The sequence below is a fragment of the Diadema antillarum genome, unplaced genomic scaffold, assembly GCF_040938485.1.
Source record: "Diadema antillarum isolate AM-2024a unplaced genomic scaffold, OU_Dant_1.0 seq00001497_RagTag, whole genome shotgun sequence".
Lineage (NCBI taxonomy): Eukaryota > Metazoa > Echinodermata > Echinoidea > Diadematoida > Diadematidae > Diadema > Diadema antillarum.
In genome coordinates, this window is record NW_027272234.1 from 879877 (window position 1) to 946431 (window position 66555).

General features: G+C 39.0%; 3 protein-coding genes across 3 annotated transcripts; 2 read left to right on the forward strand and 1 right to left on the reverse strand.

Annotated features, from left to right (window-relative positions):
• Positions 1-23811: 23811 nt before the first annotated feature.
• On the reverse strand, positions 23812-47354 carry LOC139710088 (small ribosomal subunit protein uS15m-like). Its single transcript, XM_071622031.1, has 7 exons — positions 47138-47354; positions 46114-46173; positions 44787-44862; positions 43906-43954; positions 43322-43406; positions 41719-41777; positions 23812-24380 (listed from the first exon to the last, which is right to left on the reverse strand). The coding sequence occupies exons 1-7, from the start codon at positions 47352-47354 to the stop codon at positions 24030-24032; spliced, it is 897 nt and encodes a 298-aa protein (XP_071478132.1). The 3' UTR covers positions 23812-24029.
• On the forward strand, positions 35613-39029 carry LOC139710095 (uncharacterized). Its single transcript, XM_071622035.1, has 2 exons — positions 35613-36974; positions 38894-39029. Exon 1 carries the CDS (start codon positions 35638-35640, stop codon positions 36967-36969), a length of 1332 nt encoding a protein of 443 aa, XP_071478136.1. The 5' UTR covers positions 35613-35637; the 3' UTR covers positions 36970-36974; positions 38894-39029.
• On the forward strand, positions 38563-40289 carry LOC139710096 (uncharacterized). The gene has a single exon (XM_071622036.1). The coding sequence runs from the start codon at positions 38885-38887 to the stop codon at positions 39893-39895; it is 1011 nt and encodes a 336-aa protein (XP_071478137.1). The 5' UTR covers positions 38563-38884; the 3' UTR covers positions 39896-40289.
• Positions 47355-66555: the final 19201 nt, after the last annotated feature.

The following is a 66555-nucleotide window of genomic DNA, read 5'->3' on the forward strand; positions in this document are numbered from 1 at the left end:
ATTGTAAATTACCACGGTGGAAATCAAGAGATAGAAAAGATGTTACAATTTTTTTTTTTTGTCTAAATTATGTTGATAACATAATTTTAATCCTTTGCGTGCTGTGAGTGTTGACTGGCATAGAAAAGCCATGATATTGTACACACTGTCCAAAGTCCCTGGCACAGAAAGGGTTCAGCAGAAGTATAGTAAAGAAATAGGAAGTTGTAACCAGTGAATGTAAGCCATTCACAGAACTGTCAGGATTCACAGATTCTGCCAAAGGCTCTCTGAAAACTGTTTTTATTCTTTCCATGCCCTGACAATAGAATAGAAAAGCCTCCTCGATTCAAGTATAATATTTGCCTTTTGGAATGTATGTAATGCATTCCCTTCTGTTGCATTTGTTGCTTCTCCCTTTTGTTGTATTTGTGTGCCACATTTATGATATTGCAGTATAATTTGCCTGTGGTGTTTCTTTTTTGTTTTGGTTTTTTTTTTCTCTATTTTAACCCGATGAGGATGAATCCTGAGTATACTAGGGCAGGTGTCCATGGGAAATGCATTTTGTAGCAAAATCAGTCCGACCTCAACAGGTTAGAGTTGAACACACAGAAATTCTTTTGGAATGCAATCTTGGAAGGTTCTGTATTGATGTTCTCAGGTTCTTATCCCCTGATTTTCAAGACTGGATCTGACGTTGCAGCACTACAGTAATTGCATTTAGAAAAAAAAATCACTGTGTTTGCAAGAAATCCATTGTTGGAATCGTGACAGTACTCACTGCTATGGTGCCTGACTAGTGCATTGCTCTTCGTGTGTGGCAGCTTTGTGTCTCGAGTGCAGTGTTGTATTCATGTTTTTGGATGATAGTGGCTTTTACTGTATAAGCTGTTATTATCACGAGGGTTTAATTTTCGCAAATTTCACGAATCACAGTTGGATTGCGAATTTAACAACACGGAAAATGTCTCCATGCACTGTGTTAATAGAGCATTAATGTAAGCGTTGACGTCAATTCGCGAAAACAACATCGCGCGAAAATGTCTATGACCTTGTTATTCGTAAAAATATCTGTATACGAAAATAACGGCGTATACAGTAGTTTGAACAGTATTTTTGTGTGGGGAATGTTGAATAGAAAAAAATAATAATATCAATGTTGTGTGGCCTCTCTAAGATGGACAAAACAAATGGTATAATGGTAACTTAGTTTCAACATTGACTGTATATGGGTACTATACCTATGTCACAGATGCATGAGAAATTGGTGATTTTACATGTAATGAGCAGAAGTTGTCTTCAGTATTAAAGGGATGGTATATTATTGGTTGAGATGAGGATTCAGCTTTTGACTTTGTGCAAGATACTTAAAAAAACACTTCATGAAAGGTTAGGAGTACACTGCTCTCAGAGGAATTCAAAGTTTAACTGAGGAAAATCAGTTTTGAAATGGCTGAGATATCCAAAAACAAAGTAAAACAAAGTGATCCTAATAAAAGGTGGGTCCCACCTTTTATTATCACTTTGTTTTGAATATCTCAAAACCAGTTTTCATCAAGTAAAGTTTGAATTCCTTTTAGAATTATATGTTCTTTCATATTTCACAAGATCTCACAAAAACGTTGGAAACCTGATGTCCCATCTCAACCAAAACCATACTATCCCTTTAAACTTGAAGAAAATGTAAAGAAAAAAAAAAGGAGGCAGTACTTCCCCCCATCTTTGACTAGGATCAGAGCTTCCTGGAGCTAAACATTATCGTTCTGATATCAAATCCCTCTTTGCATATAGATTGGGGAATTTCATGGTCTTTGCATAATGCAAATGTCTACTACATGTACCTCTGAAGTTGCAATGAGTACTATTCGACCACCTCATGTGCATTTTACCTCTTAGATGTGTTACTTATTTTGGAATACCCTTTAGGGATTGTAGTGTATCACTTATCTCCCCCCCCCCCCCCCCCCAAGTCTGAACAGCTTGAGGCATTTTGTATTTCACTTTGCTGAGTCTAAAATGATGGTGTATGTATTATGATTATATACAACACTGTTAAGGGTTTTGAAAGTGTACATAGACAGATATGTATAACAGATACACAATGATGTGTAACTTGCTTTTTACAGTACAATCTGACATGGGAGAAATCTGGACCTTTTTGTGTATGATGCTGGTACCAGTGATAGTTATAAGCAGTATTGACAGTAAGACATGTACACTGTGTGCAACAATATCATATAACTCAGAAAAGAAGAGTGTTTTTATATTATGTTATTTCTGTGCAAACTGAATGATGTGGTATGCTGAATCTCCTATATATACCTGCAAACTGCTAACATTGACTTGGTATGTGGGGGAATGGTTCATTATGAGTACATAGAATTTATAACAGATATTACTTCAGATATTTAATCACTGAAATTGTGGGTTGTGAGCAATATTTCTTCATACAGTACTGGCATAGAGATATATAAATCCTACAAATTGATAGCACTGGCTTAGTATTCTGTAGAATGGTTCATTATGGGTATATTCATGACCAATATTACTAGACATAATTATTCACTGAAATTGTGGGTTGCAAGCAATATTTCTTTAAACAGTACTGTAACATATTGGACTTATCATGGTCTCATGTGGTCTCATAGCATGGAAATGTACGCAGTAATCTGGAAGGAGGTTTAACCCAAACTACACTTAACTGCTTGAAATTGGACTGCTATAACAGCATAACCTTTGAAGATGGCAGGGTTCTGATGATATTCACCATTTTCATTTATCAAGAAGCTGTAGAGATTGTTAACTACTGTAATGCTATACCATGAAATGCAATTATGTATCACGATTATAGGGCTGAGTGGCTGAGTATGTGAAGTGAAATGTGTTAGTGTTTGACAGAGATGCATTGGCATGTATTATTATAATTTATCAGTGGAAAAATGAGCAAAGAAAATGGGATTCCATTGGGATTGATTATGATTTTATAGTTATTGTTGATGTGCAGGGTGAAATTATGGTACAGTGGACTCCTGTTATAACGAAGTCCTCGGGACCGGCAGTTTTCTTTCGTTATATCAAAATTTTGTTGTAACCGAACAAGTACACAATAAAAATACATAAAGTTGATAATGTTACGGCCCGAATTTTTACTTCGTTATAAGTGGAATTTTGTTATTACCGCATTTGTTATAACGGGAGTGCACTGTATAAAGATTTTCCCTTCTGGGTAACACCTCAAACTGCCAAATTCATTACATACATGATAGGTTGCTGGGATTGTGGGAGTGACTGAGTTGAATTCTCATGAAGTAGGTTCATAGTCATTGTCAATAATTCTATTTTATGTTTATGTTTTTATGTTTATGTGTATTTGTTTTCTTGTTGTTGGGTTGTTGTTTTCCCTATGCATGTTGACTCTGATAGATCTATAAATGACAATAACGATGTGTGATTATTTATTCATGTGTACAACAACTATGGCTACTTGTGATGGACAACTGTTAGATATAATCTAGGTAAATATGTACATGTATACTGCAATGAAATTCACTTTGTTATAATATTTATTGTCACTCAAATTTTGTGCAAGAATCTAACTACAGTGTGTATTTATATGGCTGGTATGCAAGGCGTTTTGCTTCTTTTCTTATTTTTTTTTTGTTCTTCGTTTCGTGAAGACAAGTCAGTACTCTGTATTTAATGGAAAAGGGTCATTCAGAAATTTCACCTTTTCTTCTTATGTAACTATTGATAGCATTTTATTGTTGGGAACATGCAATTGTCGGGTATTTTATTGATTATGGTGCTTATTTGCTTAAATGTTTTTGCAGCTATAGAGTGGTGATGTTTCACACCAGTTTACTTGTTCAATCGCTCTTAATATGATATCTGGAAATAAAAGTATTTGTTGGATTGTCTGGTATTTAAATCTCGCATCTGTGCCAACACACTGCCTATAATGCTTCTTTGTTGTTGAATTTTGTGAAATGTCTCACAGAGCTACTAAGTAGTATTCTTAACCAGATTCAAGTGGGTTTCTATCATCAAAAGGAAGGAAATACTTCACAGAATGATCTTCCTACAATTTGCATTATCATGCTTAATTCTCTTTTGTTTTCACCAAAAAGAATATTCATTTTGGCACAGAATGTTTTTCTTTTGTTTCATTTTATTTATATTTCTTCACTCTGTACCCCTGTTAGGAAATGATCTGCATGTAGATTTCATGAACATATGCAAGACATTTTCATTCTTATTTGCTTTCAATTCATTTTAATGCAATGTTACTATAGACATTATTCACTGTGACTCGTTAAGAAAGTAACTTCCAATGTTGCTGATAGTCAATAGATGAGAGACAAAATTAGATACTCATGAGAAATTTACCGATGTAAAAGCACAAGTAGTAAACAGGATGCACAGTCACGCCCTTGGATGACCGTTATAGACAGGTTTGATTGTATTTATCACTGTGAAAAGTCACTGAAAAAGAGGCCTCAGTAAGCTTCCGTTTCTGATGATGTTTCAGTTTCAATTTCATTAAGTTAATATCAAACATATTCACAAATCATGGACCTCACAGGAGTTCTCAGTATATGATCATGTGAATAATACATATATTTCATGACGACAAGTCTTCATTAAGTATACAGGTGGAGGAGACCGTTTGTCAATAAGCAAATCGCGTGACTTGGGCGACGGCCTCTAAGCATTACGGCTGGGATCAATTTTACTCCCCCCCCCCCCCCCCCCCTAAAACTGAGAACAGAACACATGCACATATAGAATAGATAATGCAAAACTTTCAATATTTTGAATGTCATTTGACCGAAAAGGACAACACAAGGTGGAATAATGAAAAAAAAAAAAAAAAACCGAGAATAAAGGACAAAAATAAGGGGTACCCGAATAGAAAAAGTACAGAGAACAGAAGAGAAGTTAAGGGAAGAAAAGCGATAGTATATAATTTATATAGTTTTGATGAGTTGGGAGCAAATAAGGGCGTATTTCTAATTCGAGTTATACATTGCGAAAAGATTTTTTTTTTTTTTTTGAAAGGATGATTTAAAACATTGTAAATAAGAACTGCGCCTAAGATCATCAGTCAATGAGTTCCATTTATGTCTGGACCGTGATGCCTTATGGATTTTCCGAATGATGATTTGTTACATGACGGGTAGGATATGAATGGATACTAAAATTTGAAATGTACATACCTTTTATAAACAGTTCAGGGAACTGATTGTTATTATATATTTTTACATTAATATTGCTATTTGCCATGTATGTATATTGCAAATTTTGGGGTCTTTAAATCATGATACAAATTTTCAGTGTGTGCTATTAAAATAGAACTATTTATCACGCAGCACACACATTGAGATGTGAATATCATTCGGTTCCGTGAATCATCTCGCTGATAGTCCTATGTGTGGTGAATACTTAGTAGTAGGACATGTAGTCATTTCCAGTCAAAAACAATCGTAAACAAAATTACATGAAAACATAATTATGGCCTCCTTTTCGAGGCATCCCAAATTTATGATCACATGTACTGTAGTGGACACATTTAGGGTTTCTGTATATTTTGTTCCGTCAATTAGGAAGCAAAGTAAATTAACCTAGATAAGTAATTGGAGATACAGTCAGACCTGTCTATGATTCTGTCTATAGCGACCACCTGCTGGTATACGACCACTAAACACAATAGTATTCCCTTCGAGAGAAAGGCATGTTAATGAACCTGTCTATAGCGGCCACTTTTTTCGTCTCCCTTGGGTGGCCGCTATAGACAGGCTTGCTGTATTAAGCTTTTCCGCGGAGAGAATTGAAAATCGAGATGCATAGTTTGCATAAAAGTGAAAATAAGCTGGTTACCAGGCAACAGATCGTATTAATCAATTTGGTCTCTAGGGTTCTGGAAAATATTTCTCTCTTTTCAGAATGCGTAACCCCATATAAACCTTGTTCTCAAGTGCAACGTTTTAGTTGTGTTATCCTAGTGAAGTACATGTATCCATAGCTAGTGACAGTACACGTGCAATATCAAATTTTATATCTAGATAATCGTCTTGTCGTTGCTTTCTTTTGTCTTTTTTTGTGGGGGGGGGGGGGGGGGGCACGAAACCATGCCCATAAATACCGATTCCAACTATTTTGTACTTATACACTTTGATTCTCATACGTCGTGCCTTTAGGATATTTACCATCATACATGAAATCCAGTGACATTGTACCAGGAGTTTTGAGCACGTAGAACTACATTAATACACACTGTGTGTGTGTATATATATATATATATATATATATATATATATATATATATGTGTGTGTGTGTGTGTGTGTGTGTGTGTGTGTGTGTGTATATATACATATATATAATTATATATATGTATATATACTCAGTATATGAACAACTCCCCCTTTTCTGACACTGAAATGATGAAACCGACAACGAACGCGGTTTCACATCAGTATGGTAACCAAGCAGGTTTTATGCCATGCCACAGTTCATTGTTGGCTGTTGAAGAACACCATGCACACAACCCTCATGCAGTTCTATCGCGGTGAATAGCCATGTTGTACCCCCCAAGCGGTTTTGTTTGAAAACCCGGACAAGTGAACCCGATGACAAACCATTCAAGGAAACTCAGCGTGCATGTATATCGTCATGCTCAGTGCAAACACAATGAGGTGTGATAATGGCCAAGGTCATAAACCACAAAAATTCGTTATCCTTTGTGATGCATGATAGAGTTGGCAACAGCTGCCCCCACCCCACCCCCATCCCACGCCCCTCCCAACCCTCGTCAAATGGTTTAGTAGGTATCAATGTCCAATAAACAGAAGGGTCAATACCCGGGGGTCGATATCGGTCATGATATCGATTTAGACGATACGCATCGAAGGATTTGCGGTTTTGTCCACCGTTACGTTCCATTGGTTGCAAGTTGCTTTATCGATAGTCTATTAGGTTTCAATGACACTTGAAACATGATAAATTATACCCTCTTAAGTAGGCCTTTAAAATGAGCAATAATCATTGTTCGACAGAGGACCAGGTTTGTAAGCGGTCGGCATGAAGATTATATCCCTATTGATTGTTAAGGTATGGTTAAAATGTATTAGACCTACTATACATTGGGATTGGTATTACGTTTAGCGTTTTTTGTACACTATTTCATAAGGGGTGATACATGGCTGTGAAATGAATTGGTATTATAGGAGTTTAAGGCGGCAAAAGCCACTTTCATCTAACATGTGTTTACAATATATCTTTCTCTCCCCCTTCCACCCCTCTCTCTCTCTCTCTCTCTCTCTCTCTCTCTCTCTCTCTCTCTCTGAAACAAACGTTATGATAGTGATAGTTAAGTCGTGATAAGGATCCCATATCGTCATGTTGTTTTTTTTTTTCTTTTCGACGAAACGCATGGCGGTTTCGGGTGACATCAAACTCCATTCTGTTTGCAGACAGCGGTGGTAGATCCTGCTATGCTGCACGCAAGCAGACAGGCAGGTCATGGATGTTGCACTTACATAAAAAAGGTTCTTTCCAAGTTTTCTGTCATTTCGCCTGAATCAATATACGAGCTCTGGGATCAGAGTTCAGATTTATGAAGCTCTCTGTCAACGACGTTGTGAGATTTGAATGTTAGCGACGTTTACACAAAGACAAAACGGTGCCTCGCTACAGTTTGGACTGTTAGCTTGTGTCGTGTCCATGGAAACAACTCGGATCACGTCAGTATACAATACATTACCAAACAACTTCCACGGTCAAAGACTGAATGAAGAAAGTGGGCTCTTCGTTACGTCGCTTATACTACCATGACGTTCGAGCAGCGTCTGACAAGGTACCGATAATCAATAATTGATCGATGAAAGTTACAGGACGAAACAATTTTTATCGAACATATATTTATTCAGTAAAGATTCTATGCGGGCGTGTATGCTGATGAAGAAATGTGACATTTGTCGTCATGAGTTTACCGTAAAAAGTTTGCCTGTGCGCAAAGTTTAGGCTTTAGATAGGAAACTATATACCATGATGTGAAGTTTATATATTTGTTGAGTTACTCTCTAAAAAAAATCGAGTGAAAATTTTCACTCTAAAAAGAGTGAATACAAAAAAGAGTGAATTTCGAGTGAAATTGGAGTGAATTTTTAGTGAAAATGCTCATTTTCACTCATTTGAATTGGAGTGACGTCAGGGATCACTCCAAAATCTTCGAGTGATCCCTGACGTCACTCCAAAATGAGTGAAAATGAGCATTTTCACTCAAAATTCACTCCAATTTCACTCGAAATTCACTCTTTTTTGTATTCACTCTTTTTAGAGTGAAAATTTTCACTCGATTTTTTTAGAGAGTATGTCTGTAAGCCTACAGTTCGCCTTAGGTACAGAAACAATTTTGATTTCAGTATTAGGGCCCAACTCCCACCCCTTCGTACACACATATTTCAGCATTCTAGCAACATGAAACACCCTATGTAGCTACGCCTGATGAGTGATACGTAATTTTTGTTATAAGATATATTTAAACCATGTTAGTAAGTATACAGTACAAATGAGACCGGACTGATATAGTTTACACGATAAGAAGTTTTATAGCCAAAACAATGACAACAATTATACATTAGTGCAAAATTGCATTTTGTTGCAGGTTCTAAATCAGGTGCGTTTATCAAAAGAATTATGTAGAAGGTTAGCTTTGACATGCATCATCGCAGGCATAAAAGCTTTATCTTGATTAACATACGTGCTCAGTTTCATATAGATTATCTTAATTGTGTGTGGTTGTGTTCGTGTTTTCTCATGTTTGAATGCATACGTTTATATGAATTTGTATGTATATTTGCTGTGTTTGTGTGGGTGTGTCCCGTTGAGGGCGAGTCCCGAGTATACTCGGTCAAGTGTCTATGGGAAATGCGTGTTGTAGCAAAATCAAACCGTCCTCGGAGGGTTAAGGGATCGTATATAGTTTTGGTTGAGACAAAGCTTCAGGTTTCCAACGTTTTGTGGTGAGATAAAATGAGAAACCTCTTATAAATCAATTATGAAAGAGCATGTAATTCCAAGAGGAATTCAATGTTTATTAGATGAGAATTAGTTTTGAAATGGCTGAGATATAAAAAAGAGCAATCCTAGTAAAAGGTGGGACCCACCTTTTATTACGACGCATTGTTTTACTTTGTTTTTGGATGTTTCCGCCTTTCCAAAACCGATTTTCACCAAAGAAACTTTGAATTCCTCTTAGAATGACATGCTCTGTAGGCCTACTACTTCATAAGTGGTTTCCGGATATTTCACAAAAAGTTAAAAGCTTAATCCTCATCTCTACCAATACTATACCACCTTTTAAAATATAACTTTTAATTTTTTTGATAATCACCATCACGCGCTTGGAATATCTGTTTTCATGTTTACTCTGTGTGTGCGTGTGTGTATGTGTGTGTATTTATATGTGTGTGTGTTCAGGTGTATTTGTTTCCTTGTGAATAATGATTTCTTTATAATTGAACTAAGTTCTAATGAATAATAATAATAATAAAGATAGGCAGACGTATCTAAACATTGATCTCACCTCCCCCGAAGACAGTTAAGGAAGACATTGTACACTTCTCTATAATAGTACATTCGGACCAAAATAAACCCAGGGCCAGGTTTTCATGCACGCATTGAATGACCGAATGAAGAAATGATTGAATCCCAATAGTTACAGGACGCAACCTTACAACATGGTCATCACCTTTCCTTTGGCATTTAATACAGACAGTTCATCAGTTCCGTTGAGGATTGTGTTGACGCAACAAAGATTCTGAGAACGGACGCAGCCTTGCTCACTCAGAGAAACGAACCGTCATGGCATTTGTCTTCACATACTCCTGGGGATGATCAAAATATAAATCCTCATTTTTTTTAAACATCTTTTTTTTTTTAGTTGTACATTCCTTCTCCACTGTTTCAGCCGTGCCCTTTGATGCCTATTAGTATGTATACATCTCTTTCAACCCAAAGCTGTATACATGCCTTGACGCATGACGAACTGTGACGCGTGTAGATGATTTTTTTCGAGATACCCCGACGAGAAATGAGACAATTTTCACAGGCATTGTATAGTTCATGAGGTGAATAAAGTTGGAAAACCAATGAAATGAAATACAATGTTATTCACAGACATAACGTTATGGTATCTGATATGTTTATTGCTCCGCGTATATATATCCCACATAACCAGAATTGAGAAACATACATTTGTAGGCCCTACGTATTATGATATTGTCTATCTAGTCATTCATTCGTCTTCACAACAACAATAACAACAAGAAAGGTTTGTCCGGGGACCTGATGGAGCATACATTTTTCGGTATCCGTTTCACCCTGCAACAAGGCGGATCACTGGAAAAGCAAATTTACCCTCAACAGTACGCTTATAAGTGCGCATCATTTGCATTATCACAAAGGAATGATAATCGGCTAAGGTGAAGATTCAGCTTTTGATTTTTTTTTGCGAGATACTTAGAAACAACTTTATGAAATGTCAAAAAACATGTAATTCTACAAGGAATTTTAAGTTTATTTGATTAAAATTGGTTTTGAAATGGATGAGATATCCAAAAACAGAATAAAACAAAGCGATCCTAACAGTACCTAATAAACGGTGGGTCCAAACTTTTATTAGGATCGCTTTGTTTTGGATATCTGAGCCAGTTCAAAACCGATTTTCATCAAATAAACTCTGAATTCCTCTTGAAATTATGATACTCTTTCATATTTCATAGAAGGTGTTTCATTATCTAAAAAAAAAAAAAAAAAAATCAAAAAACGTTGAAAACCTCAAGCCCCATCTCAACCAAAAACTGTGCCATCCCGTTTTCATACGCTGATAACTGCGCATTATCTGCGTTAAGGAGAGAAGCCAAACAAGATCGATAAGCGCAAGTTGTATTAATAGGTCCTAAGCTCCGAGCGTGATGACGGTAAAGTAAAAACGTTTTTATCAATGTGCTTTCTTAAAAACTTTTCCAACTTCTTTTCATCATGCCACTGAAGATTTCTGTTTGGCAATTAATCGTTGGACTCGCTTCTTGGTTTTTGTGTTTCCTCAAATGAGGACAATAACCACAAAGCAACCTTATTCAGAGAACTTGTTCTTTAACTTCTTCTCCTCATTCTCAAGATTATGCGTAATTCAGTGGAGGTTGTGAAGAGAGCAATGTATTGACGTCATTCTATGTGAATGAATTGACGATTACGTAACCACATGTCATGAGCCAGTGCTCTCGGCTTCAATAGTTTGTAAAAAAAAAAAAAAAAAAAAAAAAGCTCGCGACAACAGCAACAAAATTATTGGCCGCTGTTTCCGGTAAGAAAGGAAGATCTAAAATCGATCCAGTCAGAGTTTATAAATTGGAATATCAAGACCAAACTTAGTGACATTAAAATAATGATCATGATCGACCAAGACGTCAATCGTCGGAGCGAATACTGGATAATTGGTGTGTGCGCCTTATAATAACCGGAGCGGAATTGGATAAGTAAATGGTATGTATGCATTGTAGCCTGCACCGTCTGCGGGTCTCATTTCATTGCCAGTTCTAATCGTCTTCAGGACAGAATATTGTGGTCACAAACGATAGGCCCACTACGTATATTCAACCAAACCTAATAATGTCCACACACTTCAATACAATGTCTATAGAGAGTCCATGGACCTAATGAAAACATATCGTTGTATGTCCATAGACAGTGCAACCGCCTCTCAAAGGCAATCATTGTCATTGTTCCTTTTCGAAGAATAATCAGTTATCATCATTTATACTTTATCATTACTTTTTATTACACACACACACACGACACACACACACATACACGTACAACTGTACGTTTGTCACATCGATCCATTTATTCATTCTTATGATACATATTTATTCATAATATGTATTCACAACATTATCATGGTGGGAAAAAATGAACACACGAGTATGTACATTTATCGAACACCGTTGTATATGCACACAGGCGTGCGGCAAACAAACACCTCAGTGTCTCGACAACATTATAATAATTAAGATGATGATGACAATTATAGGCCTGCAATTATGTATGTAATAGTTACGATGATGATAACGATAACAAAAATAACATTGGTAATGATATCGGTATTACTTTCATGCATTTGCAACAGTGGGGCTGGATGTAGAAGATACTCAATCTATCGTGTTTGTATAGCGATGATGATCCAAGTTTTAGAAATTCAATGAAAGGGCATGATATTTTCCACAACAACAAACCAATGTTATCTCATATGACACATTTCGTCTTGCCATAGCTCGTTGAATAAAAGACCGCTGAAAAGGAAGCTTTTGGGATCTCCTAGTTTATGGAGAATGTTTACAAACAGCATGGCTTAGGCACTCTCCCGGGATCGTCCGCCAGAGCAGTAAGTCAAGACACACATAGCCATGCACGGCCGCGCGGCCTTAATGAATCAGCAGTAACCGCCGATAATCACTAGCATTTTAACGAGCCCCCGGAAAGAAATGATTATCATTATGCTCAGAACAAAATTAATGATCGTTTGCCGGAAGGTGTTTACCAATGATTTGTTTACCAAAGTGTCACATGCAAACATTGCACAAATGTTTATGACAGACTAGTATAAGCATGTTTCCTTAAAGTAAATTTAATTGTTGGTAAATGGTCCGGCAAAACATGAAATATTTACTATCATGAGGACAATAATTTTCTCGTATCAATATTTTTGAATGACAATAGGAAGTGGGATCAAGGAACAAAATAATTGCTCCCTTGAGGCAATTTTTCGTAGAATGAAACATTCACAAATGAGAAGAAGAAAGTTATCAAGAAAGAAAACATGTATTTATCACGGAAGTCATTTTTGGACTGGAGTACGACGTGACAAATCATGTCTTCACAACTACGTTTTGGAATTCTATAGTTGTATTTTCTTTCTGAAACCTATGACAGAAAGCTTGATCGCAACTCAAAAAGTTAACAAACATGAAATGTTTTTCCCACGAAGGCACGTGTGGTGCTTGCGATTACCTATCAGTCAATAATCATTTAGTTGCATTGGTTGATATTCGATCGATTTGATTGCCAACACATAATTCGTTCGTTGTAAATTATGTCATCGATCATTCAGATACACGCACCAGTTAGTGTGTTTGTTTGTTTGTTTGTTTGTTTGTTTGTTTTTTTGTAGATCCACAAACTATAGTTTGGGATAATTATAGTAAGACTATATATTGATTTCTCTTTTTTTTCTATCACATTATGCTGCATATAACGAATCTTAAACATCGCAACACATGCACGTCACAATTCTTTGTTATTTCTGCAGTGAAGTCTTGTTTCAAGTTGTAAAAACTTTGCGTCAAACCTTCTTAATACGCCACCACGTTTCGAGAAAGCCAATTCCCATGATCTCGACTGAATGTTTCCGTCGGATGTCATTCAGTTTAACCCCCACGGGCCCGCCATCTCAAGAGCGTCATTGACCTCGCCTACAAACGATTCGTTACTGGTAGCGGAAAACTTTAGGTATTTTCGTTACCTGTCCTGTGACCCAGATAAATGAGCGCCTTGAAATTGTGAATGTATAGCGCGAACTTCTACTGCCCAGGGCCAGTGGAACACATCGGTGAAAGACAGAGGATATTCGGACAATTCTTCACATAAAGTCATGACATTTTATGTTTTGGTGCAGCCGTCGCTGGATGAGAAGATTGCAACACTTTGTGACGTCATGTATATGAAAAACAACATAAAGAAAATAATTACGAATTAAATTCAACATATTTTCACTCTTCTAGGGTAATGAAAGAACACGTGACATCTGTTTCAGAAAACGGGAAAATGATATAACCCTTAATATTTCGTCAATGTGTCCTTTTTATTAAAAAAAAGGATGAGATTCTATGGAATTCTCTTTATAGTTTCTCTTTGATCATTCTTCATACGTAACGTCACGAACTGTAGTAGTCTTCTTATCCAGAGATTGCCGCACCGATATTCCTCAAACCCTCACTGATGTGTTCTTCTGATACTGCGTGCATTTACTTAATTTAATATACCTCACTTTTATCGCATTCCCATGCACATAATATGAATTCAATCTGGAATTAATGTGGAATAGAACATATCAGTGAAAGTTTTTGAATTCGTCTATTTCATCTCGGTTACAGATGTGCCAATCTCTCTTTTCCAACTGTATTCATTAGTGTTGCACCCTGCAATGTATATAATATAATATTGTCTAATTGTGCTTATCTACCTATTTATCCAACTACTCTCTAAAAAAATCGAGTGAAAATTTTCACTCTTAAAGGAGTGAATACAAAAAAGAGTGAATTTAGAGTGAAATTGGAGTGAATTTCGAGTGAAAATGTTCATTTTCACTCGTTTTAGAGTGACGTCAGGGATCACTCCAAAATCTTCGAGTGATCCCTGAGGTCACTCCAAAATGAATGAATATGAACATTTTCACTCGAAATTCACTCCAATTTCACTCTAAATTCACTTTTTTTTGTATTCACTCCTTTAAGAGTGAATATTTTCACTCGATTTTTTTTAGAGAGTACACGATGCCATATATATTCATTTTAATCATTAATTGATTCATCCCTCCATATTCCCTTTTTGTTAATTTATCTAGCTATTCCTGACAATGTTTTATATTCCAAAGAATGAGAAAACTTTTAGGAGCAACATGGCCAGTCTTTCGGTTTAACTCCAGAAGATTAAGAAGCTGGATTACAAAAGTGAATATTTACGTATTAACATGATTAACGTGTCCTCTTCTTTTTCCTGTCTTTCTGATCCATTTCTGAGTGCGAACAAATAAAAAGGAGAAACATTCATATATTATGGAGCCATATAATGGTACAAAGATAGGAGGAAAATCACTCTTGCTGATATTGCAGGTGCAATGTCTCGCAGAGTCTCCTTTTTTGTGCGTTTTTTTTTTTGCGTTGTTTGTCACTGACAGAATAATTACGTTGTGCAGGTGGCATTGAGTTCAGGACACAGAATATACGCATATCCATAAAGACGATAATAACACACTGAATTGTGTGCACTTGTTCATTGGCAGATTCGCCGACGCATGATGCCACTGCTAATTGGCTGACGTCACAGATGATGAAAGCAGATTTGGCGAAGATGTCACATTCGGAACCGAAGGTATAAATAGGACAGCGTCGGCAGCCGAAGACATCAAATCAGGCAGAAGTTGTCTCGACAGCCACACGCACAGACTGCTATACTCAATCCTGAGCATCGAACGAGTCGCAGTTCCAAGTGGCAACATCCAGGCAACTGGCGCCAAAATGACTGAGATGGCGAAATATTTGAAGAAGCAGAGAATAAGTCTGCGGGACATCATCTTCAAAGCGAGGAAGTCGAGCCGCGAAGAGTTTAGAGAGAGCAAAGTTCCGGTCGAGGAGGCGCTAGTTTCTCCAGCCCAAGCCGACTACCACTACCAGATTGCCCAGGATCAAAGGCTTGAAAACCCTGAGTGTGGTGGTAGAATAGCTGGTGGTAGCGAAGGCTGTGATAATGAAGGCTATGAGCGCGGCTGGAGTACTCGGCAGGAAGCAATGGAATCAACGCATGAACAGATCGAGACGTCCTGCTTCGGAAGCGACCAAAGGGGAACCGATTTGTCAGAAGTCACGAAGGACGAGCAGTATGAGTGTAGCGAAGCAGAAGGAAATTTCCTCATCAACAAATACCTCCACAGCCTCTCCCTGGCCGAGGAGGACGACGATGTCAATCCGCCGCAACTAGACCTGCCTGCGATATGCACCGAAGGCGGTCGGTCGTTGTCAGCGGTACCGTGGTCAGAGTCGCGGCCGATGTCGTCTTCGAAGTCATGCTACGAAATTTGTCCGAACAAGGTCCCAGGAACAACCTGCTCCAGTTCGTGTTCCACACCGATAACGAGGAGAAAGAAACAGCAGAGCTACGTCGGTGATTTCTCGGGATCGTCCAATGAAAACAGCGAGGCTGAAATCATTGAGTTCATGCCCGTCTCGGTGTCACGACATGCCGATAAAGTGTCAAACCTGCAGCAATCGCTCGCTTTGCTAAAGTTATCAGACAATTTATCATCATCGCCATATCATGAGAAAAGAGGAACCTCACTTCGTCTCAGCTCACCGCAGAATCAGTCGAGTTCCCTCCACGTGTCCCCCAACCTGTCTCCCAACGTGTCGTCGGGTAACACACCTTGTCTGTCCCCTTGTGTGTCTCCGACGATACCCTCGGACTTCTCCCCATTCCGCCTAAAGCACTGCCATTCCCCGTCTCGTCCGCGAAGCGCACATCTCTTCCCGATGACGAGTTCCTCGTCTATCCCAAATCTGAGCCACTCCGAACTGACGCCTTACAAGAAGTTGCCGAGACTCGACGCCAAGCCGACGAACGCCATGACGAGATCGCATCCGAATCTGAACACGATATCGCGTCCGTACACCCCCTCGGAATCATCGTCGTCTTGTTCGATAGGATCGACATCGCCGAGACTTCTACTGTCTCCGACGCACATGCCAACACCACCGGCCTCGCCGCGAACGTCACCCCGATCGTCGGCGCGATTACGGAGAGTGGGAAGAATCAGGGTTAGAGGTGTTCCGGCAATGGCTGTGTCTGACCGATACGATGGTGTCCATGTCGAAAAGGAACTTGCTGTCACTACCTAATAAAACAGAAACCACCACCACAATAGAACACTCTCACTCTAACTTTCCTCGTCTACCTTGCCATGTTTGCCACTATCAGATTGACATATTTGCTTTGCTTCACTCATCAACAAAAGTTTCTTTAGCAATGCAAAAAAAAAAAAAAAAATCGTTGTATGCTTTGTGTTCAAGGTTTTTACCAGATTCTTGTCTTTCCTGCCTTAGGCATACTGAATGCCACTATCTCTACAAGCTTCTACTCACTTCCATCGGTTCGAATCTATCATAGTACATGTACTACTACTACTACTACTACTACTACTACTACTACTACTACTACTACTACTACTACTACTATTACTACTACTACTACTAACTACGACTGCTACTTTTCTTTAGATTACCACTGTTTATACTACGCCTGCTACTACGGGAGCGCCACAGTTACATGTACTAAATAGAAATGCTTCTTCTGTGTGTTTGGTATTGTTCTTATTATCATGCAGTTTTCAGGCAATGTAATAATTGATTACCATTGTTGTCATACGATTATTGTCAATCGTCATATATTTCCACTGCTACCACATGTATAGAGAAGGTGTCTTGTATAGCTTCGGTATAACATACGATTTTATTTTTTTAAGAGACATTTTTTTTTTCAGCTAAAATCATCTCAGACATCTATTACCATTGCTCGTTCTTCCGAACCGAAAAAAGCACGGTTCGGAAAAGGTACGTAAAAGGTACGTAAACACCCTGTGAATCAAATCTATATGCTAATGATTCTTGATCCAACTTGGTATTACTGTTTTGAATAGACGATGTTCTAGTCAGCACGACAACAACAACAATAATTGGCATTTGCGGGTATCGTAGAACTGGGATTACATATGCGGAAATACGGAAAGTAACTGATATCGGTGTAGATAAACAAAGTTTTTCTGTAGGAAAAAAAAATCACAGCAAATTTGCAAGCCACTGTGGAGGAAAAACACAAGATCGTTGTTGTTAGTATTTTGTTTGTGCCACCACGCAGTTGTCATAGCAATGGGGAAGGTCATAAATGCCATGAGCCAGCTATCATCATATTTATGCCTAAACCAACATTTGAGTGATGTTCAAAGCCTTATCTTACTGTTAGTTTTGATTCTGCCGGGATATTTGGCGGGATCCATCACTCGATGAACTTATACACGCAATTGTAATCGAAAATGACGCATTGTGATCTTTTGTCGATATTCAGAATCAGTACAGAGTACTTGTATTAACGAAGACGCCCAACATATGATATCAGCATTCAAAGATCATAATAGACGAAATATTATGTTTCGCCAAATTCATGTAACAAGATGTCCAAGCACCGAGATGAGATGATCACCAAGATAGTTAATGCATGCAGCCAAACGCATAATGAAGATGTTTCTTTTGACCAAGAAATCTTATTTACTCTTCCAGAAGTTTTGCTTGCCAGTAGCCGAAACAAACAAACAAACAAACAAACAAACAAACAAACAAACAAACAAGCAAGCAAGCAAGCAAACAAAGTCATAAAACAAACAAAAGGATACCTAACAAGGAATTCTTTTACTATATAGGCTCAAGCAAAAGAGCTTGTAGTGTTTGGTATCTCGTTATAAAAGATCTTCTTTTTTTAATGACATCTCATTCCACGTTGTTTGAGCTCAAACTCTTAACAATTCCTGTGGCAATGAGTCAATTTTGCACAAATATTACACGCATGCTTATGGAGGGGAAATTATGTTGGCACACAGTGGGTTAATTGTTGTTCACGGTTTCCAAATGAATATTCAAGTTTCACGTCTTGCCCATGTGACATGGTTAAAACTCTCGGTTGCTGTCGTTATGAGAGTTTTGAGCAGATGTATACGAGAAGAGAATAAAAAAAACTGATGTTGCAGTGGAAAGACATTATAAACAGAACTCATGATGGACTGATACGCCGTATTTTGATAATCTACTGGACTTGATTACTCTACGATTCTTTTCTTTTTTAAGGGGGAGCTATACGCAGTATTAATGAACATTGATTAGTAATGAGATATAACTTTAATTGCGACAGAATAGAAAGAATAATTGCAGAGGATAATGAGCAAGTCAAAGTGACCATTGTGTTCCATGCTGTTTGACGGATGTTCGAGTGCAATCACTCATGTCACTTATTGCAGAAAGATAATCACACTGTACGTATGTCCAAGTCATTTATTTTTGTATTGAACTTACGATCTGTATCTCTGTATTTCGTTCATAGTATTATTATTTTGAAGTAAACGTGAGTAACTAATATCAAGAAATGACGTCTCAAAGAATTTGATTGGGAGCGATATTGTTGAGGACCTCAGGGCAATTTTAAATGTGCGAAAGAGGATGATTATTTTCTCTGGCGTCAATGTCACACAAACGACAATATACACACAAAGTACAAACACACACAAACATACAGACATAAGTCATCCTACATGCAGTGTGTGTGTGTGTGTGTGTGTGTGTGTGTGTGTGTGTGTTCGTGTGCGTGTGTGCGAGTTTGTGTTTCTGTCTTTGTGTGGTTTAGCAATAGTTTCGTGTGTAATTGTGCGTGGTGTACGGTGAGTGCGGTAAAATTTACTCACTAAACAAAAGTTTATGTAAAGGAACACACAACCTGACATCGTTCAGTGAATATACTATACAAAAATATACGTGTGTGCGTGCGTGTGTGTGTGTGCGTGCGTGTGTGTGTGTGGCTATGTGTGTTTGAATGTGATGATTTTGGCCTGTTTCATAAAGAGTTATGCTCGATTTATTGAACATATATAACTTAGCGAATCGAGCATAAATTATGATTAGTCCTGATCCAAGTCTGCGTCATACTTACGTTTGATTCAAAGCAGAGATTTAATAGCAGATCGAGCGTAAGTTTTTTGAATCGCCTCAATCTTAAGATCAATCTTACAATCAATATATTTATGAAACAGGCCCCTGTATGAGCTTCATTTTATGCACATCATCCGAGGAAGAAGCAAGGTGTACGTTCGTTCGGAAGTAAATGGGTTTTGTGTTTTTTTGATACTTTTGGGAAGGAACATTGGAGAGTAACGTTAGTTGAAATCCCCATAGTTTTGCTTTTCCTTTCTTAGTGAAAACTTCTCGTCAGTTTTCCCTTCCCGCATGCACGCGCCTTTTCGCGCGTGCATATGTTGTTGCTGTTGTTGTTTTCCAATCGTCTGACCAGTAGTGGCCCTAATTCCCGAAGGTGGTTTAAATTTAAACAGTGGTTTACGCAAATTTCTTAAGCGTAATCGACAGATTGCGGACGCCAACAGACGTCCAGTAACAAACACGCGTCGATACGCGCATGTCAAAGGTACGCCTATTTCACGCTGATTTTAGACCATGGTCTAAATTTGTACCATGGTTTACGTTTAAACCGCCCTCATAAATTCAGGCCATTAAAAGTACCTGGATAGTGTCTCATGTGACTTGTGAAGCCCATATACAGGAAAAAAAAAAATGTCTTAATGATATCAATAGACTCGGACAGTATTTTGTGAGTACGGGTCATTTGCCTCTTGCTAATAGGCCCCTAATTGTCAAGGGCTCTTGTACAATCGGCAAGTTTCACGTTACGTCATTATCACCAGATGGCACGTACTTTGATTACCTAAAGAGGTAAAAAAAAAAATTCGAAAGCAAACTACCAGAGAGGAAATCGAAAAAAAAAATGAAAGAATGCAGGAAAAGAGGATGATTATAGTGATGAAGTGGAAGATTAGGATGAAGCAAGAAAAAAAAATGAAGAATTGGAGAAGGAAAGGAGGAGGGTAAAGAGTAATACTTTGATCAGACGGGAAAACGAAAGAGCATACAAGCAACAAAACTGGAAAGACATCGTATCAATCAGGAAGGGAATTTAAAAATTGTTAGGCATCCTCGCGTTGTAATTGTGCTCAGAGTAGTAACATGAAAATAAGATTTTGTTGTAACTCGTAGGCTTTCGTTCAGTTTGTACAGAATGGGGGAAAGAGTGAAGAATACCGTGCAGTAAGCATTTTCAGAGATAACTGTTCCCTTGATGATTAATACGGAGAGCGTGTTACCATAAACGGTGTAAGTTCCTGTAATTTGCAGAATTATAAAATTGCACCCAGAGCAGGCAGAGAGGAAAGAAAAGCAAGGCAAGCAGAAATAGACAAAATAAAGGAGGAAAACATAAGAAGAGCAGAAATCCCAAGACACGGATCACAGATATTTGATGGATAGACAAATCTACAAGTGGGAAAATAGATACAGATAAACAAGTCAGGCAGACAGAGACATATAGATAGATAGATAAAAAGATAGATAGATAGATAAATAGATGGATGGATAAATGGATAGATAGACAAGATACATAGATAGACAAATAGATAGATAGATAGACATATAGATAGATAGATAAAAAGATAGATCGATAAATAGATAGATAAATAGATAGATGGATAAATGTATAGACAGATATATAGATAAATAGATACAGTAGATAGACAGATGGATAGATAGACAGATAGATAGATAGACAGACAGATAGATAGATAGATAGATGGATAGATAGACAGACAGACAGACGGATAGATAGATAGATAGATAGAGACAGATAGATATATAGACAGATGGGCAGATAGACAGATAGATAGATAGATAAATAAATAGATAGACAGATGGATAGATAGACAGATGAACAGATGGACAGATAGATAGATAAATAGACAGACAGATAGATAGATAGATAGATAGATAAATAGATAGATAGATAGATAGACAGATAGATAGATAGATAGATAGATAAATAAATAAATGGACAGATAGATTGATAAATAGATAGACAGATAGATAGATAGATGGATGGATTGAAAGACAGAGAGAGAGAACAGACAGAGAGACAGCCAAGAGTGAAACATGAAACACAATAGCTGATCACTATTATAACACATACTGAGAAACTTACATAACCACATGAAAGCGTCTACCACATTCTAAGATTATAACACAGACACACACATTATACAGACAGACAGGCAGACAGACAGACAGACAGACAGACACATACACACACACACACAATTTGGTTATTTTACACAATTACATTGAAGCATACTCTTCATTCATGCTACTGACGGGCACGCCAGACGCACTTATTTTGCAATGTTCTATTCTCAGCGCATCCCAGAGGATGCATTTATTCGTCCAGAAATGCATTCATCACTGGGCAAATAATAATCCCTTCAGAGTGCCATCTAAACAGCAATCTAAACTGGGTAACATTCATTTATATGGAAAACATGTTTACAAATTGCTGTAGTTCAAAAATAGAAATAATAATAAAATAGTCCCAGGATGAACAAAAAAAGGAATAATGTTAATATGACGACACTTGTAGATTGTATATTCAGTACATAAGAATACACAATACATAAGAAAGCAATTTCCTTTCCAGCATGGTCATTAAAGCCTCAAAAAAGGCTTCTGAGAAATCTCTAGTTAAACACACTAAACCTTTTTCCTATTTAACAGAAGATTTAGTGTGTATGCACTTAAGGTTAATAAAGGTATTGTGAAGAAAACCATTCAAAAAAGTTAAAACATGAAAATAGGAAATGACATGATACAGAACATATTGTTTATTGATTCATTTATTTATCTATTTATTTTTCTTTTTTATTCACTTATTTATTTAACTATTTATTCATTTATCTGTCCATCTTATTGAAAAGGGGTAACCTCATCAGTGGTTTTACATTGTTTTTACAAAGACTTCCTAAAGTGCATGTACTGGAACTCTGATAATTTGTTTTTTTTTCCGTATGTTAAGGTTTTCTTTTTTCCTCACGGAAAAATGGGTGCCTACTAGGGTGCTTCCAGAGACGAAATTTAAAATGGTGTAATGCCACATTACGAGAAATAAGAAAGCACACAGAGTGATGTCTGAACAGATACCATATGATCCTGCTGGATAGGAGTTGGTCATGTACATAAAAATAAAAATGTCAACCTCGATGGTGTACAATGATATCTTTGGGGGAATTCCCTTTTTTGTGCAACCACACGGGCATCACTTGCTTTGCCTCAGGAGAAATCTCAGATGGAGGTAGTCTCTCAAGCCTTGTACAATGGAACCTCATTATAAAGAGTTCAGATACAAAAATACTCTCTCAAAACAAGGTAATTTTGGAGGTCCCAAATCTTCATACTTCCTTCTTTTGTACCCCAATAAAGTGAGAAACCTGTTATAACAAGGTTGCTGTTGTAGTTCACAGGTTCCCACAGTAGCAACAGCTGATTTACTCTAATTCAGATTGAGTCAACCCTACTGTCACAGATACCTTTATAATATAAAGCCACCTGCCCAATAGGACCACAGTTTGGATTGCACATATATAATACCTTAAAGGCATAATTTGTGATTTGCAGATGAAACAAAAACCCAGCGTTAGTGTTTTCAAAATAATTCTAAAATGGGAGTTAGGGATAGAACCACCCAATGTGAAACTTTGAACCAATATAATTGATGTTAAGTATTGTTAAATATGCAAAATGTGAACAAAGTTAAAATAAAAATGTTTCCAGACTGAACCGTCTACAGTTACGGTTTAATGAGAAAAATAAAGATATCTCCTATATATTTTAGGCTTTCTTGCAAAAATTTTATATGGTAGGAAGTTTTGTAATATAACTGAACTACACATATGCATCAGGAGTGATATCTTGAACATTTGTTAAATCACTGTTCCAAAGGTAAACAGGACCTATAAACCAGCTGTCAATGCCTTTGACTGTGTGCTCCTATGATGCATGATCTCCAGACTCCAGCTGGATTGAGGTAACAATCCACAGCTTAATCCATCCTTACATTCACAGTTGTCTTCAAGTCAATCACCATAATCCTGGGAAGGTTTCTGCCTTTCCACAGCTGACTGTTTACACGTGTCCCTCTCCCCTCCCCCCCCCCCCCCAAAAAAAAAAAAAAAAAAAAAAAAAAAACTGTGTGAGGACAACTATGGATGGCTGGTTGATAATACACTTGTACATCACAGGCTGGTCAGCTTTGACCCCAGCAAAAAAAAATCTACAAGGCTAGAGGGAATATAGTTATTGCATCTGTGTGTGATGTACACCACTGCAAATATTGTTTCCTCTCCTAAGATATAATGTCTTGTAACCCAAACACATTGCTTGGACATGGGAAGCTTTCGCCTCGGAGCATTCACACACAGGAACTGGCAGGGAAATCCCCTGACCACACACAGGGTCCTCTGTTATAGATTCGGAGACGAGAGTGAACAAAGAATGGACAAGATTGCGGCTCCTCAGTTTGGGTCCCCCTCGCGACTCTTCTCCAGGACCTCTCGCTCCTCTTCCGTCAGCTCTTTGCCAAGATCCTCCTTCAGGTGAGCAATCTCCAGGAGCTTCTCCACCCTCCAGTGCACCTCAAACTCCTCCAGGGCTGCCTTCCGCTTCTTGTATGCCTCCTGCACCACGGCACGCTTCTCCGTGGCCCGCCGGGTCTGTCGCCGGTAGTACTCCGGCGGTGGCGACCAGGAGAGGTTCAGCTCCTCCAGCACCTGCTGAAAGCGGTCGTAGTTCTGCTTCCGCAAGTACTTCAGCATCTTGCGCCGCCTGTCAATAGCATTAAGCAGCTTCACCTTGTTGACAGAATCCTGAAAAAGAGAGAAAAATCCAATCTACAGTTTCAGGAGGATGTGGCAGTACTCACAAACAAGGATATTCTGACAGGAAGTCATAAAACTTACATTGTTCCATCAAAATCACTTATTGATTTGGTGTTCTATGCATTCATACATAAAATGGGGGAAACTTGCACAGACAGGCAAACTTTAATCAGGGAAGACAGGAAAGAAGGAATTGGGCACGACGCACAATGCACGAAGGACGCCGGATGAAGAACGAATGCAATAGCTCACTTGAGCCTTGAGCTGAAATTAGAAATGTCACTATGGCAACTGGTTGCCTCTGCCATATGGCATGGTTCTCCCAACAGGTATGTCTATAGAGCACATCTTGACAATGTGACACGACAGTTTCACATGACTGGCAAAATATTGAAATGACAAATTTGTCCTTGAACCTCATTTCATTTGGATGGATGGCTGAATTGTTTAACCCTAACTAGGCCGGGCTATTTAGGTAGTTGATAGAGCCGGGGGGGGGGCCTCCAGATCTCGGCCGTCGACCGCGCGATCGCGACAAAAATTGGCACACACATTGCCTATGATGTCATCTAAAATACCATGAAGTTAATTTTTCAAAAAAATTATCATTTATGCTAAATTATGCTAATTTATGCATAATGATGCATGAAATCAGACTATTTGGTATAAATCACAAAATAAAGCTCAAAACAGGCACATTCTTTGTGTAAATATTCTTTTTAGTGTCCTTAGCAAATGTAATGAAAAAAAATTGTGATATCAGAAAAAATTCTTATGTATTTTATTGTTTTTTGAATTTCTTATGTATTTCTTTGTTTTTTTGACTTTATGTTTTCATTGTTTTTTCGATGAAATTTGTCCGCGACATCGCTCTGAACAAGAAAATATGTTATTCATTGATTTTAATCAATAAAACACCAAAATAATCATGCTTTTATGAAATTTGCCTGTAAGCACAGTTTGCATTGAAATTGTACACGAATTCACGTTTTCGAGCAATTTTTGGTCTGACATGCATGTATATATTTATGCGTAACTTCGGAACCGCGTGCCCGGGCGTCGCAAATTTGGTGTCAAAAGATGTGGGAGACTCGAAAGAAAAAAGTCATGAAACGTCACGGCGATAGCTTTTTGCTATTGCGATACATCGCACGGAACGTCAAGGGGGGGCCTCAGAGGCCCCCCCCCCCCCCCCCCCCCCCCCCCCGGCCTAGTTAGGGTTAAGAGAGCAGCCAAGTATTTGGGAATTTGAGCACTTTCACTTGACCTTTGACCCTTGACCTTTGACCCCATGGCCCACAATTCTTCAAATAATCTTCAACTTCATCCACTTGCACATACATTATGCTGAGTTTCATGAGGGTACAGCACCTCAAATGTTTTTTTTTAAGTTATGCTATCCATATATTGTAATATGCACAGAAAGACAGACAGAAGGACGGATGGACGGACAGACAGACAACCCCAAAACATAACGCCTCCAGCAACATTTCGTGGCGAAGGCATAAAAAGAAAACAAACCCACTGACAGCATGGCAGGACCTAAAGGTTACAAGCAAAAGTCTCAGATTGGGAGCCCAAAGTATGGGGGGAAAACACTGCCCTACTTTCAAAGAAATCACGCATATGACCTTTGCTCTTAACTAAGAAAGTAGGGCGGAGGGAGACTCTACTTCAAGTGAATATGTCCTCAATAAATCCTGATGAAAAGAAAGAGAGGGAGAGAGTGAGAGAGCAAGAGAAAGATAGAGAGATAGAGAGGAATGGTATTAAAGGATATTTTAAAATCACTGCATCCCACCAACAAAGGCTCACAGATGATAACAAAAGATAACGACCCTAACAATCCATCAGACTCTTCACTTTCCTCTTCCCAACAGCTCTGAGACCTACGAATCACTTCTGAGGACACGCTCAACGTATGCTCTACTCACAAAGGAATTGAGCCATTGTCCAGACAAGGGAAAAGAGGGATGGTGGGACAGCGTCATGGACTGACTGTATTCATCCAAGGATTGCAAACTCTCAGCCTTCATAAACTTCCGCTATCTTCAGCATCAGCCTAGAAGGAGGCAAAGTGGGTACAAGGCCGTGACGCACTCTTCCTCACCTGGGACTATACAACACTTCTGACCTGATTCTCATCATCATCACTGGTGAAATGGGCCCTAACTTTCCTGACTTCATGAGTCAAATAATGCTTCAAAATGAATGTCATTCACTGGATTCTTTGGCAGGTAAGCACTATTTGGGCACTCGTCCCGCTTCATCATGAATATTCATCAGGCAGTAAGATACTGTACTAGTAAATGGCAGAACGCTGGATATGTGCCATAGAACGTAAAAACGTATTGCCGGGAAATGTAAAATTCTCGAAAATTGCATGAACGGGGAATGTAAAAACGTCTCGCCGGGAGATGGAAAAATGTTCAGTTTTGCCGAGAAATGTAAAAATGCTGCCGGGAAATGTAAAAATTATGTATTTCCACGGTATTACGGATACATGTAGATGATAGTTGTATTCATGATGAAGCGGGACGGGTGCCCAAATAGTGCTTACCTCATTCAAGAACATGCATAAAGCAGCAATTTTGAATTCTTTCCACTAATAGCACTATCCTGTAAGAATCAAAGAGTGCAACAAGGTAACAATATGTCTATAATCTTATCTGGCATATGTATCATTATCAATGTGTTGCACTTTTTCATCATTAGCGCACCATTCTATCTTTTTCCAACCTTGTGATAGAAACATTACAATATTTATCTTTAAATACCTACTGAATACATTATAAAATGTTTGCTTTTGAAATGCAAGGAGAGGAGCAGGATATTCGTTGGTGCCTCATTTCAAGTTCTTCTGTAATCAGGTTTGACAACTGACTAAAGAATGAAATGAAATATTATCGCTGATAGTCTGTAACCCCATTCCACAATAGGTCCCAAGAGCTGATATGCTGTTTCTATTACAACTTAAAATACCCATTAATGTTTCGTGACTATGATGCATGCCAGTGGACTTTTAAATGACAAACCATCTTAATTGATAGTTTTATCCACAAATTCCCCATCCATCCATCCCCCCCCCCTTCTGATGATGAAATTCTATTATTCGGGCAAAGTCGTTTCTGTTATTCCTCAAAATCTGTATCTTGCTCATCAATATCTCAAGTCAAGATCAACCAGTGTGCCACTTTTCTTTGGAATTGCTGAACCCTTGGGAAGTTTGCTATTTGTTTGTTTTTTTAGTTTTTTGTTTGTTTGTTTGGTTGTTTTTTTTTTTTTTTTTTTGGGGGGGGGGGAGAACATGCTATGATCATAGCAGCTCCCTATCTACCACTCTTGAAAAGAAAAAAAGGCAGTATGCATCTGACATGTCAAAAGAAGGAAAAAAACATGTCTTCCACTTCACATGAATCACTTACAGACTTTCAAAGAAATGAATCTGCCAGGTTTGGCAGGGCAACCACCTGTTGATACTTGTACCTACATGTACATGCCCCTTTTCAAAGTAAAAGTGTCTTGGTGGGTTTGATAACTGCCTCTTTTGTTGAACATCCCATTTTTCTCCATATTATATGCATTTAATTCAAATATCATTATTGTGGTGGGTTGTTGTTGTTTTTTTTTTGTGTGTGTATGTTTAGGGGGAGGGGAATTTTGGGGAAGCAACACATTTTGTCTTGAAGAGATGTCAAGACTGAATGTCTTTTTCCCCCAATAAAAACAAAACAAAACAAAACGAATACTTTCCAGAGGTCTCATACATTCAAGTCTCAGAATGTACAAACAGGGGGTTTACACTGTGACACACAAAGGCTTTTTACACTTGCAAATTTTTACTTAGTCCCGGACCAACGGTGGGGCTAAGGGGGGGGGCCTTAGCCCCACCGTTGGTATTGGACTTTCCTAGCCCACTTTCTGTTTACACTTGTTTTTGCCAAAGTGGGCTAGCCCCACCGATAATCCCATACTATCTGGCCCTGCAAAAAAGCAGGATTAGCACAGCAATTGCGGTGCTAACCCCGCAATTTTGGTGCCAAGCAAGCCAGTGTAAACAGAATGAAGAAATAATCCGGGGCTAAGCGACAGAGACGAAGCCCGAACCACACAAAGTACTGGACTAATTATACGAACGTAAAAAAGGTCAGTTTTCTCTTTAGCCCGGGACAAGATCTCAGTATGGGATTTATTGGCAAGTGTAAAAAGCTGAAAAAATTGTTACGGGATTAACGATACTCCTGGGTCAAAGAAAGTATAAGGTTAAGAAACACAAGTGTAAAAAGGGCTATACAGTTAAAGGTCAACACTTCAGAGTGACGAAGGCAGCACATTGAGTTAAAGGTCAACATTCCAGAGTGATAATCAACTTGATGGAAAGTTGTGGACAACTCTCGATAACTTTTGTGCTCAGAATGAATGATATTTTGATTTTTTTTCCCCCCTGGCACTCGATTTTGTAGCTTTCAAATAACACATCATATAAAAAAAGCAACATTTCTGGACACACAAATTCATTTCTGGGAAAGCAAATTATCTCCATGACCAAAAAAAGAAGGAAAAACCAGGGAGGTGATATGGATATAGGGTGGCAACTCTCTGAAGTTCATGCAAAAATATCTTTGGGTTCTACAGCATTACAATGGGATGTCTACCATTCCTCTTTGCTTTGAAGTCAAATTTGGTGCCGCTCCAGCTCCAAGACAAAATTTGGAGCTGAATAAAAGTCTCACATTTCATTTGATTACAAACTGTACTTTAACATAAAATTTTGAATGAAGTAGAACAGTTTAGGAAAGAATTACAGATCGTTCACATGTATTTCTGCTCTCCTCATAATGCACAAACCAAAAATGAAACGAACTTAAAGGGTGTGTACAGTTCTGGTCAAGGTGAAGATTTAGCTTTTAAAGTTTTGTGAAATATTCAGAAACCACTCTATGAGATGTCAAAGAGCATGCAATTCCAAGGGGTATCAAAAGTTTATTCGATGAAAATCGGTTTTGAAATGGCTGAGATATCCAAAAGCAAGGTGAAACAAAGAGATACTAATAAAGTTGGGGCATGTCGCCTTTTATTATTAATACTTTTTTGGATATCTCAGCCATTTGAAAACCAATTTTCATCAAATAAACGTTGAATCCTTCTTAAAATCACATGCTCTTTCATATTTCATAAGAGGCTTTTCATCATCTCACTTTAATAGGAATGTTCAAAACATGAATTCCCAGCTCAACCACTACTGTACAGTCCCTTTAATACCTTGTTAACATACTTTCCATAAGGCATGCATTTTCTCATGCCATACTGTCTTTTAATCTGGCATATTTGATCTTTCAACTAAAGTACTCTGCTCAGCATGTTCCAGCACACTTTCCTACATTTTGCTGTTAAATGTTCAATTTATAAAATGCATTTTGATTCGCTGCTCCTAACACATTGATTGTTGCCAGCACATTGAAAGAGAGAGCAAACTGCTGCAGGGGGAAGTCTTTTCTGCTGCAAGAGCACTTTAGTCCTGATTACTGAATGCTCTCTTCTGTCAAAGCACCTGGGTACCATCTATTGTTAAACACATACACTTTTTGGCGTTAGGAGCATGACTTCAAAGGAGAGCACAAGTTCCTCCTTCATCTACAACACCTCCCTGGTACAACATTTATGAAATATTGTTCACAGCTTGTTTTATACTTGACTGACGTCATCCAGTAAATGCAAGATTCCACAAAGCTGCATTTATTTTCTTATTCCTTGCCTGATTTAAAAAAAAAAAAAAAAATCTTCACAAGCTTATTCAGATGTGATAGATTTGGTACTAAATATAACTTGGATGGCTTTGAGCTGGCAACGAAACAAAAATACAATTTTATTCCCGTTTTTAGAGTCACATTTCAAATCAGTTATTCACCATATTGTATTTCATCCATTATTCAGTGCCTGAAGAAACATATGAATTTGCTAACATGATGCACAACAGTATAATTTGCCTATTTTGTTTTGCTTTGTTTTGTTTTGTTTTGTTTTGTTTTGTTTTGTTTTGTTTTGTTTTGTTTTGTTTTGTTTTGTTTTGTTTTGTTTTGTTTTGTTTTGTTTTGTTTTGTTTTGTTTTGTTTTGTTTTAGTTTAGTTTATCACTGTCACTGATACCAATGCCTGGGCACGGTAAATCTTGACCTAGTTCAAATCATAATCTGGGCATAATTATATTCATAACGTTTCCCCTCACAGGATTACTTTATATCTCAATTCCATGCATAAATCAAATTTCCTGGCTTTAGGCAGGGAGGAGTAACCTCCTTGCATAAGGTTATAGCAAATGGACACCAAATGGGAAAGGTTGTTCACATTGGTAAAGAATACACATTTCACAATGAGGTCATGTAAAGTGGTACAGTTTCTCACCTGTTCAGGCTTTTCTATATCCTGCCCTTATATACACAAGCACAAACACAAATAGCATTCTTTAATTATAATCTTTACGTACACTCAGTAGGCCCTGCTGATAATTCGGGCAGGAGCATAATTGTGTATTTTTCCTCTACTGGAGCAATTTAGAGCAATTTTAGACAGAAGATTAGAAATGTCAGATATCCATTGTTACATATACACCTGTGTGTTTTGTTGTTGTTGTTAGTGTTTTTGAAAGCAATCAAAAGTATGGAAGAGGAAGTACAGATAAAATTTGGCCAAATGTCAACGATTTTCTCTACTATGGTACATATTAGAGTAAAAATAAAAAATAATGCCCTATTTTGGACACCAACTTGGTTGTTGTTTTGTCACTGTTAAAAAGCTATGAGTCACAGAGCGCCTTACAGCTAGTACTACTTGTTATGAGATTTTATTCATTTTTATTTATTTTTTTTACCATTACTATTTGTTTCCGGTGTGGTCTTACACAATCTCAGCAGTTATATGATTTTAAAGGTGCTATGTGCAAGTTATGAAACAATCTTTCTTTCTAACTTTTTTGTTGTAGTACATGTCATTGTTATTGAGAATGCATATAAAAGAGTACATTGTCAAAACAACACTGCCCTCTGACTTTTCACGATGTGCAGCTGGCACATGTGGTGTTTTGCACTGCTGGACGCAACTAAAGGTACAGTGTTTCTTCTCACAATAACCTTCCACACACATTTTAATTACATCCATCCATCTGTAGGATCGTCTCTCCAAGCACTCGAAAGATCATACTATACCAGCTTCACCTTGAATTTGGTCTGTGTGTGTGGCTGTATACAATGTAATATTATGTGTGTGAGACAGGCAGATGGCCAAACCACCTGACTGTGTTGTTGACTCCAAGGCAGCCTCCCCTGCCTGCCGTATCTAATGACAGTGAACAATTATGAAAGGAAATTCCTGGAAACAGAATAAAACTAGTTAGTAAAAAAAAAATCCCCAAACTGATGTGAGGGTTCCATGACATTTGCTCCTGCAACAATTGCTCCCATGATATGTTTGCATACTAAAGTCAAACATAAATTTTACCCGTAAAGATATTCCTAACCCTAATCCTAATCCTCACATCACGCTAAACAAAAACCTGAGACCCTGTCACAACCCTAACCCTAAACCTAAGTCCTTGGAGAAAATAGGAGCGGAGCAACTGTCGCAGGAGCAAATGTGGTGTCACCTTTCTGCCCACCTAAAACTGAAAACATAGACCAAATAAAAGTATGTTATAGTAAACAATCGAAATAGGAGATACCTGGTACGTAAGTGAAAATTTGAACAAGAAATGGACAGATTTTAATAGAGCAACAACAAATTAAAAAGGTGACTACTTTACATCATCTCCCATGAAGAGATCTGAGCCACTCATAGTCATGTGATCATGAGTTTTCTGATCATGTGACCATATCATGTGAAAGACAATACCCATAGTTCACTGTGTACACAAAATTTTCTCTTGGAATCTTTTTCTTCTCCTGTGTCACTAGAGCTGCAGCAGGGCTGCCAATAGGGAGAAAATAGGGAGAAAAAAGGGAGAAATCAGGGAGATTCCACTGAGGAGTCAGCGAGAAACTTGTGTGTCACATGCATTTCAATGGGAAAATTTTCACCAAATGAATAGTGTCTGTGCCATAACATTGCTATGTTACAATAATAAGCAAATAATCAACGTTAGTGAAGGTGATGGGACAAACTATCACGTCAGAGGTGATCTGGATGTAGCTATCTTTCCGAAGCGCAGCTGAGGAAAGATAGCGTACCACATTCAGATCGCCGAGGGTAACGAGAGTGTAACAAACTTTTCTTCTCAGGTGATGTGATGAGCAAAACTACGCTTTATCACGTGATCAGCTCCTGACCAATCCTATAGCAAGGTTCTTAGTATGTGGAATATATCATATTTGCATTCTAAAACAAGTACTGTTGTTGATAGTATGCTTGTATTATCAGCATCATATAAATATCAATCACCTAATTAATGTACAATGATACATAGATGAATTTAACATTAGATACATCATATTGGTGTATTAGTGTTGCTATTTGTTTTCTTTTGAATGCTCCATGTCCTACAAGCTTAGCTTTTTAGTGGACCACTCTTTTCCATCGATTACTTCTTTTTTATTACAAATATAGCAATGTGTGCATTGCTCCTTTTTTCACTATAATACCACTGGTGCATATTGTGTTCAATGATCTGTCCTTCCCAGGTGGATGAAAGTCGAATTGACACATGTACGCTGTACCTCTTTGTATCATGTATAAATAAATTATTGAAATGAATTGAAATAATTTCTGCATCAGGGAGATTAAATTTTTTTCAGTCTCCTAACGGGACATGAAGAAATATTTCAGACGAGATGAAGCCTCCAGCAGAATCAGGGGGTAGTAGCCGCTTCCAGAATAATGAATTTTTTTTTTTAAAGGCCAAGGGGTCTTGCCTATTGCTCAACCAAGTATCACATGCTAACCTTCCTATCATTATTGCAGACTACCTAAGAAGACTAATTCAACACAGCGAACTTTGCGGGCTTTGGGGGCGTTCAGAGAAGCATGCTAAGTTTGTAGGAGATTAGACCATGATGTACTTTCCAAAAGGAGATCAAAATGTGAAAACTGGCACTCAATTTGGTCTCACCCCAAGAGAATCACCCCTAGATTTGCCACGATCAAACTTGAAAGTACACTCACTAATACATTTTCTATTTAAAGAGCACTTTTAGTTTAATAAAAAAAAATCTATGATTCTCCAATTTGTGCCCCTCAGGGCCCCCTAGTGGGGAATGCTTTCCCATTTTTGTACAAACACAATATTTTATTACCCAAGTCAAGTGATAGTATCTGCCAAGTTTGGTGAAAATTTGACCTTACATTTTCAAGAAGATAAGGAAGGTCATCCATGGTATTTCCATGAAAAAAACTCAAAACAACATTCACTAAAATGTACATACTCACAGCACTAACTTAGCTCTGTCACTCTTGGTTCCAGAAGAGAAGATATCTAAAGATTCTTTAATTTGAGTGGTTTGGTCCTCATCCCTCCAGCCCACATGTTGGGAGGGGGCATGGTGCCAATTTGAATAAATTCAGATCGTATTACCCTAGGGACGCTACCTGCCAAGTTTGGTGAAAATCCATCATGTGGTTTTGTAGGAAGAAGCTAAAAGTGGACAAGTTATCGGAGGATGCAGGATGCATGACGCACGACGGAGGCCGGACAACAGATGATGAATGATTGCAATAGCGAAAAAATGACTCCCCAAAAAAGACAAAGTGGCAACAACTGCAATCCAGTGCATTGAAAAGGCAGCTGACAAGAGTACAGAAATCATGAAGGAAAGAGCAACATACCTGCGGCCTGTTGCATTCAAAATTTAACCTGAGAAAAACTCTGCATGGTAAGAACTGAAAACTCGGGCTAGTATGATTCCGCCACTGACTTTACACAGGAAAAACTCTGTTAGAAATCAACCTGAGTTTTTCTCAGGTGAAAATTATTATTCAACAGGCCCCAGGTGATCGAAGGAGATCATTATGAGACCATTATGAGAAGGCACACAAAAGAGCACATGGTGGATTGTAGAATCCTTGGCCATTTGTTTGTAACATTTGCCAGCTGAATGGGGTGCATCTCATCATTTCTTCCCTGGGGAAACAGATGCATGGTTGTCTGGTTCGCTCTGATACAAATCAGACTTGGGTGAGATAAAATGAGGGAAGATAAAATAGTATACAGAGGAGCACATGGCAGCCATTTGGCACTAGTGAATACCGTAAAAGCCCTACATTACACACATGTAAAAAACATGCAGTGAAACGGGGACTTGGAAGACTACTGCATAAGTGTTTGGATTTGCGATCAACAACCACAGAGATGGAATGGGAAATGGGTATCATAGCTATTCTCGATGAAAACTTATCAACTTCCCACCGTAAGGACAGCAAATCTTAATTACATGGGCAGTATCTTTGTGAGCTGTCGATATTGCAATATCAATCATCTCCCGAAAGTCACAAAATTAGAAACAAAATATATGACACATTCAGCATGTCCCACATTTGATATCTATGTCATTACTTTGGGGCAAATCTTCTCGACACTTTGAATATGTCTTCTGAACAAGAAACAGGACACCTGACAAGAGTTCTGCTGAGCATTCATGTCAGTTTTTGATCAATGTCTGAAATAGTTCAACACTTTTCGACCAAACTGGTAGAATGGAAAACTATTACTGGCTTGGTACACACCTGCAGTAAAATGCCATTATATGGTAAAGTTTACTCGGATAAAAGTATATCGTCGCAGGGGCGACAAGACCTCGTATCTGCAAAATGTCAACTGTTCAGGAGAGCCAAAAAACATGGTGTCCAAAGCACTATAGCGAATAGGATAGCCTTTCCTTTGACATGCCGTGGTGGCTTCATTTTTGGAGTAAGACAGTTGGGATTTGGACAGGACATCACTTAACCTATTATTTGACTATTAATCCAAAAAGTCATTTTTACCAAAATTGCACATACAAGGTCTTGTCACCCCAGCGACGATATAGAGTATTTTATCTCGTAATGTACGGTAGAGAATTCAGCCATTGGCTGCGCATTAGCCATTGGCTGAATTTGCGTAATATGAGAGGCCGTTCCGCGCGCAATCGCCATCTTCGTTCCAGCGCAATGTTCAATCGCGAAGCGATTTTTATCTGACCGAAAAATCGGAAAATATCATCGAAATCTGCGGAAATACGGAACTGAATTCATGCTCTCTTACAAGCGTGATTATCGTTCTCAGCATGGATGAACCAGCTGACAAATCGGAGAAGGCAAAAGCCAAAAAAGATACCGAGCTGTGTGAGCCTAAGGCCAGCCCAGCTCCGGCAGCAAAGAAGAAGGCTGCAGGCAAAACTCTGTCTAGCGGCGGGAGGCCTAAGGCATCCCGCCCCGCGGCTTCGGGGAAGGCACAGCCGAACCCGCCCGCACCAGCTGCTACCGCTCCCAACCCGACTGTGACTACAGCGGAAAATAGCACGGAGGTTATGTCCCGCATTGGGAAACTCGAGTCAATGTTCGAAAAAATGATCGAGACTTTGAGCACTCCTCATCATGGAGAACAACATGCCAACACGCCGCGGGATTGTTTTAGTGAATATGGCGACTGCGACACACAAAGGGGAAGCAGCTCACCACCCGTCATAGAATTGGCGGATAATTGCAGCGTGGCTGATTTCCTATCGGCAAACCGCGATGACGCGGTCAGCTTGTTTTCGGACGTAGGCCTACAGGAGGCAGATAAAGACAAACGGCCGGAATTCAAGATACCACGAATGGCTCAGAAATTCGTGGCTCCGTCCGGGATAGGGGAACCACTAGATGAGGATGTCGCGGACACCATTGTGTATATGATGGGACAAAAACTTGACCAGAAATCTCTCGACGAAGCAGCAACTCGCTACCCCTGCCCATCTAACTGCACATGTCTAGAAACCCCTAAAGTGAACAGCACTATCTGGGAGAACATCTCGACGGGGACGAGACACAGGGATCTGAAACTACAAATGATCCAATCATCCCTCTTGAAAGGGATAAACGCGTTTGCTCGTACCCTTCCAGCAACTTTGTCTGAAGCTCAGCAGGATGCTATGGCTTTTCTCTGCGATGCAAACTTCTCCCTCAACTGCATGAGAAAGGACAGCATAAAGCCTGACATGAACTCAAATTTCCACCACCTGTGCAAGCCCTCTCACAAAGTGACAAAGTACTTGTTTGGAGATGACCTGGGGCGTCAAGTGAAAGAGATCCAAGAACAAAGGAAAACAATGTCAGGCATGATGAAATCACGCTTCACACGAGAGCAATCACGGTTCCAGCCGTACAAGAAACCGGATGTGACATCTTGCCGTCAATACACGTCGACTGGGTTCACCCGCCCGTTGGGGAGGGGTTATGACCGCCGAACATCACATTCCAACCCCATGGCCGGTTCATCTGCACAGCCTTTTTTAGGGAAGGCTTGGAGGGGGAGACCTCGAGATCCTCCTCACACTTACACACCGACAGCAGCAAGGGAGGGTGGCAACAAGCAGCCAACCTACCACAGGCAGAGCCAAAGCCAGGGGAGGAAATAGAACAGGTAGGTGACTATGAACACAACATAGATAACGATCTAGTTACAACACCAGCTGTCGTCGGAGGTCGTCTGAAGCCATTTTTCCCTGCTTGGGAAAATATCACGAGAGACTCACACATTATTCAAGCAGTTCAAGGCTATACAATAGAATTTGACCCAAAAAAATTTCCCCCTTCTCGAGAAAAACCTCTGCGTTCTTACAAGCGGAATGCTGAAGAAACAGCCAAGATTGACCATGAGATTCTTGTTCTGGAAGAAAAACAGGTCATTGAAAAATGTGCCCATGAAGAAGGGGAATTTATTTCAGAGGTTTTCACGAGACCAAAAAAGAACGGAGGAGTTCGATTAATTCTTGACCTGTCCGAACTCAACAAAAGTGTTCAGTACCAACACTTTAAAATGGATAATATTCAATCTGGTATTCTACTCCTCTCAAAAGGGTGTTATATGGCTTCAGTAGACCTCCGTGATGCATACTACACAATTCCCATTCACTTAGACTCTCGTAAATATTTCCGCTTCGTATGGAGAAACCAATTGTGGCAGTTCAAAGCTTTGCCAAATGGCTTATCTTCCGCCCCAAGACTGTTCACCAAAATACTGAAACCAGTGCTTGCCTTACTAAGACAACAGGGGCACACAGTTTTGTCGTACTTGGACGACACACTGATAATTGGGAACAATAAAGCAGACACTCACTCAGCAGTGCAAGCCACCACTGACCTTTTGACTAGTCTAGGGTTCATTATTCACTCAGAGAAATCGGTACTTGAACCATCCCGTGAGATTGAATTTCTGGGTTTCCATTTAAATACATCTGAAATGAGAATCACCCTCCCAGCCAGTAAAAGCAATGACATTCAAGATGCATGTCGATCCTTACTTGCTAATAACAAACCTAGTATCCGGGAGGTAGCTAAAGTCATTGGGAAGATTGTGGCTGCCTTACCAGCATCTCAGTACGGCCCCTTGCATTACAGGCAGCTGGAAAGGGAAAAAATCAGAGCCCTGAGAAAACAGAAAGGACATTTCGATAGACATATGAGCCTATCAAATAGAGCCAAGGCGGAACTAGTTTGGTGGTCATCCCATGCACATCTCGTGTCTAAACCCCTGTACCCAGGGAAAGTATCAAAAGAAATAAGAACAGATGCTAGTGGACAAGGTTGGGGTGCCACAGACCTGCAATCCAAGACAGGGGGTAGATGGAATGCTCAAGAATTAGCAAGAGCAGCAGGTAATGAAATAAACTATCTGGAAATGCTAGCAGCCGGTTTGGGACTCAAAAGCTTCTGTTCAAATGTCAGAGATGCACATATACTGTTGAGATTAGACAACACCACAGCGGTGACATACTTGAATAACATGGGCGGCGTCAAGTCTGAAGCATGTAACGAAATGGCGTTGCAAATTTGGGATTGGTGCAGTAGACGACAAATTTGGATAACAGCATCTCACTTAGCAGGCTCTAAGAACACAGAAGCTGATACGATGTCAAGGAAATTCAATGACAATATAGAATGGATGCTAGACAAGACAATATTCAATGAGATAGTGCAGAGGTATGGGTTACTAGACGTAGACCTTTTTGCCACCAGACTGAATGCCCAGCTCCCAACATACGTCTCCTGGAGACCAGATCCAGGGGCATGGGCAGTAGACGCATTCACTATTGACTGGGGACCCCTAGTATTTTATGCGTTTCCCCCATTTAGCTTGGTTGCAAAGTGTCTCCAAAAAATCAGACAAGATGGCGCTAGGGGAATTTTGATAGTGCCAAATTGGCCAACACAGCCCTGGTATACCGTACTACGTAACATGCTATTGGAGGAGCCCTGGGTATTGCGAAAACACCAGTTGTTAACCCAACCCATTACAGGTAGACCCCATCCACTTACACATCTCTCCCTCTTATGTTGCAGGGTTGGAGCAAACATTTCATAGCTCAAGGACTGACGGAGGAGACTGCTGATATAATGGCAGCGTCTTGGAGGAAATCCACCAAGGAGCAGTATATGGTGTATATTAGGAAGTGGCAAAGGTTTTGTCATGAGCGTCACTTATGTTGGACCCATACGAAGGTGGGAAATTTGTTTGCGTTTTTTAATTCTATGTACAAAAATGGAGCAAGCTACAGCACCTTGAATACATCAAGGAGCGCACTAGCATCAGTTGTTCTTCTACGGGACGAGAAATACACCATTTCTACACATCCTTGGATTTGCCGGTACTTCAGGGGCATTTTTAATCTCCGACCACCCACTCCGCGATACAGCTTCATATGGGATGTGGGCAAGGTGCTGAGCTACCTCAGACAAGTAACTCCAGCTCATAAGATTTCGCTGTGTCAACTGACACACAAAGTATGTTTTTTACTAGCGTTGACTTCTGCCCAAAGAGTGCAAACACTTTCATACCTAACCCTTGACAATGTGAAGGCGTCCAAAGATTGTGTGGAAATAGCAGTGGCTGATTTGATAAAGCAGAGTCAACCTGGGAATGTGGGAGTGAAAGTAACACTGAAAGCCTTTCCCGAGGATAAGAAACTCTGTGTTGTACACTATGTTAAAGAATACATTAACAGAACACGCACATTGAGGAAGGAGGTGAATGCACTATTTGTCACCTACAAGCAACCCCATGGGAAGGCATCAAAGCAAACCATCGCTCGATGGATAAAAACTGTGTTGAGAGCATCAGGTATCGACACCGATCTCTTCAAAGCACATTCAACGAGATCGGCGGCAACCTCATCTGCCAAGAGGAATCATTTTCCAATAGCAGACATTCTCAAGCATGCTGGGTGGAAAAATGAATCCACGTTCAGGAATTTTTACCTGAAACCGGCATCCCAGGCAACATCTTTTGGACAAGCAGTTCTGGGACAACAGACCTCTAGGAAGGGACAAGATTCAGTCCTGTAAACATAGGTAAAGTTGCCCAAAAACTTTCTCTGACAATATATTTCTGTGAAAAATGACTACTGTGAAAATCTTTGAAGTCTCATATTACGCAAATTCAGCCAATGGCTAATGCGCAGCCAATGGCTGAATTCTCTACCGTACATTACGAGATAAAATAGAAAATTAAATGAAAAACATTGAAATTTAATTTGTATTTTATGAGTAATGGGAGGATAGAGAATTCAGCACCCTCCGCTCCCTCCCTTACTCTGAACAGCCTTAAATGTGGCTTATACAAGATCTATTTTATCTCGAAATATTTTTTCACAGTAGTCATCAGCTTTTAAAGATGGCGATTGCGCGCGGAACGGCCTCTCATATTACGCAAATTCAGCCAATGGCTAATGCGCAGCCAATGGCTGAATTCTCTATCCTCCCATTACTCATAAAATACAAATTAAATTTCAATGTTTTTCATTTAATTTTCTAATATTTAAGCAACAAAATAAGTGCTGCATTTAGTCATGCTGGTGGTTGGACCAGCAACAGGTACACAAAACTACAACCTGCAGCTGAGGAATATTAGGCAACAAAGAGCTCTTGCAAATTGATCCATAATATTATAATACACCATGGTTAGGATTTGTACTATTTTAATCTGAATTGAAGAAAAGATATAGCTGTACGTAAATCTTTCTTCTTTGTAATAACTGGCAGGGCTGAAAGGGAATTTTTGATTAAGACAATATTGCTAACAAAGAAGTTGTCTTTGCCTCATCAAGAACTTTTTTTTTTGATAAAGCAAACACTGAAGTGTATTGTGTGGGACTCGTTGCCAAAAACTGTGAATCACCTTTCACCCTTGCCATGCATTGTTCCCGAAATGGTATGTATGCTGAAGTTTTTGTTTGTTGTTGTTGTTTGTCTTTTAAATTGATCCTCAAAGATATCTGGAAACTAGAATATTATTGCCCATTAACAGAAATAACATGCAACTAATCCTCCTTATTCAGGACTGTTGCATAATCATGGTCTTTCTGGTGGACTGAGAGACACTTTTCCACAGACATTTGAGTGAACTTGCGCACTTTGCAGCCAGGGCAAGTTTGCACGGATTTCCTAATGCTAATGATATAGCGCAGCAATTTATTTCCAAGTGTTTGACAACATAAAACCAAACAAGTTGTGCACAAGCTGGTGAACAGTATCGGTTTCATGGCAGTCCATAATTATGTTATGTTGGATGGCACTGACAGGGATACTTATATCATATTGGATGGCTATGAATGGGATACCAGGGAATATTGGCCCTAAAGAGTGCGATATTCCCTGGTATTCCATGAATTAATGCCATCCAATATAATTATTATCATCTACAATCATGCAGAGAAAGCATAAACTGCACAAAAATACCGTAGGCCTACTTCTTCTCGTCTTTGAAGTTGACTCAGCAGTCACGTCCCAGCGCTGAAAAGGGAAGCCCCTAAAACTGTGTATGCAGCAAGCAAGATGTTTGCGGGCTTGAGAATAGTAAAAAAACAAATTGTGTACTAGTAGCAGGCGCTTGCGCACTCAGCAAGCGCTCGCGCAACACACGAGACAAAATATGGTGTATTCTTGAACGGCCAGTAACAACAGTATCCTATGGGGACTTACCGCGTTGGCCCATGCGTTTTGTTCAATATTTCATTATGCTCTCATATTGAAAGTAAAAATTGAGCAGACAATATGCATTTTGAATACGCGGCTAAAACATCCTATAAAGATGATAATGTAACATAATTTGCCCAAAGGTAAGCAACAGATATACTTCCTTTAGGTGTTAAGGGTTTCAAATACCACACCTTCTTGTTTGCCTCCACATGTGGTGCAAGAGCGCGGATGTGCTCCGTGATGGTCGCAACTGTCGTGTGGAGAATAAAAGAAAAGAGAAAAAGAGAAGTGCAGTTAAGCCTTTGTGTGCTTTACTCCCGTGGCATTGTACACACCGTCCATAGTCTCCAGCACTGAAAGGATAAAGAGAAATAATATGAGACAGAAGCAATGCTACGAGAACTTAATTTTCTATCCTACTCCACCAAAGCCCCACCTCCTCCTGCCCACCCCCCCCCCCGACATTCCTGTAGAATATCAAATAAAGATATCAAAGCGTTATACAACAGGGATGTAGTAACTTGGTGATGATAATGTCCAGAAGGGAGACGAGGTATCTACAAGGTAAATTACTTACAATAAAATGATTCGATATCAAAACTACTTATATATTGCCTCATCTAATTTGCATATAATGTCTGTTAAAACATGTGAAACTTATTAGTTCGATAATTTTACATGTAGTGTGATCTTTAAAAAATAAATGAATTTTCTCTGTTCTGCTTGTGAGTTATGTTCTCTCTCTTTTTTTTAATTCTTTTTTATATCCCATCAACCTGAACCATTTCAAGAGTTTTCAAGCAAAAGGATTAGAATGAAGTGAAGAAGAATTATGACGGCACGAACATTAAGTAGTGAAAGAAAAAGTCTAGTCTCAACTAACAGCTCTATAATTGCTTTAAAATGCTCCTTACAATAAACTTGTAAAGATGTCTGTTTCTTAAAATCATTAAAACATAAAGTTGTGCACACACATATTACGCATGTATGCTTAAATGTCAAAGTCGTGCTTTCATTCCAATTAAATGCATTTGTGACCCTGCACCTCAAAACAAACAAAAAGTCGCCAGACATGAATTTTTAGTTAAGACCATATTCTGAAAGAGCAGACTTTAAGCTTTAAAATGATGTATAACTCAAATCAAATGGACTCTCCTAACCTATCTAGATATTGGAAAGAAAGCACAAACTCAGGAAAAGTGTGAACTGAGAAAAGAGGCTCTAAAGTACAGTGTCTTTTCAAGCGCTTAATCTTTACCAAACCATGCTGGCTGTGGGATGAATGGGACAAAAGACAGGAAGTAAACCACCAGAGTAACAACAACGAAGGGATTATCAGATTAAACTGAAATTAAGCATGCCTCATTAACACATTCTTTCCATAATTAATGCCAACTTTCAAAGCAGTAGCGCTATCCTTTCAAAAGTTATTAGAGTTGAAAGTGAAGAGTGTGGACAAGGTTTTTTTCAGAAATGAAAAAGGGATTCTAAAGTCACACCTTATCACACTATTCTACCAAAAATGTTCGAGATAAACTGCTAAAAAAACACACTTTCCCGCCCGTTTTATGATACCAAATTTTAGCATAATGTAAAAGAAGACCCGCTCTTTCAGAAAATATGAAAAAGTCAAGTTTGGCTAGGTTGACCCATTTCACTTATTTTCAGTCCTCACGCAACAGTGTGTGCGACTTTCTGTTCATTTTGAAGTGCACGGTCACATTTAATATTAAAGCAAATTAACCACAGCAGATTTTGATCAATGCAGAAATGGTTCAGGTGACGCAAACTCACTTTTGACGCCAAGATCATCTCTGGCATCCGGGTTGTGACGCAGCTTGTCCTCAGATAGCTTTCGCCTCATCCTATGGAGATCCACCTGTTGTTGCACAAATGCAGAAGTACTCTCCATAAATCAAGCTTATCACAGCAATAATCAGTATTTCTATTCATCATCTGAAAAGTGCAGGGGGGGGGGGGTATGTAAGTTTTTGTTGTTGTTGGTTTTTTTTTCAATTGCTTTGTCAAACAGGCATGACAAAATGTGAGAATTGATAACATTATCTCCAGAAATAACTCAACTGAATTTTTCCTCTTTTCTTTTCTTTTAGCCTGGAAGTTGAGTTAGCTCAGCCATAAATACAAAAACCTCAAATTATCACTTACAATCAATTTAAAAAAAAAGTATTTTTCATTGTGATGGCTCAACACTGATAAACTGTTAAATACATTATAGAGTTATATTAATTTATGCACCATCAAGTGTAATCTACATGAAACAACAAGCCACTCTTCGAATTTTAAATAATTCCCATGTTTTCATGGGTTCAATCATCAATCTATGGTCTGCATTCTCTACAGAAATGATGTGTACTTACTCCTTTGCCAAACTCAAGGCTGAAAATCTTCTTCACATTTTCGTCAGCACTGAAGGATGAACAACAAGGAAAGAAAAACAAACAAAAAAACATCCTTTTATCACCGAAGTACACCTGATGAAGTACAATGTAAGATGGTAACAAGTTACTACATGGTAAACATTCATATATATGGAAAGACATTTGAATCATAAATGCTAACCCGTTCTTTCAATCCTTTATTGACAAACACTGCATCTTGATCTATTCAAGGTCTCTGTTTTGTTTTGTTTTTTAATTCAAGTTGGTTTCTAACCATCTCAGTCACTGTAACAATAACAATAATAATGATAATACAGGATACACAAAATATTCAATAACATTTTAAAAACTCACATTTTAATTTCCATTTAAAGGGTGCAAAATTACCTAAAACTGTTAATGTTCTGATGTATTATATGTGCAGTTTATCCAACTGGGCACCTCATGAATCATTGCTGTTTACAAGTTTCAATCATCTATCTGAAGGTGATTGTGCTTGTCAGTACTTGGTGGGCAAACTGCCATAATTGATCATTCATGCCATAGACATAGCACATCAAATCAAATCACATCTATCTCTAGTCAAATGGCAATCTCCTATGATTGACCCATTTGAGTGCGGTACTGATTTTGGTCATGAACAAAGAACAAATCAAATCAAATCAAAAGACAACTTGTAGTGTCTTGAGTATTGAAATATTGAACTGATTGATTGTTTGTTTTGTTGTTGTTGTTGTTGTTGTTGCTGCTGCTATAAAGAACAAATCCAATCCACACAATGTCAAATCAATGGCACACTAAAAGAAAAAAGAACAACAACACACCAAAACAAAACAGCTAAAATGTCCATTCAGACTTACTCTTCAAGTGCTTTCACTTTCTCAAATCCCAGTCGTGGCTGAGATGGGTCCAGGCCAAGGAAGCGATCAGTCGGTGCTGAGGGCAACAAATTTGTGTTGCACAGAAAACACATCAACAACATGAATGCACACATCTGCTTTGGTAATGATGCAGAACGGTGGAAATAAGTCAATGAGAAATCTTGTTCTTAGTGACGAACAATGTACAAAGTTGATGCTGTTTGCAAAACTAGCGTATTGCCAGTCACCTGGGGCAGACCACTGGGGGTGGGCATCCATTTTCCTGTGTGTATTTGGGCAGCTTATTGCAATGAGCAATGAGAAATTATCAATCATAGTCCACCGAAATGAATCTCACAAGAAATTTGAAACACATCCCAAGCCGCATGTAAGCATGACATAAAATTTGTAGAACATGAATTTGTCAGTACTGTCAATGCATGTGTGGGACTGCCAAATTCCTTTCCAGACATGCAGACATATTGTAGGCCATCCACAATAATAACCAAAAGACAGTGTATCTTTCGTATTCTCTCTAAAGCAATTTTGGCAAGTAGGCATGCACTTCCATAAAAGTGAAGTTTTTCTCCAAGCAAACTTTTTTTTTTCTTTTTCTTTTTGGCCACTCATGCGAGTCCAGGTTCAACTGCAAGCACCTTAGACAGAAAAACCTGCATGGCTGCCCTTCTCAAAAATAAGCAGACTGCTCTGCCCATGACTGTCCTTGCATGTATTTGTGGGAGTGAATGGGTGTGAGAGGGTGAAAATGCTCAAATTTCTTTGGCCCATGCCCATTTAGTCAACTGGGACCTGGGTGCTCTGTGGGTACAAATCTCCACTCTACCCTATCAATTTGGCTCCACCCCTGCAACAAACTGAAGTTGTAACAGTTACTACAGTAGTACACTCACCTTATGATACACACAGTTATTATGGAATAACAGAGTAAAGATTCAGGGCCAAAAATAATAATCCATAATCAAACAGTACAAACCTTTTAATTAATATAGCATGTACTTCATTTGTTTGGGTCTGTCAAAATTTTGATATAATGACAGTAAGATGCCAGTCCCAGGAACCTTGTTATAAGAGTCACCTTTAGTAATCGAAGACTTTGTTCTCCCTTCCAGTGTTCTATGTATGCTACAGGTTTTTTTACACTAGTTACAAGAAACTGCTAAGTGTGCTAAGCTGAATTGCAAGAGCATGGAGGGCTCATGTCATTGTCCTTTCCTGTCTGTTTTGTCTATTGAACAAACTACCATGTAAAATACAGTGTACAAAATGTGTGTATTTAAATATTATAGTACAGACAAAGAGGCCTTACCTTTCTTCTTCTTGGCATACTTCATGTGCGCCTTGGATGCCAGTCCTCGTGACTGCGTACCTGACAATCAAAATGCAGTTGACATAACAAGAAATTATCTACAAGCAGAGATTTCTATTGAACACAAGAGCTAAGAGAAACACTCTGAGAGTGCAGACCTCCATCAAGCAGCTCATTTTTTCCATCACTGATCTTCTTCTCTAAATACATGTGTAGATGAGTGATTTTTCACTCATGAAGATGTACGCATGCTGAAAATCACCAAATTTCTCAATGAAGAACTATTTCTAGAAATAGAAGCCTTTTGTTACTCAACTGGCTTATCAAGTTTGCAGTTAGTAGCTTCAAACTGAGTGGTGCCTCGCCCAAGTGAAGCAAGCATTTTAGTGCGCGAATGGAAACCTAAAAAATGCACCGCTTGAACTCCAAAGTGCTTTGACTCTACCTACCCAAAATATTGAAAATCCCTCATAAGATCCATTTATTCCCAGATCACTATTAACATTTCATAATCCGTTCCTTGTGTCATTCTCAACATTGATTGGGATAGAGAGTTGTGTATCAAAAGACCAAGTTTCATCCAAATCCATTCACAATTTTCTCAGTTACTTTGCACAGTCAAATAAAAAAAAGGAAACTAACACAGTAACACACAATCAAACAAAATGCCGATGAAAACACAATCTTCTTTCTTGGCGGAGGTACCTTTCTTAAACGAAAAAAAAAAAGTACAAAAGACACAACGTGATTGATGAGAACTCTTTATTTCTAACGTTAATGATCAAAAATGGGTGTAACTTGGCCTTGCAGCGCCCCTCTCCATCTTGGGGGTCCAGTCTTGTAATGTAAGTTGTACTCGGCTTTTTTTTTTTTCTTTCTTTCTTTTTAGGTGATCCGAGTATCCTCTCGGATCATGATCACCTTCTCTTTTTCTAGGTCTGTTTTATTTCTATATACGTGAACAGATATGTCCTTGTACATATACACCATACTAGTATAGAACAAGTTTTCAGGATTGTCTTACCAATACTTCCCGCATTACACTCCAAACGTTGAATACGCAGCAATCCCATCCTCGGTGTTACAGCGGCACCACTGCACCGAGTTACGGCAGGCCGTTCAGCCGGACCTTCGCGGTGGGTGATGGTCGTGAAGAGGCATCGTAGCTGCAGTGAGGTCGCTGCGGAAGGCTCTCTCAAGCTAGACGAGATGTCTCTGGCAGGGTAACTTCTCAGCTTCATGAGCGAAAAAATCCTCGTTAGGTTAGATACTTCCATTCTGCTGCGGAGAAGTATCAGCTCTTCCTTTCCTTGGTATTTATAACAATTTTACTCTTTTATCTCTGCTTTACTCTGCCGTCATTTAATAGTCATCTTACATCACGCCAGGGGCCAGCACTAATTTACACGTGTGGGGTTAGATATAGGACGCACGTATTTTCCGCATAATGCATGGTGTAAACTCGAGTTCGAGTCTTGCTGCCCTCAACGCTGTCACAGCAAACATTACGGCATTTTTCCTGAAAAAAAAAAAAAAAAAAAATCAAAAAATGTTGATTCGAAATATTCTTTATGATATTGGAAGCCAATGGGACTTTCATGTTTTGCCAAAGTTCATCATTCCTAAGATATTGTATATATATATTTATATGTTTTTCAGCTAGTTTTCTCCTTTCCGTCTGACTGGAGTGAATAGTACATGTCTCTCCTCTTTCTCTCAAACAACTCTACCAAGGCATTTTTTTTTCGATACTGGTATAGTACTCAGAACCTTCTCTCCACAATCTTTCTGTCACATTCCCCTTCTATCAAATACATGTAGGGGTACATGTACCTGATTTAGTTTGGTTTCAATACACCATTTTAATTGTTTACATCATGTACTCAATAGTTGATCTTGTTTATAGTGCTTATCATGACATGACTGATGTATTTTATGATTTCTTATATTTTGTCTTATTGGCAATTATGAGGAATCAAATTTGATATAATGAACATCTTTATTACGTGATGGAGGCACATGAGGGATCATATATATGCCTTCAGGTAATAGTAAAGAATTTTACTTTTGTGAGTCCTGGACCATAATGAGTCATTTCTTTACATTTTATACATGTAAGTAGTATAGCTCGTCTAGATAGTAATAATTCGACCTTGATTTTTCCGAGAAAATGGGAAAAAATGAGAGTAATAAATATAAAAATAGTATCGCTATGTATTTTGTTGAAAATCAGGTCACGTACTTTGGAGAGGTCAGAGAGCTTATAGTAATAATGTAGCCTTGAAAATAGGGAGGAGCGGGCAAATCAGAAAGTGAGAAAAAGAAAATTATGAATGTATCGATAAATTTATAGTATTGATGCTGAGTTGATAAAAATTTGTTTTGACGGGATAAAGCCCGTAGAGCTGCTGGAGGAACGAGAGCACTGTGAGGAAGAAATGTGCGGGTACGAAGTGTACACTGATGAGCGCCGGACATATCAGACAGTGACCGATGGTCAGAGCAGACAGCCAGTGAAACAGTATATCATGAATGGACGAAGTCTACTGTGAAATGCGAGGGTACGAAGTGTACTCTGATGACCGACGGTCAGAGCAGACAGCGAGTGAAACAGTATATCATGAATGGACGAAGTCTACTGTGAAATGCGAGGGTACGAAGTGTATACTCTGATGATCGATGGGCATATCAGACAGCGAGTGAAACAGAATATGACATGTAGTATGGAGGCTGTGTCGATGAACATTTGTTTTGACGGGATAAAGCCATAACTGTGAGAGGTACTAGGGTAATTAAGACATGTGAGGGTACGAAGTGTACTCTGATAAGGTCAGAAAACTTAGAGTAAAAATATGACATTGAAGAGGACGTAGTTGTACAATAGGAGAGGAAGGAGATGTTTGATAGAAGAGGGCTAATATGCAAGAGTGAGCGAAAAATACTCTGATGAGGTCAGAAAACCGATAGTAAAAATATGTCCTCGAAGAGGAAGGAGTTGTCTGATAGAAGAGGGCTAATATGCAAGAGTGAGCGAAAAGTGCACTGCTGAGGTCAGAAAACTTATGGTAAAAATATAACCTCGAAGCTGTTAAAAATAGAGGAAAACAATGCAAAATAAGCCGATTGTGATGAGCTCTGATACATTTATAAAGAGTGAACATGAACAACATCGATCATTCTACAGGTAAAATCAGTATTGCGATCTTTGTCTTGAACGTGTAGCACTTTGAGTTAACTGAGAAAATGGCCTCTTACAGTTATTCTGATGCCAGTGCCTATGTGAATGATGAGGGGGGTGTTGCTGGTGTTTCCAAGGGACGAAATGAGGACGGTGACAGTTCGGCATCAATGGTGAGTACATTATCGTTTTTTCGATGGATATGTTTAACACAGATGATTTTAGAAAAGTTGATTGTCACAAAATTAAAATACAAATTAAGTATAGTTTATCACGTCTATCACTTAATTACAGTGCCGTAGGGACATACTGTATTATTATGAGTCTACGTTTCAAATGATCCTACGTTTTAGTTATTTCTATTCGTTTCATTGTTATTTTTTTTTGTAGAATTCCTCCACGAGTGGATATGCTGGAAAGTCAGTGACGTCACCATTTACTTTCGAGGAAGGAGCCATTCCCTTTCACTTGGGTTCAAAACGCTTTGTTGTAGTGAAAATTTATCAAGGCACTGTCTACGTGAACATTCGCGATTATTATCAAAATCATCTTGGCAAGATGTGCGCGGCTTTGAGGGGTATAAACCTTACTGTGGAGCAGTGGGAAAAGATGCGTGATGCGATGTTTCCAATTTCGCGTGCGATTAACCAGTTGCAAAAAGAGGCCAAAAAGCAACAACTACAACAACAGCAGAAAAGGAAGAGGGAGAACAGCAACTCCCATTCATATTCTCGCAGCACTTCTTGGCAAGGTCCCGATTATTATCATTAATGGTCTAACAGAACTCGCGCTTCTATTTTTTTTACCCACCCCCTATAGAATGAATATCCACTATCACTACTTCTACTGCTAATAATAATAATAATAATAATAATAATAATTTTTTCGATAGGTCAAAGCTGAACTTACCCACCACAAGGAAATGAGAAGCATAAAACCATTGCCCGCTGCCAAACACGTGTCGGTAGATGAGATTCGGGAGATGGTGACATCGAAGAGGGCCAGTGAGACGAGCGGAAAGGACGAGAAGGAGATGGGAGCAGGTCAGGACGGCGAGAAAAGGAGGAGAGATCAAACCTGATTGATATTCCCAATGATATCCACTGCATCACCCGTACGACCTATGCCGGACCGTTCATCACAGCCACCAAAGTGATCATGAAAAAGATCAACGAACTTGTACTGGAGAAATGCTACGGTTGTCAAACGAATCATCCTAGTCAGAAACACCACGAGTGTCTGTGGTTAGACTGGGAAGCGAAGATAGACACATACATGGATTCAGCAATATCGCAACTGACGGAGTCGGAGTTCATAGAGAACTTGGACGCCGTGTACGACATGGACAATTTGTGGGAGGATGAACGTTTGATAGTCCTGTGCGAGGCTGTGGAGTTTTATCACTTTTACTTGCGTACACCAGAGGTGGTGGAAGAACTATCGCAATACATAAAGTTACACTGCTAGTCACTTTATGGCATGGGTGTGTGTGTGATAATGTTACATTATAGCGATGCACTATGCATTAAATAATAATGATTATAATAATAATCATAACAATAATAATAATAATAATTCAATTGACTATCTAATCTGTCAATAACGCATTAAAAATTGAAGCCGAGCAATCCAATTGGGATCGAATGTGAAGAAGAAGAAGAACTACAGTCTCGATGTGTCATACTGTTGGTATTTTCTCGTCACATGAAAGGTTGAAAGAAAGAGAGAGAGGAGGGGAAGTAGAGAATGATATTTTGTCTTTCGTTAAAAATTGCACATATATATATATATATATATGTATTGTTTGCCTGTACGAGTGTTCAGTGTGATTTGTTTAATTAATTATCCAAAAGGGATCTTGTGGACATGCCATCCTATTACACACACACACACACACACACACACACACACACAAATAATGATTGATAGAGAGAGAGAGAGAGAGAGAGAGAGAGGAGGGGAGGAACAGAGATGAGTTTTCGTGGTTCGTTAGAAATTACACTGTATATTATATTATATATATATATATATATATATATATATACTACTTGCATGTACGAGTGTTCAGTGTGATTTGTTTAATTAATTATCCAAAAGGGATCTTGTGGACATGCCATCCTATTACACACACACACACACACTCACACACACACACACATACACGCAACCCTGAAAAATTATAAAGTACGATAGCCCAGGGACATCGTCCTTTGCTCCTTCGAAAATACAAAGTTCAAACGTCTCAGAGTGCACAAACAAGTTTTAAAAATAAGGGTATTACAGTAAGGTGACCGGTGGATGTCTCTTTGTCTTTCTTGAAAAACACAGCCCTCAAAAAAATTATAAAGTACGATAGCCCATGGACATCGTCCTTTGCTTCTTCGAAATACGAAATTCAATCGTCTCAGAGTGAACAAACAAGTTTTAAAAATAAGGGTACTTCAGTAAGGTGACCGGTGGATGTCTCTATGTTTTTCTTGAAAAACACTGCCCTCAAAAAAATTATAAAGTACGATAGCCCATGGACATCGTCCTTTGCTTCTTCGAAATACGAAATTCAATCGTCTCAGAGTGAACAAACAAGTTTTAAAAATAAGGGTACTTCAGTAAGGTGACCGGTGGATGTCTCTATGTTTTTCTTGAAAAACACTGCCCTCAAAAAAATTATAAAGTACAATAGCCCATGGACATCGTCCTTTGCTTCTTCGCCGAAATACAGATCTCATACATCTCAGATTGAACAAACAAGTTTTAAAAATAAGTGTACTATAGTAAGATGATCGGTGGACGTTCCTTTTCCTTTTTTAAAACACAGCCCTATAAAAAAAACAATGATAGAATGTGTTGTGCAAGAGCGATCGTGACCATGATAGCCAAAATTGAAAATCATCCCCAAAAGCAATCTATTCAACGAGGTACTAGATTACAAAGACAAATGGCTAGACAGCTGCACGAAGCTGCTGGTATACCCATCGAACAGTTGTGTGGTATTCCGGAAATCAAACGTTTCGAACAAACTCCCATGATGACCAATTACAGAGTAGTGGTTGTTTCCAGAAGAGCCTGTAACTACATCACCTATATTGGTCCCGAAGATAGAGATCATACGATTTATCTTCTGCAGACAGACGATCACTATGATTTGATCACCTCCATGAAAGCCTTTTTGAACAAAAGCTACTATTGCGAGAAGTGTATGAAAGGCTACGATCACAGGCGCGAACACTCTTGCCAACGCATTTGCAAATTGTGTTACGGTTCGACTTGTCCCGCAGTTAGCCGAGCGGACGAATATGTAGAATGTCACAAATGTCATCGTAGATTTAAGAACGCTACTTGTTTGAAAAATCATGTCCAAAATAAAGTGTGCGAGACCATGTACAGGTGCGTGACGTGTGACAGAAATGTCAGCGTGGAACTCTTAAAAAAACACAAGCGCGAGCATGACTGTAGCAAGAAATTTTGCAAACACTGTCAGGGCTTTTTTCCGTTCAATTATCAGTGTTATGTCTCACCCGAACCCCTCGAGAAAAATAAACAAAAAAGTTATATATTTTTTGATTTCGAGTGCACTCAAGAGAGTGGGATACACGTGCCCAATTACTGCGTGGCCCAAATTACCTGTTTTGAATGTCGTGACCAAGCTATCGACACTCCTTGTACGCATTGTGGAGAAAAGAGACAATTCATTTTCAAAGGACCCACGACTGGCGATGATTTTTGTAAATGGTTGATAGACGAGCATTCCAACGTCATAGCAGTGGCCCACAATATGAAAGGGTATGATGGGATGTTTGTTCTTGATTATCTCTATCGCAATTGCATCATTCCCAAGATGATTTTGAACGGTGCAAAGATCATGAGCATTGATATCTCCTTAAATGACATCAAGATCATCGACTCCCTCAATTTCTTACCAATGCCTCTGGCGAACATGCCCAAAACTTTCGGTATTGAAGAACTGCAAAAGGGATACTTTCCTCACTTTTTTAACACGACCAAAAACCAGACGTACACGGGTCCCCTACCCGATGTCAAATATTATGGTCCCGATAGTATGTCTTGCGCCAAAAGGCAAGAATTTTTGAAATGGTACGAGAGCGAGAAATCCAAGAACAAGGAATTTATCATGGCAGAACAATTACACGCATATTGCGTCAGCGATGTCGACATCCTGCGCAAATGTTGTATGCGCTTTCAGGACCTATTTTTTCAAGCTACCAACGGCGTCATTCCCTTTGAGAAAAGCATCACCATTTCCTCGGCCTGCCACTATGTGTACAGGAGAAATTTTCTCAACGAGAATACCATTGCTGTTCTTCCCCCTAAAGGCTATAATCTCCGTTACAAGCACTCTAAAGTCTCAATAGAATGGCTAACTTACATGAGTGAGAAAGAGAATGCGTACATACGTCATGCGAGGAATGAAGGGGAGGTAACGGTGGGTAGATACAGGGTAGATGGTTTTTGCGAAAGCAACAAAACTATCTATGAATTCTACGGGTGCAAATATCATGGATGTCCCAAGTGTTACCAATTTGATACGCCTAGTCCAGATTATGAAGATAAGACTATGGGTGAATTATTTCTAGACACTCTGGCTAGAGAAGCGTGCATTGTACAAATTATGAAGGAGTATCAAGTGGTCACTATGTGGGAATGCGATTGGCAGAGAATGAAAGACGAAAATCAGGTACCGCCCCACATCAAAACACTGACCGGTATCGATGACTATGTACCACTTGACCCAAGAGAGGCTTTCACGGGAGGTAGAACCAATGCTACTTGTCTTTTGTACGATTGCAATGAACACGAAAAAATCAAGTATGTGGACTTCACCTCTCTATATCCATGGGTGAATAAGTATGGTGTATACCCCTTAGGACATCCCGAGGTAATTACGAGCAATTTCAAACCTGTTTCCAACTATTTTGGTCTTATCCGATGTAAAATACTTCCTCCAACTGACCTCTTTCATCCTGTTCTACCTAGTAAGATCAATGGTAAATTAATGTTTCCATTGTGTAGAACGTGCGCTGGAGATTACAATCAGCAAACCTGCCAACATTCTGACGAAGAGAGGATGTTACACGGTACTTGGGTTTCTATCGAACTGAATGAAGCCATAAGAAAGGGTTATGAAGTTAGCTCGATCGAATCTGTCTGGCATTTCCCCCGTAGAACGCAATATCAGAAATGCGCGGAAGAGGAGGAGGAGGAGGAGGTAGAAGAAGAAAGAGAGGTCTGGGTTGGGAAGCCACGCGACGAATCAAAAACTGGTTTATTCCGGTATTACGTAGATCAATTTTTGAAAATTAAACAGGAGTCCTCAGGGTGGCCAGATTGGTGTAAGTCAGAAGCCGATCGAGATAAATATATCGCGGATTATCTTCGTCACGAAGGTATAGCGTTAGATAAAGAAAACATCAAGAGAAATGAAGGCATGCGCGCGCTGGCGAAATTACAATTATGTTCATTTTGGGGTAGGTGGGGTATGAGAAATAACTTGACCAAAATAGAGATAACTCAGGATCCTGCAGTATTATACGAGTTTCTCACAGCGGATGACAAGCAAATATTAGATTTAAACTTCGTTTCTGACGAATTGGTAGAAATAAGATGGCAAGTGGCGGAGGAATTTGAGGAACTATCAAAACAATCTAACGTGGTCATAGCTGCCTTCACTACCGCTCAGGCCAGGCTTAAGTTGTTTCATATCTTAGATCGTCTAGGAGATAGGGTGCTCTATTATGACACGGATAGCATCATTTATGTCGAAAGAGGACATATTCCCGACGAATGGTCGCCTCCCTTGGGAGATTACCTCGGTGATCTTACTGATGAATTGGATGGTCGTTATATTGTGACTTTTGTGGCAGGGGGGCCAAAATCTTACGCTTATCAATTGAACGATGGTAGTACTGTGTGCAAAATCAGAGGGATCACTCTAAATTACAAAAATTCCCAAGCCCTGAATTACAATGTCTTGAATCGCATGGTGAAAAAATTGAATACCAAAGAAACTTACAAAGTAACGGTCACCGATAATCATCACATCACGAGAGATATCAAAAGACAGCGCATTTTGTCTAAACCACTCAGCAAAGACTACCGCATTGTTTACGACAAGAGAGTCATTCAAGATAACCTGTTTACAGTGCCATACGGATGGGTTCCCCACGAATAATAATATAAATCATACCTCTTAACAACAAGAAAGGCCATTTCGGCGTATGCCTCTCAAGAATCATGAACGTGTCTGATTCTCGCGCACGGGTGAACGAGGGGGAGGAGGAGGTAATAGGGGAAGTGGAGTATCCGGTAGAACTCACGGAACGTGACATTTTGACAGTTAAGCGAAATATGCCTTGGAAATCAGTTTTTCTATCTGCTTTCCTAACCCTTCTTTTTGTAGTCACCTTTAGTTTAACTTATCATTCGGAAGAAAAAATCTTAAAACTCCTCCAAAATGGTGTAATTCCAGATACTGAACTCTTTAAGCCTTTACGTTCATTCTTTTTCAACGCATCCAACATCCTGGTTTAGCTATTAAGACGCAACACTAAATAATGTCCATCTCATCAGAGTATAAAATAGACTGCGATGACACTAAACCGCGTTAGTTCAGACGCAATTTCTCGAAAGAAGAGGGGAAAAACACTGTCATCGTCATGTCGTTAAAATTCATTCATCCATTTACCTGCATAGTGGCAGGTCCCACGGGGAGTGGTAAGACAGTATTTGTCCGGAAAATTCTAAACTCTCACCGCGAGATGATCGATCCGCCTCCAGAAAAGATAATATGGTGTTACGGGGTTTATCAAAAAGCTTACGAAGAGATGATGCGAGAAATGCCTTTTGTACAGTTAATAGAAGGCATACCGGACAATCTGGACGAGCTGATAGATCCTACATTTTGTAATCTTATTATCATGGATGATTTAATGTCGGAATGCGGTAATGACGCGCGAATCACCAATTTGTTCACTCGCGGTTCTCATCATCGCAACCTCTCCGTCATATTCATAGTACAAAATCTTTTTCACCAGGCCAAAGAACTCAGAACCATCAGTTTAAACAGTCATTATCTGATTGTGTTTAAGAACCCCAGAGATAAATTGCAAATTGCTCATCTAGGTAAACAACTATACCCGGGGCGTGGCAAATACTTGCAAGAAGCGTACCAAGATGCCACTCGTTATCCTTATGGATATTTGTTGATTGATCTAAAGCCCGAAACGCAGGAAGAGTATAGATTACGTAGTAAGATATTTCCTCCCGATTTGACCGTTGTGTACGTTTGTAAAACGTAAGATCAGTGAATTACTCTCTTTTGTGCATCACGATAATACGTGGTGGTTGATTGTGACTGGCAGGTAGCCATAAAATAGACGTTTGTAGCATTTTTGCGTCACTCTTTCAATATGTCTCGTAGATTAAAGAACCACTTGCCGGAGCTGCAAGTCTTGAATAAATGTAATTCTAAACAGAGAAAGGCTCTTTTAGAATACGCCAACAAAGATCTCATTTTATGTCTATCCGAATGTTGCGCAAACTGCTTAAAAGGTAACGTTCAATTAACTAAGAGCCAGAAGAAGGCATTATCGCGGCACAAGAAAGAGCTGCGCTTCGTAGGTAACAAACGCAATGATTATAAAGCTCGAAAATCAATGTTAGTCCAGAGAGGAGGTTTTCTCACATCTCTGCTGGGACCTATTTTGTCAATGTTATTAAAATGATGTATTTTCTAATCAAAGTGATACTAATAGATTAAGTTTAAGGTGTCGAACGAGTTTATGATTGTCAGAATCGATTCTCTTTGTTAAACTTATTGGTACTTGTCATGGCTAATAGTAGTAGTAGTATGCAAAACACCAAGAAAATGATATTGGTGCCTCACGATTTTGCTAGTTCTTTGCAAAAAGTATCTCCACAGCGTGAAACACCCACGGGTAAAGCTCTGTCTATATTGGACGAGTCTATTCGTGATGTGCTAGAAAATCACACCTTATCGGATAGAGAAAAATTGCAAAGATACAATGACATCTTGTATAGATACTTACAATTGCAAAAGCAAAACAGTCGGAAGAAGCCGATCGAAGTGCTCTTAGGAGAGCGACACGCAGATACCCATGATCCGACATCTACAAAAGCACAGTCCGACGAATTGTCTGACCATCAATACGCTACCTTGAAGGAGGATGTGTTAAAGATTTTACCCCCCTCGGTAAAACATCGAGGGAGTTTGTTATTAGATCATTTACTGCAAAAGAAAGACAGCACCGACTGGCTGAATAAAAATAGAGAGTTGATCGTTGGTGATTCCATTGTACCAGGCTCAAATGTAGTAGATCTAATATACGATGTCATGAGGGTACGCAATACGCACGAACCAGCGGGTTGGAAAGAATTTCTTAAAATTCTGATCAATAGCAATACGCCCGAATCACTTATTGTCAATACGGCACGACGCAACGCAATGCAAGACATGAAAATTAAAGGGTTCATACCTACGTCTGTAGACAAGAGGGTTACTAAGAAAGGGTCTAAGAGCGCAAGCTCAATGATGATGATGACTACACGTGCAAAGAAAAAAAAGAAGAGAACTCTACCTTTCAAGTGGGAAAGTCTCTGAATTATTGTGACCTAATGCATTGAGATTTGAGAGAAATGTGTTTATGATAATGAATAGTATAGTATTTTCTTGACGATAAATGTCTAAGCTAATGTTACTGAATACGTTGATACATCAAGACAATTGTTGAATGTGTATTGTGTTATATCATTTTTATATTATCTTTCTCGTCTTAACCCTACCGCGTCTCGGTAGAATAAGAGGAAACGAATGCCCATGATAGGTCACACATATTGATACCATACATGTATCGCAACGTTTTTATGCTCCTTCGCCGTGTATTGTTTGGTGTAATGTTTTTGTTATAGGATAGATAGATTACAATTGATGCCTTACATGCATCGAAACGATTTAACGAGAGTACAACGGTACCTATTGACTTTTATGACACTTGTGTACGATCGTCAAGTTTTATGTGAAGACGACTGATTTTTTTTCAGTCTACCCGATGGTATTGTGAAATGACGTTGGTAATGATTATCATAATCATATTTTATGCATTCACTGAATGTTACAATACATAACGAACCTCTACGTAAGACGTGTACACGTGAATTCAAGCAAGATGAAGACAAATGAATATGAATTGTAAACGCTTTATTTATTTATTGAGACCACAATCGTGTATTATAGTCAAACATGTACAGACAATAAATCTACCATGTACAGCGTATAAAACTTTGCAACTGTATCACTCTTGTCCGAGTCTATGCTACACATTCTATAATCTTATAGACTAAGCTGCAATAATTCCCACAACCGAGGTTTTGCATGTTTGCGTGTGTGTGTGTGTGTGTGTGTTAGTGTGTGTTGATTAATACTGTAAGACTAATACATTATAAACGTGTAGCTTATGTGAAGTTGTGTATGTGTGCGTGTATGTGTGTGTGTGTGTGTGTGTGTGTGCTGATGTGGTTAGGTTAATACATTATAGCGTGCAAAAATTTACATTTACTATATATATATATATATATATATATATATATTATTGTTAACATGCAACACCATAAACTCTATAAGATAAAAAATAACTATACAAATAGTCTTCAGGTTATAACATTCACGCCGTAATTCTTAATAATATCAACTATCACAGAGACAGAGCTATACATCATACATTTTGAGCATACAATATCTACGCCTGACTTTATGGCACCTATGTACATAAAAATCTTAGCAATATAATCAGAAGATACATAGCGTAATATACCTACGTGTGTGTGTGTGTGTGTGTGTGTGTGTGTGTATTTGAGATCTTATTTTCTTGACAAGACAGTACGATTTATATTCTACGAATATACTTCTTACTGATACCATCATATCAGACAATGACATTATTCTACACGCGTGTGACATTGCTAACAGAATGCAAGTTACTATATCGCGGTCAGTTAAATAGGATCAAGTCACGTCACGACATAATCATTACAGTGTACAAGACGACACAGGGAGAGAGAGAGAGAGAGAGAGAGAGGGAGAGAGAGAGAGAGAGAGAGAAAGAGCTATATCTTATACGTACAAACTACGAACATATATGAACAGCTTCGCGGTACTTTAACATGAGGGTACCAAAGACAACACGCTTCGTTAGGTTATTATGTAACAGTACAGTCAGACATCTAATTACTACGGCATGCTTTGACGTACCACGTTAGAACCAGCATATCTTTCATAGCATAGCATCTATTTCAACATCCACGACTTTGCTATTTGATTGTACAGAAAATTCGCATCTACTAGTGGTGGCGGAGAGTGTAAATAATTGTTGATGTAATGGTACACTCTCTGATCATTCTGCCCCCGTGTGCGAGAATTAAATTCAGACAAAATGCTACTCATCGAATCACCTCTGGCTCTACGTATAAGATAATAAAGACAGTACTGCCCGCACACTGTAGACCAGCTGGATTGTAGCGATTTTCTATTGTACGTCCACACATCGGCATTGGCATTCAAAAACTTGGTAAAGTAGGGCGAACATAAAGTAGGGTGTCTACCATATGAATCGAAAAATTCACCACGCCCTCTACTGTCGATGTAAATAGCAATCCAATGAGAACCTATTTCTCTGTGACCATCTACATTCGCAATCAATGACACGGTTTTTTTCTCAGCCTCTCTTCTTCTTTTTCTTCCATTCCTTCTTCTTCACGTGGCTAAAACTGGTAATTTATCGGCGGGAAAAACACCAAGAAAAGTCCCGTTTAGTTTGGGTTCTTTCTGAACAACTCCCAAGAGTTCACGCGTGTTCATCTCGACAGATATCTAATTACCATAGTCGAGAGTGACATTACGATTACGATCAACTTCTAAGATAGATTCAAATTCGGAATAAACGACGACATTCACAGTTTCGGACAGGGGAGAAGCAAAAGTCAATTCCAGTCGAACTGATCCGGAAGTCTTGGGTTGAAAGTAATCGTCGGTCGACAGATCTGGGGTCAAATCAAAGGCGTAGAGGGCGTATCCCTTTCCGTAGTCGTCTCTAGTGATATGATTTCCCTTGTCGTGAAACATACTATTGGTACCAGAAAACAGAGTCTGATAGGCCAAGATGTAATTGGGGGAAGATCCAGTAAACTGAGGACGGAGCGGTTTCCACGGTACTTGTTCTGAATTAGCATACAACGCTATGTAATTCAGGTCATAATGATGAAAATTGAAGGGATTTCTGGCGTAAGATCCATTGTAAGCCGTGTTACTGACACAACCAATCACCATTCGCTTGGGAATCTGTCCTATAACCAGGCTCTCTCGGGTAAAAGACAACTGTCCTTTGGGAATTGAAAAAGAGGTTGTCACGACTCGTCTGATAGGATACTTGGCCGTTTCCGTTTCCAATGTTTTAGCGTGCAGTAGCGATGTGGTCGGGCTCAATTTCACGCGTCTCACCAAGAGACTGGCTTCGGTGATTTTGACTTTGTAGCTTGCTTCAGGGGTAGACGACATGAGACTAAATGCGTTCTTGCTGCGATGAAGTTTGAATTTAATGTCCACCCCTCCCATAATCAACCGATCTTGGAACGATGCATCCACGTGTAGCCTTCCTACCATGTCTACCGTTTTAGACAATTTGGTAAACTCGTGGCGTTTATTCAGCCCTTCGTTGGTATTACTCGAGGCCAGAGGGTCATTGATTTCCATATATCCCGCCGTGTCTTTGTAAAACAAGGACGAAGTTAGCTGCGACAATTTTGCATCACGACCGTAGGTGAGAAGATTTTCGAACATAGCTCTATAAGGATAGGTGTTCGTGGAAGGGGTGATGAGTGTATCGTTGAACATCACATCTACCTCGCTGAAGAGCGAATGTAGAAAAAGATTGACTGGTGCTACAGAAGATTCATCGGTGAGGGCGGTACCATCCGCATTAACAACTTTCGCCTTGAGATGTAGCAGCGTTTGAGAAAGATCGGTATACTCTTCCGGCGAACTTTGCAGATGAAATTGTATGGGCGTGGCATCGGCTATGCTCGTCACGGGGAAGAACTCGACCCATTTTCCTTGCTCTATGGTCGTCTGAGTCGGGGGGATGCTGAACAGGTCAATTTCCGATTTAGAACAGTCGCACGATAACTTGTGTAGCTTTTCCATTATGCCCTCAACTTTAGCTTTCACTCTCTGTCTTCGGTTAAAAATAGTAATAGAGTGATCAGGACCGATCAAAAATATCGTTGCTTCTTTTCACCGGTCGAGAGCCAGTGTAAATGAATGCCTTCTTCTTACGTCTGGTCTTTTTATTCACTTTCTTGTCATTCTTCTTCTTCGTCTTTCTTTTCACAGGAGGTGCGTCCATACTCTCGACCAATCGACGTTTAATTTTTTTCGCTTGTGCGGTCGAAGCAGTTTTCAAACTTTTTCCCGCCATGACATCTTGAGCTACATTAACACCTGTTTGCAACGCTCTTTTCCCCAAGTACTTTGTACCAGCTTTCAGGAGTGGTACGGCCGATTTCCAGATACCTTTAAGCATACTTCCCAGCCCATATCCCCGTTGCACTCTCGCCCCTCGAAAATAGGGCAGAGATCCACTCCCATACTGGGGATGAGACCACACTTGTTCTCGATGGCGCGGCATTACACCGTTAATGTAGATAACGACAAGCTCTAAAATGGAGTTTAATTACCAACTTTCCGGACTGAAATGGCACTTTTTCCCCAAAGTCACTTCTTATATCAACTTGTATAGTGTCTATGTATTTTGATTTTACGGGCAGATAGTGAGGGGTTTGATAAGTAAACGTGACGATCTCACCAGCCCTTCTGTGGGGAACGGGAACAATTCTCAGGAGAGGGGCACTGATGTCACCCACGGGCTGATTGCAAATCACGTCCGTATACAGATAAAGTGTATTGATCCCTCCATTCACGTTCGGAGAAAAAGGCGCCTGTGCGTGACCGCGAATGATGCCACGGGGAAATCCCAACAGGTAACCTAATCCCTCGCTTAACTGTATGGCGCTGACTTGATCGAAATCAAAAATAACTTTGCCCGAGCTCGAATCGCGTTGTACAGTGAAGTTGTTACGAAATCGTTCAGGTAGAGCAGCTGTCAGTGCATCGCATATACTACCTATATCTTTGTAATGTCCTTCAGGTATAACGCAATGACTGACCACCTCTTCGGACAGTAGAAATTGAAATGTGTTGTTCGTAATATTCACGTTATACCAAGAATAGGGATAAATTATTTCCACCAATGCCACCTCCCACTGCGCGTGAAATATGAGCGGCGCGGCCAATTTAGTCTTAAAACTGGTGACTGTATTATCCGGAAAATAATCGAACGAACTATTACTGGGTAGAGTCACGTAAAACTGTTCCTCGCCTTCCATACTGATTCTTTCGTCAAAATGATGCCCTCCCTCAATTGCGATAGGTTTTATCGATGTTATCTACCCAAGCATTAAACGTGTCTGGATAGCCTAGAAATTTCACGAAATATTCGGTTTTACCCTCTCGCTTTCGCCGTCTCAGTATCTTTTCCACCCTATACATGTCTGCCTTGTCCTTACGCACCCTCTGCAATTCAGGTTCGTAAAATGTACCTTTCAATTGTTCGTTATTATCATCGGTTAAATGATAGACGGGTAAATCACGATGTTTACGACCAGACACTGTGTACACTTCCTCTGTCCAGTTGGGGAGGTACCCCTTTTCAAAAGTTCGTTTCATCTTACTGATGCGTACTCTTTCACCTTTTTCGTAGCGAGGTCTGTTTTGTTTACGTAATGCCCATGATTGATCACCATACAATCGCTGCCAGATGATACCTTCATTTTTCTTGGTGACGAGCACGGGTTTTGTTTTGATCGAACGGTGCTGGGCATTATTGTAGGCTCGGAGGAGTTTCGGGAGTATGCGGGTATACTTCAACGTGTTGGAGTGAGTAAAATATTTCCACATCTTTTCTTTCAACGTTCTGTTAAAACGTTCGACGACACTAGCCTTGGTTTCGTTTTCAGTTGTAAAAAACTCAATGTCTTTCTCTTTCAAGAAGGTTTGAAATATTCTGTTGGTAAATTCAGTGCCTTTGTCCGTTTGAATCTTTAGCGGAGACCTCTGCGTTTTGAAGATAATTTTCAGAGCACTGACCAAGCTTTTGCCACGTTTGTCTTTGATGGGCACTACCCAGGCAAATTTAGACAAAATGTCTATACATGTAAGGAGATACCTATACCCCGAATTGTAACGGGAGAGCGCAGACATATCTACCAAATCCATTTGCCACTGATCATCCATACCACCAACAATGACTCTGCTTCTACTAAACCGACGTCTGGCCGGTTTGTGCAACGTGTAGGTGTCAATACCCTCTAACCATTCTCGTATTTGTTTCCTACTTAAGCGATATCGACCATCTTCTCGCACGAACTTGTACAATTTTTCTACCCCGCCAAAACTGGCTTCGTGTTCTGGATTAAAATAAATGTCATTCAGATATCGATTCATGTTCTCAACGTGTCAGTGCGAGCACGTCCACAATACCTATATACTCCCACAAAAACAAATGTTTATCAACTCTGTCTCAATACTACGTATTTATCGTGACAGTCATATTCTGTATTCAGTCACTGTCTCATATGCCCGTCGGTCATCAGAGTACACCTCTTACCCTCACATTTTACAGTAGACGATACTGTTTCACTCGCTTAGACTTCGTCCAGTCATATGATATACTGTTTCACTGGCTGTCTGCTATGACCGTCGGTCACTGTCTGATATGTCCGACGCTCATCAGTGCACACTTCGTACCCGCACATTTCTTCATCACATTGCTCTCGTTCCTCCGGCAGACGATACTGTTTCACTCGCTTAGACTTCGTCCATTCATGATATACTGTTTCACTGGCTGTCTGCTCTGACCGTCGGTCACTGTCTGATATGTCCGGCGCTCATCAGTGTACACTTCGTACCCGCACATTTCTTCCTCACATTTCTCTCGTTCCTCCAGCAGCTCTACGGGCTTTATCCCGTCAAAACAATTTTTTATCAACTCAGCATCAATACTATAAATTTATCGATACATTCATAATTTTCTTTTTCTCACTTTCTGATTTGCCCGCTCCTCCCTATTTTCAAGGCTACATTATTACTATAAGCTCTCTGACCTCTCCAAAGTACGTGACCTGATTTTCAACAAAATACATAGCGATACTATTTTTATATTTATTACTCTCATTTTTTCCCATTTTCTCGGAAAAATCAAGGTCGAATTATTACTATCTAGACGAGCTATACTACTCATGTAGGCGCCTTCCCCTATGTGTATGTTATTGCAATTGTATGGCCAAATGAATTGATAGTTAAATGAATAAAAAAATATAAATATATATGTATATATATATATATATATATATATATATATGAAGAGTTTGTTCGCAAAAACCGATAAGTCCATATTTGCCAAATGGAGATATTTGCGATTAAAGGTCAAGAAAAATAAAGAGAATAATAAGAAAAGTTTTGCTTCTTTTGACCATTACTAGTACTTCAAAAATTTACCTTTATATGAAGTGACCAAAAAAGGTATTATTTTGTACTTTATGACAGAGACCGTACTTCAAAATCTTCAAAGATGGACTTATCGATTTTTGCGAACCACTCTTCATATATATATATATATACATATATATATATATATATATATATATATATATATATATATGTGTGTGTGTGTGTGTGTGTGTGTGTGTATTAAAGGACAAGACAGTCCACCTTCATATACATAAGGATTGAGAGAATGCAGCAATATTAGTAGAACACATCAGTGAAAGTTTGAGGAAAATTGGACAATCCGTTCAACAGTGCGAAACTGTCATCCCTGAAGAAGAGGAAGGTTCCTCGAAAATTCGGATTATTCATTAAATCAAGATTGGCTATTAATGCATTCCCTGCATTCCTCTGTTGTGACTTTATTATTGCTATATATATATATATATATATATATATATATATATAAATTATGTATGTGTATTTACACATTACATTATAGATTATAACAACAATGATCCTCTTGATAATAGTGATGATAATGATAAGAAGAAGAAGAAACAAAAAGAAAATAATATTTCATTGATAACGTTAATGATAACGATTATAATTATTTTCTATATAACGCAAATTGTAATAGCTTATATAGGCGGTTGAGAGTTAAGGAAATCACGGAAGAGAGAGAGAAAGAATAACTTTTTACATTACAAATTGCATAATCATCAAAGCCTCAAAAGATGTCTTCAACATTACTTCAGAACATTACGTAATCATTTCCACTTCAAATGGAAAGATTGTCCAAAGGTATAAAGCTGCATAAGAGATACAACATTGACCATGTCTGGTTTATGTTCTTGATTTTGTTTTTGTTTTCGTTTTTTTTTTTTTGGTTTTTTTTTTGGGGGGGTGGTGGGGGTGGGGATGGGTTAGAATGAGAATGAGACGGCGAAAGGAGAGTTTGAGAAGTGGATCGCAATACCCAGAGAGGTTTATAGGCCTTAGATCAAGGAAGGAGTTATGAAAGAAACACCATGATAAGTCTTAACGTGATTGTATACTTTCGGTTAAGATGTGATTTCAGATTTCCAACTTTTGTGCGAGATAATGAGAAACATATTATGGCATATGAAAAAGCATACAATTCTAGGAGGAATTTAAAATCTATTTGATGAAAATTGGTTTTGAAATGGCTGAAATATTGAAAAACAAAGAGGTCCCATTAAAAGGTGGGACCCATCTTTTATTAACTCGCAAAAAAGTAAAATCTGAAATCCCCCATTTTAACCAAAACAATACCATTCGTTTAAAAGTATACCGAAAAGGAGGAGCATTTTGTATCGTAGAATGCAAGAAATGATAGCTATTGGAAGCCTGTGTGTACAGAACAGGAAAAATTGTGAGAAGAACGAGGTGCAAAGGAAACAACCCTGCTGGAAAGACTAACAGTGACCCATTACAGTGTGAACACATTGCGAACATATTAGTGTGAAATCTTTTCACATTGTAAATCATAAATTCACAGTGTGAAACAGAACATTACTCTGTGAACTGCCTGTGAAAGACCACATCTCAGTGTGAAATCATCCTCACATTGTTAAATTCCAGCGTTTTCACATAGTCGACTATGTGAACACAC

Coding starts and splice junctions, on each gene's coding strand:
- LOC139710088 (XM_071622031.1), bottom strand. CDS start 47,354: ATGAAGCTGAGAAGTTACCCTGCCAGAGACATCTCGTCTAGCTTGAGA. Junction 44,863..46,113: donor GTATGCCAAGAAGAAGAAAG/GTAAGGCCTCTT, acceptor TGTTGCCCTCAG/CACCGACTGATCGCTTCCTT. Junction 41,778..43,321: donor AGATGATCTTGGCGTCAAAA/GTGAGTTTGCGT, acceptor TCCACACGACAG/TTGCGACCATCACGGAGCAC.
- LOC139710096 (XM_071622036.1), top strand. CDS start 38,885: ATGTTGCAGGGTTGGAGCAAACATTTCATAGCTCAAGGACTGACGGAG.
- LOC139710095 (XM_071622035.1), top strand. CDS start 35,638: ATGGATGAACCAGCTGACAAATCGGAGAAGGCAAAAGCCAAAAAAGAT.